We start from the raw sequence: 72089 nt of genomic DNA, 5'->3' as shown, positions 1-72089 counted from the left end.
TACGGGAGAACTCGCAATGTATGGGTAAACATGCTTTATGGAAGCCCAAATTTGGAAGCTTCCAAAGAAGCTTCTAGGCTTCTGGCAGAGCTTACATGGAGAGAGAATATTGAAGAGTGAGGTGATGGGGATGACAATTAGGATGATGGTGATGATGATGGTAAGGGTGGAGGTGGCGAGGCGCAGCATGGCGGCAGCAATGGGTAGTGCTATTAGATCAGGGCTACATCCATCCTAGTAGCTCACCATGGGGAGCTCCAGTGCTGTTCCAGAAGAAGAAAGATGGAACGCTTCGACTGTGTATTGATTACAGAGGGTTGAATCAATCAACAGTTAAGAACAAGTACCCTATTCCTAGAATAGATGAGCTTCTTGACCATCTTCAGGGTGCGAAGATGTTGTCCAAGATTGATCTCAGGTTTGGTTACTATCAGATAAGGATCAAGGAAGAAGATATCCCAAAGATGGCCTTCAACACAAGATATGGACACTTTGAGTTCTTAGTCATGTCATTCCGGTTGACAAATGCACCGGCCACCTTCAACAGGTTAATGGAGGATATCTTTAGGCCATATCTTGATGACTTCATACTCATCTTCTTCGATGATGCCCTAGTCTATTCTAAATAGGAAGAAGACCACGAACCCCAGCTTCGGATTGTCAGCACCACAAGCTTTATGCTAAGATGAAGAAGTGTGCATTCTTGAAGTGTCAGATTGAATATCTGGGACTCATTGTGTCAGCGGAAGGAATCTCAATGGATCCGAACAAAGTCAAAGATATTCTAGAATGGCCAATACCAACAACTATCAAAGAAATATGCAGTTTTCTTGGATTGACAGGGTGGTATAGGGTCTTTATTAAAGACTATGATTTGATTGCAATACCTCTGATGGATCTACTGAAGAAGCAAACATCCATTGCATGGTCAACTACTGAACAATCTAGCTTTGATAGATTAAAGAAAAGTTTGGTATCAACACCTATCCTGAAACTTCCAGACCTCAGTAATAAGGAGTTTGAAGTAGTAACTGATGCTAACACGCTTGCCTTAGGATGTGTGCTTATGCAAGAAGGTCATCTGTAGCATACTCTTCAAGAAAATTGAAGAGCCATGAGAAGAATTATGCTACCCATGATCTAGAACTATTAGTTGTCATCCATGCTCTAAAGCTTTGGAGACACTACCTGTTGGGTAACAAGTTTTCCCTAGTGACGGATCATAAAAGTCTCAATTGGATCTTTACCCAGAACGAGCTCAACATGAGGCAACGTCGGTGGATTGAATTGCTGGAGAAGTATGATTTTGAAATCAAATACTGGCCTAGAAAGGAGAATGTAGGTGCCGATGGACTCATTCGCAAGGCATTCCTTCATTCTCTAATCTTGCAAAATCCATCAACAGCTATATCTCTAGCCACAAAGGTATCCATGCCAAACAACCCAATACTTGAACTAGCTAGAGAAGAAGCATGCCATGATCTAACCTATCAGAAGATGCTAAGGAAGATCCCTATCAAGGATCAAGACTCGAAGCTACAGGCTAATTATCATGAATTCTCTATCAATAGTGGACTTGTCTACTATAGAACAAGATTATGTATACCGGCAAGTGAGTCAGTCAAGCAGAAGATACTTTTGGAAGCTCATGATTCCCCTTTCTTAGGACATCCTGGCTATGCCTAGACCCTCAATGCAGTCAAGAGGAGCTAGTATTAGGAGAGGCTTAAAGGTGACGTTCTCAAATATGTCATTGAGTGTTTGTCTTGTCAACATATTAAGGCCGAACATGTTAAAATGCCAAGAAAGTTGTAACCACTTGATATTTCCCAAATGAAATGGGAATTCATGAGCATTGACTTTGGTGTTGGCCTATCCCAAGTTTAGGGAGGATACAACTCCATTATGGTTGTGGTTGATATGCTTACTAAGGTTGCACACCTTATTCGTGTTAAGACAAACTATAAACCCTCAGACATTGCAAGGTTGTTTATCAAGGAGATATTCAAGCTACATGGGTTGCCCAGAAGAATCATTAGTGATCATGATTCTCTCTTCACATCACACTTTTGGAGAGCTATCTTTGAAGCCTATTGGGACTCAACTTTGTTTTAGTACAGCCTACCATCCCCAAACTGATGGTCAAATAGAGCGAGTAAACCAAGTCATCGAGGATATGCTAAGGGCACACTACTGCCATGAACCAAAAAGGTGGATTCAATACTTGCACTCGTTGAGTTTGCCTACAATGCTTCTTACCAACAAAGTATTCAGATGACCCATTTTCAAGCATTGTATGGGCATGGTTGTTGAAGTCCTTTAAACTTCTCAGATCCAATCTTGAGGGTTGAAGCTTCAAGGTAGATGCTAGAAGAGATGGATGATCAAATGAAGTCAATAAGACATGACATCCAAGCCGCCAAGGATAGACAAAAGGCATATGCAGATTTGAAACGTCAAGATAGAACCTTCGATGAAGGAGATATGGTCTTCATTCGCATACGCCCAAAGAGTAGTTCCCTATCCTTAGGAGATTGAAAGAAGCTAAGTCCAAGGTATTGTGGGCCATACAAGATCCTCAAGTGCCTAGGACCCAATGCTTATAGACTGCAACTCCCTGAGAACCTAAAGGTTCATAATGTATTCCATATTAGCCTATTGAAAAAGTATGTACCTAACCCTAGCCATGTACTTGATGACCAACAAGTTGTAATGCCTAGCCAAGGAGTCCTTGAGCTACAGCTTGATAGGATCTTAGATGTTAGGGAGAGACAAATGAGATCCAGAACCTTGAGAGAATGCCTCGTCCAATGGAAAGATTATCCCGAGGAGGATGCCACTTGGATGGAAGAAAGCACTCTCAACCGACAATACCCCCAGTTCTTCTCGAGATGTGGACATCTTGATTCCTCCAAGGGGGCGAGAATGTAATATTCCCGCTCAAAAATATTACCCAACTTGACTTCCCGCATGCTACGTAAACCCTGTGCAAGGTTATCTTCGGTATGGAAATTGTAGACAGTCTTGCATTTAGTAATTCCCTTCGTTATGATTCGCATGAGGAAATTGTTAACTTTCATTTCATGGCATAAAAATGAACTCCGGTCTTGTAAGTTGCATGGAAAAAGGATGTTTGGAAATGGATTAAATCAATACTAGCCTTAGTGTTGCATGAACTTCATTTTCGAGGTGGTTGTATCTAGGGGTCGCAGGTTACATATTCACAAACTTCATTTCATCAAGTTGCATTTGGAAAAGATTGCATGGCTTATTAAAGCATGAAACTCAAACACTTAGAAAAAGAGTTGTAGACATGATTCTTGAATGTAAATCCTAGTAGTTTCAATGAAAGTTATGCTACAAATTATCATGCATTTTGATTTTAACAAGAAAGGTTAGGGTTATAGCAAATCTAGTGGTACAATGAATCACGTGAATACGTGTATTGTGACACATTGCAACTAGTTTCCTCCTTTAGATCAAGTTTATCATCTCTAGGAATGACTCTTCCTTGTCGAAAGACAAATAGATTGAATTATCTAAATCGCCTAAATCGCAAGGGATTTGTATAGGCATAGTTCAGTCGATATGATAAATACCCCAAGTGCTAACTAGGGTTTAGCACGTTAAGGATTTGGCCTAGTTTCACACTCATTGCCAAGTTGCAACTCTCATAGGTAGGGTCAATTGGACGATCATGCAATTAACAATTTAGGGTTTCTACCTTAAGGATCAGCTATTCAAATGCTAAAACTCAGATTGAGTTGGAATCCCTAGGACCGATCGTTGTTGGCCTAGTGCATTTAGGATTGAGTTGGAATCCCTAGGACCGATCGTGCCTAGTGCATTTAGGATTGGGTTGGGTAAGGCCTAGTGCATTTAGGATTGGGTTGGGTAAGAAGACACCCTAAATCCCACTCTTGTCTAAACATAATTCCTTGACCAGAAAAACGACGTTCAATGGGTGAAATGATCCCATGGAGTAGATGCGACACTTGTGCAACAAGCTGCAATGTCGCATGGCCTTTTGGTTTGATCACAAGAGAGTTTTGCTACTCCTTGGAACGAGGTTGGCAGGTTCTTGTGCTAGTTTAATGTGCAAGAGGATGAGTAGTCATCCTGTTATATCACCTTTCTTGGGGAAAATTGCCAAGTTAAGGGAAGTTAGGTATTTTCTTGGAAGTAAAGGATCAATCAATTTAAAGCGACATGGTTGCCAGGATTTACCGTTAATAAAAGCTAATGTATTGGTTAAGTTGGGTTAACAGGGTATGGCCCTAACCCAAGGATAAAAGGGTTAACCAACAAACCCTTGGGGATCTTGCCAAGTCGCAATTGATCCCGGATCGAATGCTGGATGCATTTGGAGAGAAGGATTCACTCCTTAGCAGTTGGCCAAATAAATGACCACTGGAATTGATTGTGTTTGTAACAGTTTAGGAGCATTGTTTGCATTGTTTGCTCAAGGAACTAAAGGATGAAAAGATATTTAAATGCTTCAAGTTGAAGGCCTGAAGGGAGAGGCAGTTTCAGTTACCCCTGAGTTTGTCCGCCTAACTTTAGCCAAGGGGGTTGTCAGCCGCGCCGGGAACGTGGACCGAACCCACCGTGTGAGGTCTCTCCGTTGAGCGCTACTTGGGGCAGGAGGACGTTTGGGTGCCATGGGTGCTCTAGCCGTAAATCCCTTGCCTTCCGGGCCCTGCACAAGAGGCCAACGTGACTCGGGATTGGATCTTGAGGCCTGCATACAAGTCTATGGGCGGAATCTTGGATTAGTAATCCCTGGGGATTGCTGGATAGCCTTTGGGCGGATCATGGATTAGCCTGCGGGCTGGATTTTTTGGATGTATTCCAAAGATAAATACGATAATCTATTGAAAAGGAACTTGTTTGACAATGTTTTTCTATGTCAAGTGCTAAGATTACGTGAAGGAACCAGTGTTTAACTGGCTAATTAATGAAGCTGCTTGATGCATGTCCAACTAAATGTGGTAGGTAAATATACAACTAAAGCAACCTTGAGGAAAGTGCGGTGAATGTGGCCATGGGCCCGTCCTACGGATGGGTGGTCCCGGTTGGGCGAGAACTTTTCTCAATTGAAATGGATAGCAAGGAGATTTTCTCAAAGAAAATGAACAGCAAGGGTGCTGACCTAGGGTTTAGGTTACTAGAATCCCGATTTATGTTGTTTTAGGGGAACGGAATGGGACTATGCCTTATGGGCAGAGAGGTTGAGCCTTAAATCCCTCTTGTTTCCCATTCTCCTTGAACCAAGTGCAGCATGAATTTGCTTTGTCCTTGGCATTTCTACGTAAAGTAGTTCGCTTGGGGTTCGACGCTAGCTACTATTTAGGAAAGTGACCATTAGGAAAAACCCTGATTCAGGTCGGTCCTAAGTGGGAACGGCTGGAATACTTTTGCTACGTGGCAGAAAAGGGAAGTCCTAGATCGCAAATCCCGTAACATTACATGGAAGTGCCGGGTGGAGCTTTCTTGACTCTCTTCCCAATGGACTGCTAAGACATGTCCTGAAAGGGAATGGGTGGACACGTTACATCTTCTTTGGGTGCATGCGAGTGAAGACCATGTCACCTTCAACGAGGGTTCTGTCTTGACGTTTCAGATCTGTGTAAGCCTTCTGTCTGTCCTTGGCAGCTTGGATGTCCTGTCTTATTGACTTGATTTGGTCATCCATATCTTCCAACATCTGCTTTGAGGCTTCAACCCTCAAAGGTTGGATTTGAGAATTTTAAAGGACTTCGACTTCGACAATTGTGCCCATACAATGCTTGAAAAGAGGTCATCTAAATGCTTTGTTGGTAGGAAGCACTATAAGCAAAATCAACCAGTGGCAAATATTGAATTCACTTTTTGGGCTCACGGCAGCAATGTGCCCTTAGCATATCCTTAATGACTTGGTTGACTTACTCCCTTTGACCATCAGTTTGGGGACGGTAAGCTGTACTGAAACAGAGTTGAGTCCTGATGGCCTCGAAGATAGCCCTCCAGAAGTGTGATGTGAAGAGAGAGTCACGATTACTAATGATTCTTCTGGGTAACCCATGTAGTTTGAATATCTCCTTGATAAACAACCTTGCGATGTCCGAGGCTTTATAGTTTGTCTTAACAGGAATAAGATGTGCAACCTTGGTGAGCATATCCACCATGACCATAATGGAGTTGTATCCTCCCTGAACTTGGGGCAGGCCAACAACAAAATACATACTAATGCATTCCCATTTCATTTGGGGAATGTCAAGTGGTTGCAACTTCCCTGGCATTTTGACATGTTCAGCCTTAATGCGTTGACAAGACAAACATTCACTGACATAATTGAGAACGTCACCTTTGAGCCTTTCCCAATAATAGCTCTTTTTGACTACATTGAGGGTCTTGGCATAGTTAGGATGTCCTGAAAAAGGGGAGTCATGAGCTTTCCAAAGTATCTTCTGTTTAAGTGACTGGCTTGCCAATATACATAATCTCGTTCTATAGTAGACAAGTCCACTATTGATAGAGAATTCTTAATACTTTGCCTGTAGCTTTGGGTCTTGATCCCTTGATGGGGATCTCCCTTAGCAATTTCTGATTACTTGGATCATGACATGCCTCTTCTCTAGCTAGCTCAAGAATTGGGTTGTTTAGCATGGATACCTTTGTGGCTAGAGATCTAGCTGTTGATGGATTTCCAAGATTAGAGAATTTAGAAATGCCTTGCAACTGAGTGCAATGACAACTACATTCTCCTTTCCAGGCCGGTATTTGATTTCAAAATCATATTCTTCCAGCACTTCAATCCATCGACGTTGCCTCATGTTGAGCTCATTTTGGGTAAAGATCCACCTAAGACTTTTATGATCCATCACTAGGGTAAACTTGTTACCCAGCAAGTAGTGTCTCCAAAGCTTGAGAGCATGGATTACAGTTAACAGCTCCAAATCGTGGGTAGCAAAATTCCTTTCATGGCTCTTCAGTTTCCTCAAGGAGTATACTACAGGATGACCTTCTTGCATAAGCACACATCCTAAGGCAAGTGTGCTAGCATCAGTTATCACTTCAAACTCCTTACTAAGGTCCAAAAGTTTTAGGATAGGTGCTGATACCAAGCTTTGCTTTAGTTTATCAAAGCTTCAGCAGTTGACCATACAATTGATGTTTGCTTCTTCAGTAGATTGGTCAGCGGTGCTACAATCAAAGCATAGTTTTTGATAAAGACCTTGTAGCATCCTGTCAATCCAAGAAAACTGTGTATTTCTTTGATAGTTGTTGGCATTGGCCACTCTAGAACAGTCGGATCCATTGAGATTCCTTTTGCTGATACGATGAATCCCAGATATTCAATCTATCATTTGAAAAACACACACTTCTTCTTCTTGGCATAAAGCTTGTGTGCCCTCATTGTCTCAAGGACAATGCGAAGCTGGGGTTCATGATCTTCTTTCTATTTGGAGTAGACTAAGGTATCATTCAAGAAGACGAGTACGAAGTCATCAAGATATGGTCTAAAGGTATCCTGCAATAGCCTATTGAAGGTAGTAGGAGCATTTGTCAGCCCGAATGACATGACTAGGAACTCAAAATGTCCATATCTTGTGCTGAATGCCATCTTTGGGATATCTTCTTCCTTGATCCTTATCTGATAATATCCAGACTTGAGATCAATCTTGGAGAAGATCTTCGCATCTTCAAGACAATCAAGAAGTTCATCTATTCTTGGAATAGGATATTTGTTCTTAATGGTTGATTGATATGACCCTCTGTAGTCAATGCATAACCGAAGCATTCCATCCTTCTTCTTCTAGAATAGCATTGGAGGTCCCCATGGAGAACTGCTAGGACGGATGTAAGCTTGTTCTAACAGTTTGCTTGAGTTGCTCCTTCAACTCAATCACTTTCGGGATGGACATTCTATATGGTCTCTTTGCGATTGGTGCAGCTCTTGGTGCTAGCTTGATTTCATGATCAACTTCCCTTTGAGGCGGAAGTCCTGTCCTGTCAGCTCTTTAGGAAATATGTCTGTGTACTCCTTTAGCCATGAAGGTTCTTCCCTAGACTCCTGATTCTGATCTAGCTTATTTAGCTTAATCAAATAGATAGGTAGCCCCTTTCTAAATCCCTTTATTATCCGAGATGCTTTGGCCAATTGAATTTTTGGCTTCCCAGCCTGTAACGTGTCCACTAGAATCCTCTAGGACACGTCTTAGCAGCCCATCGGAAAGGTTGTCTAGAAAACTCCACCCGACGCTCCCATGGAATGTTGCGGGTTTTGCAATCTAGGACTTTCCGCGTCTGCCACGTAACGGAAGTGTCCTGGGCGTTTCCCACTTAGGATCGATCGGAATTGTTTGGTCATTTACTAACAGCGACTAGCGTCAGACCTGATCGAGCTACATTACGCAGAACGCCTGGTCTGAAGCGGATTCATGCTGCACTTGGTTCAAGGAGAATGGGAAACGAGAGGGATGCAAGGCTCGACCTCTCTACCAAAAGGCATAGTCCCATTCCGTTCCCCTAAAACAACTTGAATCGGGTAATCGGTAATTCCAAGTCATCGTTCTCATTACTTGTTCGGTGATGTTGATCATCCTTCTGTTCGTCGAATGCTTTGAGAAAAGTTCCCAGCTAACCGGGACCACCCATCCGTAGGATGGACCCATGGTCCATCCTCCGCACTTTCCTCGGTTTGTTTTAGTTATGTAATTACCTACCACATTAGTTTGAGATATAGCAAACAGCTTCCTTGATTAACCCTGTTAAGCACTGGTTCCTTCACGTAATCTTATCACAGGACATAAAGAAAACAATGCCAAACAACTTCTTTATTATCATTTTATCCTTTTATCTTGCAATACAAGGAGTTCCCGCCCGTAGGCGTATTCATAATCCGCCCGAAGGCTATCCAGTAATCCATCAGGGATTACTAATCCAAGTTTCCGCCCGTAGACTAGTATGCGGGCCTCGAGATCCAATCCCGAGTCACGTTAGTCTCTTGTGCAGGACCCGGAAGGCGAGGGATTTACAGCCAGAGCCCCCCCTGGCACCCAAGCGTCCTCCTGCTCCAAGCAGAACTCAACGGAGAGACCTCTCACGGCGGGTTCGGTCCACGTTTCCGGCGCGGTTAACCACCCCCTTGGTTAGGGTCAGGCAGGCAGTTGGGGGTAACTGAAGCTGCCTCTCCCTTCAGGCCTTCAACCTGAAGTATTTAGATATATTTTCATCCTTTAGTTCATTGAGCAGACAATGCAAACAGTGCTTTCTAAACTATTACAAGCACAATCAATTTCTAGTGGTCGTTTAGCTGGCAAACAGTTAAGGAGTGACTCCTTTTCTCCGAATGCAACCCGCATTCGATCCGGAATCGATTGCAACTTGGCAAGATTCCTATCATTCTTGGGTTAGGGTTATACTCTACCAATACTTTAGGTTTTGTTGTGGTAGGTTCCAGCGACCATGTCGCTTTAGATTATTGTCTGGTCATTTGCAAATACCTAACTTTCCTTTTCATTGGCAATTATTCCCCAAGAAAAGTGAGTAACAGGATGATTACTCATCCTCTTGTAAGTTAAATTCCCTCAATAACTTGCCAACCTCATTTCGAGAGATGACAAAACTCTCTTGTGGACAAATCTCAAGTCTATACAATGTTGCAGCTTTTTGCACATGTATTGCATCTAATTCCACGGGATCATTCCACCCATTGCTTAGCGTTTTCCGGTCACGGAATTTACCTCCAGCCGAGTAGCAGGGTTTTATTGGGTATCCTCCAACCATTTCCTAATTATGTTGGCTCATGATCCTAGAAATAGGCAACTCCGTCGGAGTTTCACCATTTGAACGAATGATTCTTAGGATAAAACCTTAGATCATTTTATGCATGAACAACCAATTGCTTCGACATTTCGTGAACGTGTGTAAGATCTTTAGATTTGCGGTTTTTGTCTTGGCAACCAGTGTAAAACTAGGTCGAATTATTATTGCACTAACCCTAGTTAACACTTAGGATTCCTATCATATCGACTCAATCATGTCCATACGAATCCTTTTAGATTACTTAGTCAATTCAATTATGCTTGTCTTGCGACAAGGATGATCCTTCTAAGGTAATAAACTAAATCTAACGGAGAACAATAGTTATAACTCCACCAACACGCGTAACATGGGATTTATTGCTCTTACGCATCACATGGTCCATGATAACTTTATCTTTCTTTGGTGCACGATAATCTGGATACTAACTTTTCCTAGGACCTACTAGGTCTTACATCAATAATCATACCTACAACCTTGTTGTCTACTTTCGAATCTTATGCTTTAGCGAACCATGCAACCTTTCCTAAATGCGGTTTCTGATGAATGACGTTTTCGCATAATGACTATGCAATACCCAACATTTCCCTATCTACAATGTAGCTAACGAAGTTTATACCAAACTAAAGCTGGTGTTAACTCATTTCATTTTACATGCTATTCGCAAGTTCATAGGATCATTTTTCGTATTCTATTATTCCTTTTCGGATAATACCTTATGGTGTTAACCTTGCCTCATGAAATCATTACGAGAAGGATGTTGCCTCACATGCGGCACACGCTTATCCCTACCATGTCTAGGACGAAAAAGAATGCACTTATAAATTCCATTTCTTTGCCTAAGTTAGATTCGTTACTTTGATAAGGTACCAAAACTACATGCAACTAGCCTTCTAAGGTGGATAACTCGTTCAAATTCATGATATTTTTCAATCTTGCCTAATGTTCAAGAGATGCTTTATCAAATGTGTTTTTTTTTTCCAATTTCCATATGCATTGAAATTAAGCGTAAAAATGCAATTTCCTTAATGAGCTAAGCGCGCCTAATCATGCGAGAATAACTCGAAAGAACCTGGACTTGAGGAGTCGGGGAGATGTCCACTTGTACATTCGGAGATGAGCCTCCCGCGGTCGCACCTTGTGATCTTTTTGGGGCCATCGAAGACGTGGATTCGACTTATGATTTGCCTTTGCGGTCTACGAAGTGACTGGCCTCGGAATGCGGCCTTCCGACCTTTGCCTTTATCCTTGGATGCGGGAGATTCCTTTCCGGGATGGCGCTTGCGGCAAAGGCTTTAGGAGTCTTTTAGGAAAACTCGAATCGGCACGGAATTTATTCTTGGATGGCTTGCGGCTTTAAAATCTTTTTGCGAAAGCCTTGTCGATGGGTCTTGTGGGGTCTTTATGGCTTCACCGTCCCCTCTTCAAAGTCGCGGGGAGGGGTATGAATGGCCTTTGGGAAAGGTGGTGGGAAGGGGGCTTAAGGAGGCCCCCCCCTTAGAAGCTTCTAAAGAAGCTTCTAAGAAGCTTCAGCTTCTACAGGACCACGTGGGGGGGGGGGGGGGAAATCGTGATCAGCGTGGCGGCGGACTGGGCGGCAGAACGACTGGTGGCTGGGCGGTAGCGTTGGTGGACTGGCGGTGGCTGGCGGACAAGGCTGGGCGACTGCAGCGTGGCGTTGGCGATCTCCTCTCCACGGCAACCTCACGCTTTCCCTCCTTCAGCTCCTCTCCCACAGCTCTCCTCTCTCACAGCCTCTCTAGCACACCCCCTTGCTAGGGGGTGTTTATATAGGCATGGGGGTGGGGAAGAGGGCCTCCACACACGTGGAGGACTCCCCTCATGCAGTCCCCCACTTCACTCCTTCTTGGCCATCCCCCCTCCACACTCCCTCTCCTCGAGCCATGCATCGGCTGGGGGAAGGGATAATAATAAAAAAATTTGCCTTGTATTTATCCTATTGCCCTTCCCAAGCGGTCGTTTCCTCGCGGTTTTACGGTCTTCAACCCCGGCCTTTAATTCTTGATGTGGAGACCTCATTTTCGAGCGTGCATGGTGTGGATTAGGTTACCAATAATCACGAAGTAGGGGAATACTCTTGCGCAAGGTTTACACGGCGTGTGGAAGGTTAATATTTACGGTACGCGGTACGCGGAAATATTACATTCTCTCCCCCTTAGAAGAATCGAGATGTCCTCATCTCGAGATAAACTGGGGATATTGAAGATTGAGAGAGCTTTCATCCATCTAGGTAGCATCCTCTTCGGGGTAATCTTTCCACTGGACGAGGCATTCTCTCAAGGTTCTAGATCTCAACTGTCTCTCCCTAACATCTAAAATATTTTTCGGCCTTAGTTCAAGGATTCCTTGACTAGGCATTACAATTTGTTGGTCATCAAGTACATGATTTGGGTTGGGTACATACTTTTTTAAGAGACTAATATGGAATACATTGTGAACTTTTAGGTTATCAGGAAGTTGCAATTTATAAGCATTGGGTCCTAGGCATTTGAGGATTTTATATGGTCCACAATACCTTGGACTTAGCTTCTTGCATTTACCTAGAGATAAAGAGCTCCTCTTGGGGCGTACACGAATGAAGACCATGTCTCCTTCTCCGAAGATCCTCTCTTGGCGCTTCAAATCCGCATATGCCTTTTGTCTATCTTTGGCTGCTTGTATGTCTTGTCTTATTGACTTTATTTGGTCATCCATGTCCTCCAACATTTGTCTTGAAGCTTCCACTCTTAGGGTAGGATCTGAAAAATTTAGGGGACTTCGACAATCATGACCATACAATGCCTGAAAAGGAGTCATTTGTATGCTCTGCTGGTAAGAAGCATTGTAAGCAAATTCTACTAACGGAAAATATTGAATCCATCTCTTTGGCTCTCGACAGCAGTAAGCCCTAAGCATATCCTCAATGATTTGATTTACTCACTCTGTTTGTCCATCTGTTTGGGGATGGTAGGCAGTGCTAAAACAGAGTTGGGTTCCAATAGCTTCAAAGATAGCTCTCCAGAAGTGAGAAGTGAAGAGAGAGTCTCGATCGCTAATGATCCTTCTAGGTAACCCATGTAGCTTGAATATTTCTTTGATAAACACTCTAGCAATGTCAGAGGCTTTATAGTTTGTCTTTACTGGAATCAGGTGTGCAACCTTAGTAAGCATGTCAACTACAACCATAATGGAGTTGTATCCTCCTTGGACTTGAGGTAAGCCCACCACAAAATCCATACTGATGAATTCCCATTTCATTTGGGGAATGTCAAGGGGTTGTAATTTTCCTGGCATCATGACATGTTCAGCCTTGATACGTTGGCAAGATAAACATTCAGTGACATATTTGAGGACGTCACCTTTGAGCCTCTCCCAATGATAGCTCTTCCTGACTGCATTAAGAGTTTTTGCATAGCCAGGATGTCCTGCGAAAGGGGAGTCATGAGCTTCCCACAATATCTTCTGCTTAAGTGACTGGCTTGTTGGTATACATAACCTTGTTCTATAGTAAATAAGTCCATTGTCAATGGAAAATTCATGATACTTTGCCTGCAACTTCGGATTCTGATCCTTGGTAGATATTTCTTTTATCATTGCTTGGTAGGCTAAGTCATGGCTTGCTTCCTCTCTAGCTAGTTCGAGTATAGGGTTGCTTGGCATAGATACCTTTGTAGCCAGAGATCTGGCCGTTGATGGATTCTGCAAGATTAGGGAGTTTAGGAATGCCTTGCGACTGAGTGCATCGGCAACCACATTCTCCTTTCCTGGCCGATACTTGATTTCAAAATCATATTCCTCCAATACTTCAATCCATCGACGTTGCCTCATGTTGAGCTCGTTCTGGGTAAAAATCCATTTGAGACTCTTATGATCGGTTACTAGAGTGAACTTATTTCCCAACAGATAGTGTCTCCAAAGCTTTAGAGCATGGATGACAGCTAATAACTCCAGATCATGAGTGGCATAATTCTTCTCGTGACTCTTCAATTTCCTTGAAGAATATGCTACTGGATGTCCTTCCTGCATAAGAACACACCCCAAGGCAAGAATGCTGGCATCGGTTACTACCTCGAACTCCTTATTAAGGTCAGGAAGTTTCAGAATAGGTGCTGATACCAAACATTGCTTCAATTGGTCGAAGCTATTTTGCTCGGGAGTTGACCATGTAATAGAAGTCTGCTTCTTTAGTAAGTCGGTAAGAGGTGCTGCAATCAAAGCATAGTTTTTGATAAAGATCCTATACCATCCTGTCAAGCCAAGAAAACTACGTATCTCTTTGACAGATACTGGTATTGGCCATTCAAGCACATCTCTGACTTTGGCTGGGTCTACTGATATTCCTTCTGATGATCCTAGATATTCAATCTGACATTTGAAGAATGCACACTTCTTCATTTTTGCATACAACTTATGAGACCTCATTGTCTCCAACACAATCCGTAGTTGGGATTCATGATCTTCTTCCTGTCTAGAATAGACTAAAATGTCGTCGAAGAAGACAAGCACGAAATCATCAAGATATGGCCTAAAAATATCCTGCATTAACCTATTGAAAGTGGCAGGTGCATTTGTAAGCCCGAATGACATAACCAAGAATTCAAAGTGCCCATATCTTGTATTGAAGGCCGTCTTTGGAATATCCTTATCCTTGATCCTGATTTGATAGTACCCTGATCTGAGATCAATTTTGGAGAAGATCTTTGCACCTTGAAGGCGATCAAGAAGCTCATCTATTCTAGGAATAGGGTACTTGTTCTTGACTGTTGATTGATTCAACCCACGGTAATCAATACATAGTCGAAGTGTCCCATCTTTCTTTTTCTGGAATAGGACTGGAGCTCCCCATGGTGAATTGCTAGGCCGGATGTAGCCTTGGTCTAACAGTTGCTTGAGTTGTTCCTTCAACTCAATAGCTTCCGGAATGGACATTCTATAAGGTCTCTTTGCAATTGGCGCAGCTCCAGGTATTAGCCTTATTTCATGATCAACTTCTCTTGGAGGTGGAAGTTTAGTTAATTCCTCAGGGAATACGTCAGCATATTCCTTTAGCCAAGAGGGTCCCTCATGAGACTCTTGCTTTTGATCTAACTTGTTGAGTTTGATCAAGTAAATAGGTAATCCTTTCCTAACCCCTTTTATGATCCGTGATACCTTGGCTAATTGGATTCTCGGCACTCCTGCCTCACCTTGAGTCGTAACAAACTCTCTGTCAGAGTTTCGAAAGGAAACTTGACCCTTTCCACAGTGGATGTGGGCGTCATTGGGCTTAAGCCAATCCATCCCGAGTAGACACTCATGGATGCCTAAGTTCATGACCCTGAATTTGACCGAGGTTTTCTTTCCTCCCAGATAGAACTCCTCCTTAGCAGTTTGCCTAGCACAAGTTACCTCACGACCGTTTGCCAATTCCACAAGTAGGGTAGGTGCTTCTACTGTGGCTATTCCTAATCTCCTAGCACACGCTAGTGAGATAAAGGAATGTGTACTGCCACAATCAATCAAGGTTTTGAACCCTTTACCTTGATAGTCCGACGGCGTTTGAATTACCGAGAACTGGCGATTCGGGCCCTTCCTGTGTAGAGCGGCATGGACCGTCGCTCTTTCGAATTCCGCTTCCATAGTCGGGTCATCCTCTTCTTCTGCATTACATCTTTGCCTATTGGTAATGCAGGCAGCTCTTCCCCTTCCACGGGCGGCGGCTCCCTGCCCGCGGCCAGCACCTTGACGGTGTCCCTCGCTAAGCTTGGGACATTCCCTTCTAAAGTGACCAAGTTCGTTGCAGTGGAAACATCGGAGGTTTCGGCCATTACTGTGAGTAGGAACAAAGTTATTGACGTTATTTGTCCTTGCTTTCTTCCTTTGTCCCTGATTGTGGCCTTGAACTCTCTTAACCTGAGGTCTGAATGCTCCTCTGCTTGGGTTGCTATAAGTCCAGTTCTTAATACTCCTTGGTTTAGCTTGCACTTCCTGAATTATAGGTGCGGCTCGAATGTGTGCATCCTGAAGATCTGTTGGACGCATAGATTCGAGACGAGTATTTACAGGTGGGTTTAAGCCTGCGCAAAATTTGGACACCTGCTGTGTCGTGTCCATTTGTGGCACATACTTTAAGAGTGAGACAAACTTAGAGTAGTATGCGTCAAGCGTGAGTCCTAACTGTTTTAGCTCATAGAACTCATTCATTTTCTGAGTACGATATGCGGGTGGCAAATATCTCCCTTGCACGGCTTGCTTTAACTTCTCCCAGGTAACGGATCCCTCTGAAATCCCTTGATCCCTGCACCATTGCTTCCACCATAGTCTGGCTTCACCGGTGAGTTTTAATTTGGCGAGCATGGCCTGATTGGTAGGTGCAGTGCCAGCGGCTTCGAAGTAGTCCTCCATAGATTCAATCCAAATCTCAGCGTTTGACTGGACGAATCTGCCTCTCCCGTCAAACTCGGGTGGCTTAATCTGTTTGAGGAGGAATTTCTTCTCCTGGATCACAGTCGTACTTGCCGTAGGGGGTGAATTTGGAACCTGTACCTGGGGTTGCGCCTGAGTAAAAGTTTTCTTAACATTATTATATGATAATTGACATTAGTTATCTTTAGTTCAACTATTTCATAACTCATGAAGCTACTTATCTTTTTGCAACAACTTTGATGCACAATCGGATAGTGATAAAAGAAGTCCTTATTTATATTTATATGGCGTAGCCCCATACAACATCTCGAGTGATGATAATCCAATCATTACATTTAGTTTGGGGAGAACAACATAGTATTGGATTTGTCTACAGGAACTGTGTAATAGTAAGGTTTTGGGTCATGTATCTTTAGGAATCGATAATTCATTGGAAGTTCGGGATATCCTTTCCGCTGGAATCCATACTTCCCATGGCGGCCCAATACCTTAATCCTATCAGCTGGAATTACACGGGTTACTTCCTCATAAACATATGAGTTTAATTCAACCCTCCGACCTCGAATATACAAGGTCGAATTTACGTGAGCTTCCACAAAAATGAATAGCTTCACGACTTTCAAGTCTTCCAACCACTTGATCCTTTTCAGGTTGGTCTGTAGATAAGCGAACCGGTGGGCAGCTATGTAGTAGATTCCTGAAGACCCAGTCCATCTTCGCTCTATATATAGAGGTGATGGGTTATAAATCTGCTCCAAGATGTTCATCATTTATATTCTCTGCCTATAATGCGGAGAATGCATCGCAGTCATGAACATGATCCGCAACACCAAAAACTTGTTCCACGCCTCGTAATTCTGCAAGACAGTTTTGAAGATGAGAAAATATTTGGACAGGAACAAATTCTTTACTTCATTTTTCAATGAAATCTTTATGAAAACAATTCCATTGTAAGTCGGCTCTGATACCAACTGTAACGTGTCCACTAGAATCCTCTAGGACACGTCTTAGCAGCCCATCGGAAAGGTTGTCTAGAAAACTCCACCCGACGCTCCCATGGAATGTTGCGGGTTTTGCAATCTAGGACTTTCCGCATCTGCCACGTAACGGAAGTGTCGTGGGCGTTTCCCACTTAGGATCAATCAGAATTGTTTGGTCATTTACTAACAGCGACTAGCGTCAGACCTGATCGAGCTACTTTACGTAGAACGCCCGGTCTGAAGCGGATTCATGCTGCACTTGGTTCAAGGAGAATGGGAAACGAGAGGGATGCAAGGCTCGACCTCTCTACCAAAAGGCATAGTCCCATTCCGTTCCCCTAAAACAGCTTGAATCGGGTAATCGGTAATTCCAAGTCATCGTTCTCATTACTTGTTCGGTGATGTTGATCATCCTTTTGTTCGTCGAATGCTTTGAGAAAAGTTCCCGGCTAACCGGGACCACCCATCCGTAGGACGGACCCATGGTCCATCCTCCGCACTTTCCTCGGTTTGTTTTAGTTATGTAATTACCTACCACATTAGTTTGACATATAGCAAACAGCTTCTGTGATTAACCCTGTTAAGCACTGGTTCCTTCACGTAATCTTATCACAGGACATAAAGAAAACAATGCCAAACAACTTCTTTATTATCATTTTATCCTTTTATCTTGCAATACAAGGAGTTCCCGCCCGTAGGCGTATTCATAATCCGCCCGAAGGCTATCCAGTAATCCATCAGGGATTACTAATCCAAGTTTCCGCCCGTAGACTAGTATGCGGGCCTCGAGATCCAATCCCGAGTCACGTTAGTCTCTTGTGCAGGACCCGGAAGGCGAGGGATTTACAGCCAGAGCCCCCCCTGGCACCCAAGCGTCCTCCTGCTCCAAGCAGAACTCAACGGAGAGACCTCTCACGGCGGGTTCGGTCCACGTTCCTGGCGCGGTTAACCACCCCCTTGGTTAGGGTCAGGCAGGCAGTCGGGGGTAACTGAAGCTGCCTCTCCCTTCAGGCCTTCAACCTGAAGTATTTAGATATATTTTCATCCTTTAGTTCATTGAGCAGACAATGCAAACAGTGCTTTCTAAACTATTACAAGCACAATCAATTTCCAGTGGTCGTTTAGCTGGCAAATTGTTAAGGAGTGACTCCTTTTCTCCGAATGCAACCCGCATTCGATCCGGAATCGATTGCAACTTGGCAAGATTCCTATCATTCTTGGGTTAGGGTTATACTCTACCAATACTTTAGGTTTTGTTGTGGTAGGTTCCAGCGACCATGTCGCTTTAGTTTATTGTCTGGTCATTTGCAAATACCTAACTTTCCTTTTCATTGGCAATTATTCCCCAAGAAAAGTGAGTAACAGGATGATTACTCATCCTCTTGTAAGTTAAATTTCCTCAATAACTTGCCAACCTCATTTCGAGAGATGACAAAACTCTCTTGTGGACAAATCTCAAGTCTATACAATGTTGCAGCTTTTTGCACATGTATTGCATCTAATTCCACGGGATCATTCCACCCATTGCTTAGCGTTTTCCGGTCACGGAATTTACCTCCAGCCAAGTAGCAGGGTTTTATTGGGTATCCTCCAACCATTTCCTAATTATGTTGGCTCATGATCCTAGAAATAGGCAACTCCGTCGGAGTTTCACCATTTGAACGAATGATTCTTAGGATAAAACCTTAGATCATTTTATGCATGAACAACCAATTGCTTCGACATTTCGTGAACGTGTGTAAGATCTTTAGATTTGCGGTTTTTGTCTTGGCAACCAGTGTAAAACTAGGTCGAATTATTATTGCACTAACCCTAGTTAACACTTAGGATTCCTATCATATCGACTCAATCATGTCCATACGAATCCTTTTAGATTACTTAGTCAATTCAATTATGCTTGTCTTGCGACAAGGATGATCCTTCTAAGGTAATAAACTAAATCTAACGGAGAACAATAGTTATAACTCCACCAACACGCGTAACATGGGATTTATTGCTCTTACGCATCACATGGTCCACGATAACTTTATCTTTCTTTGGTGCACGATAATCTGGATACTAACTTTTCCTAGGACCTACTAGGTCTTACATCAATAATCATACCTACAACCTTGTTGTCTACTTTCGAATCTTATGCTTTAGCGAACCATGCAACCTTTCCTAAATGCAGTTTCTGATGAATGACGTTTTCGCATAATGACTATGCAATACCCAACATTTCCCTATCTACAATGTAGCTAACGAAGTTTATACCAAACTAAAGCTGATGTTAACTCATTTCATTTTACATGCTATTCGCAAGTTCATAGGATCATTTTTCGTATTCTATTATTCCTTTTCGGATAATACCTTATGGTGTTAACCTTGCCTCATGAAATCATTACGAGAAGGATGTTGCCTCACATGCGGCACACGCTTATCCCTACCATGTCTAGGACGAAAAAGAATGCACTTATAAATTCCATTTCTTTGCCTAAGTTAGATTCGTTACTTTGATAAGGTACCAAAACTACATGCAACTAGCCTTCTAAGGTGGATAACTCGTTCAAATTCATGATATTTTTCAATCTTGCCTAATGTTCAAGAGATGCTTTATCAAATGTGTTTTTTTTTTCCAATTTCCATATGCATTGAAATTAAGCGTAAAAATACAATTTCCTTAATGAGCTAAGCGCGCCTAATCATGCGAGAATAACTCGAAAGAACCTGGACTTGAGGAGTCGGGGAGATGTCCACTTGTACACTCGGAGATGAGCCTCCCGCGGTCGCACCTTGTGATCTTTTTGGGGCCATCGTAGACGTGGATTCGACTTATGATTTGCCTTTGCGGTCTACGAAGTGACTGGCCTCGGAATGCGGCCTTCCGACCTTTGCCTTTATCCTTGTATGCGGGAGATTCCTTTCCGGGATGGCGCTTGCGGCAAAGGCTTTAGGAGTCTTTCAGGAAAACTCGAATCGGCACGGAATTTATTCTTGGATGGCTTGCGGCTTTAAAATCTTTTTGCGAAAGCCTTGTCGATGGGTCTTGTGGGGTCTTTATGGCTTCACCGTCCCCTCTTCAAAGTCACGGGGAGGGGTATGAATGGCCTTTGGGAAAGGTGGTGGGAAGGGGGCTTAAGGAGGCCCCCCCCTTAGAAGCTTCTAAAGAAGCTTCTAAGAAGCTTCAGCTTCTACAGGACCACGTGGGGGGGGGGGGGGAAATCGTGATCAGCGTGGCGGCGGACTGGGCGGCAGAACGACTGGTGGCTGGGCGGTAGCGTTGGCGGACTGGCGGTGGCTGGCGGACAGGGCTGGGCGACTGCAGCGTGGCGTCGGCGATCTCCTCTCCACGGCGACCTCACGCTTTCCCTCCTTCAGCTCCTCTCCCACAGCTCTCCTCTCTCACAGCCTCTCTAGCACACCCCCTTGCTAGGGGGTGTTTATATAGGCATGGGGGTGGGGAAGAGGGCCTCCACACACGTGGAGGACTCCCCTCATGTAGTCCCCCACTTCACTCCTTCTTGGCCATACCCCCTCCACACTCCCTCTCCTCCAGCCATGCATTGGCTGGGGGAAGGGATAATAATAAAAAAATTTGCCTTGTATTTATCCTATTGCCCTTCCCAAGCGGTCGTTTCCTCGCGGTTTTACGGTCTTCAACCCCGACCTTTAATTCTCGACATGGAGACCTCATTTTCGAGCGTGCATGGTGTGGATTAGGTTACCAATAATCAAGAAGTAGGGGAATACTCTTGCGCAAGGTTTACACGGCGTGTGGAAGGTTAATATTTAAGGTACGCGGTACGCGGAAATATTACACAGCCTCTCCTTGAGTTGTGACCAATTCCCCTTCAGAATTTTGGAAGGAAACTTAGCCCTTTCCACAGTGAATGTGGGCATCATTAGGTTTAAGCCAATCCATTGTGAGCAAACACTCGTGGATACCTAGGTTTATAATCCTGAATCTGACCAAAGTCGCTTTTCCTCCCAGTAGGAATTCCACCTTAGCAGTCTGCCTGGTACAAGTGACATCACCACCATTTGTTATTTCCACAAGTAAGGTAGGTGCATCTTTTGTGGCTATTCCTAATCTTCTTGCACAAACTAGTGAAATGAAGGAATGTGTACTGCCACAATCAATCAAGGTTTTGAAGCTTTTACCTTGATAATTCGATGGAGTCTGAATCACGGATTTAGGCCTTTCTTGTGAGGAGCAGAATGGACTATTGCCCTCTCAAAGTCTGCTTCCATGGTCGGGTCTTCTTCATCGCACAACTCTTTTTAGCTTCTCCCAAGTAACTGGCCCTTTTGAGATCCCTTAGTCCCTACACCATTGCTTCCACCAAAGTCTTGCTTCATTGGTAAGCTTCAGCTTGGCGGGCATTGCTTGGTTAGCAGGTGCAGTACCTGTTGCTTCGAAATAATCCTCCATGGATTTGATCCAAATCTTGGCATTAGTTTGGACGGTCCTTCCCTTGCCATAGAATTCTTGTGGCTTGATTTTCTTGAGAAGAAACTTCTTCTCCTGAATCACAACCGTACTTGGTGTAGGGGTAGGACTAGGAATCTGCACTTGAGGTTGTGCTTGGGCATTAAAATTATTTGCGTTAAAAACTTGCTACACGTTTCTCATACTACATTACATGTCTAGTTCAGATTTTAGCCAAGTGACCGAATCACTTAACTTCTTTATCAATACTCGCACTCAATTCAATCATTGATAAAAAGTTTATTTCATTCATAAGGGCATAGCCCTTTCGAGTACAATTATTCTTGGGATAAATGGAACAAGCTGATACATTAATTTGGGGAGAATAAGATTGTGTTACATTCAGCTACGAGAACTGAGTAATAGTATGGGTTGGGGTAATGGATTTTCACGAATTGATAGGTCATTGGAAGATTAGGGTATCCTTTCCTTTGATACCTGTTCTTCTCATAATGACCCAACACCTTGATTTTGTCAGCAGGGATTACTTGACTCACTTCCTCATACACATACTTGTTCTGCCTAACATTTCGACCGCCGACATGTAGGGTTGTGTTTGCGTGAGCTTCAACGAAGATGAACAGCTTCACGATCTTTAGGTCCTCCAACCACTTGATTCTCTTTAAGTTGGTTCGAAGGTACGGAAATCGATAGGTAGCTATGTAATAAATTCCTAAATCACCCATCCATCTCCGTTCCACATACAGGGGTGAAGGATTGTAGATGTGGTCTAGGATATTCATCATATCGATCCTCCGTTGATAATCGAAGCACGCATCGCAGTCATAAACATAACCTGGAACACCAAGAATTTGTTCCATGCCTCGCGACTCTCCAAGTCAGCATCGATAAGTAAGTAAGGAAATATTCTTAACAGCAACATTTGCTCTACTTCACCTCATTAAGCTTTCTTGTAAACATTAGTTCCTCGTTGGTTCACTCTGATACCAACTGTAATGTGTCCACCTCTTCACTCGTAGGACACGTCTTAGTAGCACATCGTGAAGAGAGTCCAGAAAGTGCTGCCCAGCACTCCCACGGAATGTCACGGGGTTTGCGATCTAGGTCTTTCGAGTCCGCCACAAAGCGGAAGCATTTCGGCCATTCCCACTTAGGACCAACCTGAATCAGGGTTTTTCTAGTGGTCAAATTCCTAGAACAGTAACTAGGGCGAACTACTTTATGCAGAAACGTCAGGGTCAAAGTGGATCCATGCTGCACTTGGTTCAAGGATAATGGGAAAGGAGAGGGATGCAAAGCTCGACCTCTTTGCTTGTAAGGCATAGCCCCATTCCGTTCCCACAAAGCAATATAAATCAGGACTCTAGTATTCTAGAATTTAGGTCATCGTTCCTTGCTATCAAATTCCTTCGAGAAAAGTTCCCAGCCAATTGGGACCACCCTTCCATAGGATAGACCCATGGCCACATCCATCACACTTTCCCTAGGGTTGCTTTAGTTGTCTAATTACCTACCACGTTTAGTTTGACAAGCAAAAATAGCTTCAGCCAATTAATCACCGGTTCCTTCACGTAACTTAAGCATTGGCAAAGAAAAACAATGTCAAACAAGTTCATTTTCAACAATTGATCTTATTTATCAGCCTTTGGAATACATCATAATAATCCAGCCCGAAGGCTAATCCATAATCCGCCCGAAGGAAATCTAGCAATCCTCAGGGATTACTAATCCAAGTTTCTGCCCATAGGCTAGTATGCGGGCCTCGAGATCTAATCCCGAGTCACGTCGGCCTCTTTTTGCAGTACCCAGAGGCAAGGGATTTATGGCCCAAGCCCTGCTGGCACCCAAGCATCCTCCTACTAAAATTAGCACCCACGGAGAGACCTCTCATGGTGGGTTTGGTCCACGTACTTGGCGCGGCTAACAACCCCCTTGGATAGGGTCATGCAGATAGTCGAGGGTAACTAAAGGTGCCTCTCCCTCTAGGCCTTCAACCTAAAGCATTAATTATTTTTCCATCTTTTAGTTCCTTGAGCAAAGAATAAAACAGTGCTCCTAACTGTACAAACACAATCAATCCAGTGGTCGTTTATTTGGCCAACTGCTAAGGTGTGAATTCTTCTCTCCGAATGTGTCCAGCATTCGATTCGGGATCCATTACGACTTGACAAGATCCCCAAGGGTTTCATTGCTTGTTTATCCTTTTATCCTTGGGTTAGGGTTTATACCCTGTTAACCTAAATTAACAAACACCTTAGGTTCCTTAAACTAAGACAATAAATCCTGGACAACCTTGTCGCCCCAACTTGATTGGTCCATTGCTTGCTAGGCAATACATAACTTCCCTAACTTGGCAAATTGGAAAGGTGATGTAGCAAGATGTCTATTCATCCTCTTGCAAATTAGACTTGCACTAGAACTTGCCAACCTTGTTCCAAGGAGTGGCAAATCTATCTTGTGATTTAAACACAAAGCCATGCGACGTTGCAACTTGTTGCATGAACAAGTGTCACACCTAACTTGGGGAATCATTTCTCCTATCAAACAGCGTTCCTTGGTCAAGAAATATGTTTGGTCAAGATGTAGCGTTTGGGATTTTCTCTTGACCAAACCATACTAGGCCGACAATGTTTGGCCTAGGGTTTCTAAATGTTGAGATGACAAGCTCAACACATGTGGACATTGATGATGGACCGCCTGGTTAGATGGGTCCACACGTCTACACTTAGCACATCGGTGGTCATTATGACTCTCACATGGCCACTGACTCATTACTTATTATATTCAGGTTGTTACACCTATTACAGCTGGCATAGTTATAGCGCCAGTCGACTAGTGTAGTCGGTTATGCATTGTTTGACTTAGTAGGCCACTTTCCTTTTATCTTGTATCTTATCTATACTTTGTGTACATTGTGAAGTGAGTGAAAGAAGAAGAAGAAATCAGCAAGAAAAAGTTTTGGCCTCCATCTCTCTTCTTGTCTCTTGAGTGAGCTTCTCCTTGTCCATTCTGTGTGTGTTCGGCGCAGCATCTTGAGCAACCCCCTCCACCACGCGATTCTTGACATGGTATCAGAGCCGCACCACTAAGAGAGGCTAATTTCGAAGGTTGAAGCAAAGGGGAAGAAGCAAGGTTCGAGCAAGCAAGCCACGGGTAAGAAGCTCTCCCATCCTTCCACTCTCTCTCTTGGATAGTGCCTGTGGAGGCACCGGAAGCAGGGCAGAGCAAAAATCTTAGATTGCAGTGAGATTTGGTGTGCGCAAAGAGCACTGTATATTCTGTAGATAGGCCCTTTAGGGCTTTCCCGCAGTTATTTTGGGCATTTGAGGCCGTTTCAGGGCCCGTTTTAGAGCCGCAAGTTGCGGACAACAGTTTCAGGGTACGCTGTGACTTCAGCTGTATCGACCGACAGTGGATGTGCAGGTTACAGATTTTAGATCTGTAAGATTAAAGGTGTTTACCAGTGAGTAAACACGAGGTTTATCTGCAAACAGGTTGCAGATTGCATGTATTGTTGAGCAGACAGTGAAATAGGCTGTCTAGTGTATTGCTGTGCACTACAGGTCGAGGATTGCAGAAGTTTTGCTTGCTGTTTGGTATTATTCTTGTGATAATGGCAGAGAACAGCGGAAGCCCCATCATTGAGAAGCTTGACAAGAACAACTACCCTTCATGGAAGTTTCATGTCACGAACTTCCTTATTGGAAAAGGCCTCTACGAGTTCGTTTCAGGTGAAGAAAAGGAGCCGGAGATGAGTGATCCTCCAACTGCAGAAGAGACAAAGGCACGGAAAGAATGGAATGCAAAGGATAAAAAGGTCATGTATTGGTTGTCTGCAGTAATTGACAATAATATGCTGGGACACATTAGAAATGCAGAGAATTCATATGCAGCTTGGACCATACTTGAAAGTATGTTTTCTGTAAATACAAAGGCACGAAAGATTCAACTCAAGCAAGAGTTGAATACATTAAAGAAAGGGAAGATGTCTATCAATGAGTATGCACTGAAGGTAAGAAGCATTGCAGATGCATTGGCAGCGATTGATGCAATGCCCGATGATGATGATTTGGTGTCGTCTTTAACAATGAAAAGGCTTGGAAGTCTTTTGTAACTTCTGTATATGTTAGAAAGCCATTTCCAGATTTCGATGAGTTGGTCTCTCTAATGATCACTGAAGAAATCAACATGCAGAGTGAGACATCTGAAAGAAGTGGTGAACAGGTCCAGGCTTTCTACTCCAGTTCAGGAAGGGGACGTGGCAAGTTCTCTTCAAGAGGCCGTGGTACAGGACGTGGTAGTGACAACCAGCAAAACAGATTGAATCAGCAATTTGGTGATATGCAGGTTTCAGGAGGTCGTGGTAACTTTAGAGGCAGGGGGAGCTTTAAAGGAAGAGGTGGATGGCAGAACAGAGGTTTTAACAACTCTGGTATTGTGTGCCACTACTGTGGCAAAACATGTCATATTGCAGCCCAATGTTATGCTAAGAGAGATGATATCCGCAGTGGTAAGTTGCAGTAAGGAAACTATGCATCGTCTTCACGACAGAATGAAGACAAAAATGAACGTTTGTTCATTATGCAGCATATGCTGAATGCTGTTACAGGAAAGGGAACACATGAAGATGTTTGGTATGTTGATTCAGGTGCATCCAATCATATGACCAGCCATGCAGAATGGTTTGGAGAGATGCAGGATTTGCAGAATGCAGGTTATGTGCAGACGGGTGATGACTCATGCCACGCAATTTCACACATTGGAAAAGTTCCCTTGTCCTTGCATGATGGTAAGACAAAGAGTCTTTCAGATGTATTACATGTACCATCTATTACAAATAACTTGGTGTCAGTCGGTCAAATGGTAGAGCAAGGGCTGCAAGTCAGATTTAATGCAAAGGGATGCTTTGTAGAAGACTTCAATGACAAGTGCAGGTTGGTAGCAAAGGGAAGTAGAGTTGGACGTATGTTCACTCTAGATGCTGGAATTCCTACTATGAATGCTGCTATGTATGCCAAAGGAAAAGGTGTTGTTGCAGACATTGAAATTTGGCACAAACGCATTGGACATGCAAATGTACAAAGGCTGAAATTAATGCAGTCCAAAGGGTTGGTTACAGGTTTGCCTACATTTAAAGTTGCAGAATTTCGGAAGGTATATGAAGCATGTCAGTTTGGTAAGCAGGCAAGACAACCCTTTTCACATGACAAAGATGTAAGCAGAAATATCCTTGATGTTGTGCATACAGACATTTGGGGGCCTACACAAAATGTATCTCTTGGAGGCAGTTCATACTTTGTCACATTCATTGATGATTGTTCTAGAAAGCTGTGGGTATATTTTATGAAGGAAAAGAGTGAAGCGTTTGAGCACTTTAGAACTTTCAAGGCTGCAGTTGAAAGAGAAACAGGCTTGAAAGTAAAGTGCCTGAGGTCAGATGGAGGGGGAGAGTACCTCTCAAATGAGTTCAGTGATTTTCTGAAGTCTCATGGGATAAAGAGACATTTCACATGCAGGTATACCCCACAGCAAAATGGGTTTGCAGAAAGGAAAAACAGGCATATTACAGAAGTTGCACGCGCCTTGATGGCTGAAAAGAATATGCCTAAGCATTTTTGGTCTGAGGCTGTTCATATTGCTGTTTATATTATGAACAGAACTCCCACAGCTGCAGTTCATGGTATGACCCCCGAAGAATGTTTTACAGGTAAGAAGCCTGATGTTTCACACTTGAAAGTATTTGGCTGCATTGCGTATGTTCATGTGCCAGATGAGTTGCAGAAGAAACTGGATCCAAAGGCTGAAAAGTGTGTCTTTACTGGATACTCTTTAGAGCAGAAAGGGTATCGCTGTTACAACCCTGTCACATGTAAGTTCAGAGTGAGCAGGGATGTCATCTTTGATGAAATGAGCAGCTGGTATGCATCTAGTGGTGACGCATTGGATGTTGATGATGATCATGACACTCATGTGCAGGCTGAAAAGCAAGAATCACAGACTCTTAGTGGACTAGAGACATCATCTAGTAGTCCTTGGTCTAGGAGACTAAGGAGTACCTCTACATCTTCAGGTGCATCTAGTAGCACTACAGGTAAAGACAAAGGAAAGAATAAAGTGTCAGAAGGCATTGATGCAGTTCTTGATGGAGACTCCAGTGGCTCAGAGAGCTTAGATGATGAGCTTGGCATTCCTTAAGTGAGAACTCCAGGTGTGCAGAGAGCACGGGCTAATGCAAAGACTCCATTGAGTGATCCAGTGGTACGCAGGTCTAGCAGGGTGAGATACCCTGTTAAAAGATTTGGTTTTGAAGGTTATGCAGCTCACCATTATGCTTATATGGTGAAACTAGTTGAGGATGTTGAGCCTACATGTTTTGAGGAGGCTGTTGGTCATGCTCATTGGGATGCAGCAATGGATGAGGAGATGGCTGCATTAGAGGCTAATAAGACTTGGGATCTAGTATCATTGCCGAAGGGAAAGAAAGCTATTGGATGTAAGTGGGTTTATAAGATTAAGCACAATGCAGATGGTTCTATTAGCAGGTACAAAGCTAGGCTGGTTGCAAAAGGCTATGCCCAGACATATGGCATAGATTATGATGAAACCTTCAGTCCAGTTGCTAGGATGGCAATTGTCAGATGTGTGATTGCTTTGGCAGCAGCCAAAGGTTGGAGGTTGCAGCAAATGGATGTAAAGAATGCCTTCTTGCATGGTGATTTGTAGGAAGAAGTGTATATGGATCAGCCAGCAGGTTATGAAGATTTAGAGCATCCCACGTATGTGTGCAGATTGAAGAAGGCACTCTATGGGCTCAAGCAAGCACCTAGAGCATGGTCTGACAAGATTAGAGAGTATCTTGTCAATATTGGTTTTTATGTTTCTGATGCTGATCACTCACTTTATGTGAGAAAAGGAGATGCAGGTTTGGTCATCATAGTCATCTATGTGGATGACTTGATTATTACAGGTGATAGTGATAGTGGGATTGCTGAAGTCAAGGGTTGTTTGAAGATGAAGTTTGAGATGAAGGATCTAGGTGAGCTAAGGTACTTCCTTGGCATTGAGGTGATCAGATGTGATGATGGTATATGGCTGTCCCAAAGACAGTATGGCTTGGATATGTTGTCCAAGTATGGTATGACAGCATGCAAACCACTTTCAGTCCCGTTGGAGGAGAATGTAAAGCTGAGTGCTGATGTTGGGGATGAGATAGAAGACCCTACTATGTTCAGGAGGATAGTGGGGAGTTTGATTTACATGACTATTACAAGGCCAGACTTGAGCTACGATGTTGGTCTTGTGAGTCAATTTATGCAAGTACCTAGAAAACCACACTTGGATGCAGTGAGACGCATATTGAGATATGTCAAGTCCACATTACATTATGGACTTTTCTATGAGGCAGGTACAGACGTATATGTGTTTGGATACACAGATGCAGATTGGGCTGGTAGTATGTCGGATAGAAGATCTACCAGCGGATACATGTTCTCTCTTGGTAGTGCAGTAGTTGCTTGGAGCAGCAAAAAGCAATCTACAGTTGCTTTGTCGAGTACAGAGGCTGAGTATAGAGGTGTTGCTGTTGCAGCATGTGAGGTAGTATGGCTGCAAAAGTTATTGGCTGATTTGGATGTGCAGGTGGAAGGTCCAGTTGTCATTTATTGTGACAACATGAGCAGTATACAGTTGGCTAGGAACCCTGTGTTCCATGCCAGGACAAAACATATTGAGGTATACTACCACTTTGTGAGAGAGAAGGTACTAGCAGGTGAGATTGACTTGGTGTATGTCAGCACACAGGATCAGATAGCTGACATCTTCACGAAGGCATTGGGTATAGAGAAGCTTCAAAAGTTTCGAAGCTTACTTGGAGTTGCAGAGATGCAGTTGAGCTTGAGGGGGAGTGTTGAGATGACAAGCTCAACACATGTGGACATTGATGATGGACCACCTGGTTAGATGGGTCCACACATCTACACTTAGCACGTCGGTGGTCATTATGACTCTCACATGGCCACTGACTCATTACTTATTATATTCAGGTTGTTACACCTATTACAGCTGGCATAGTTATAGCGCCAGTCGACTAGTGTAGTCGGTTATGCATTGTTTGACTTAGTAGGCCACTTTCCTTTTATCTTGTATCTTATCTATACTTTGTGTACATTGTGAAGTGAGTGAAAGAAGAAGAAGAAATCAACAAGAAAACGTTTTGGCCTCCATCTCTCTTCTTGTCTCTTGAGTGAGCTTCTCCTTGTGCATTCTGTGTGTGTTCGGCGCAGCATCTTGAGCAACCCCCTCCACCACGCGATTCTTGACACTAAACTCAATCGAAAGTCTAGTATTAGGCCAATTTACCCTAGGGTAAAAACCCTAGATTGTTATTGTATGGGCGTCCAATTAACCCTAACATTCCGTGAATGTGGGTAAGATCTTTAGGAATGAAAATATTTAGTCAGTTTGCCGAGTGCGATACTAGGAAGAATTTTAACGCGGCTTAACTCTACCTAGCGCATTGAGGTGATCATCGCTCGAGTTACACCTTTGGAAGGGAATTATGTATTCGATCTAATGGTCTTGCGATTAGGGGTGATCTTTCCTTAGAAGAGATGTAAATACTTTTCCTAATAAATTCAAGATACAACATTCCATGCAAGTATGCCATTCATAAACTTTTCCTTTTATGCAACTAAAATATTTCAATGATCAATTCTTTTCCCTTGCGCTAAAGCTACAATGATGTAACAGAACCAGGCTTTAATTTTTGACAATTTAGGACTAACTCGTATAGAAACCTACGTTGGATTACATCAAGAAATATACTTATAAACCATTTTTCCAATGCATTGAATTCATGATTTAATATGGCATGCATCTTTTCCTAAATACAAACTTCAATAGAAGAAGTCTACGCATGACGAATGTCATAAAACTATTGCTGACTTAATCCGTTCTACGGTACTTAACCCGACTTAAAATGCAAGCATCCTCGCATGCAATAGTCAAGTTCATGGTTTCCTTATCATGCAATGCAATTATTGGGACAACATTCAATGGTGATGGGGATGACGATTATGATGATGGTGATGATGATGGTAAGGGCGGAGGTGGCGAGGCGCAGCATGGCGGCAGCAATGGGTAGTGGCAGTGGTTTTGGCGGCTCCTCAGAGGCAGGACAACAGCTTCCACGCTTCCTCTCTATGCCCCAAGCTTCAAGGGGAGGGGGGTTGATATAGTTGGGGGGGGAGATAGCCACACACGTGGCTAGTGGCATGCTCCCCTCCATGCTCCTCTCTCCTCCTCTTAACTCCACTCCCTCTCACATTCCTCTCCCCTACCATGCATCGGCTGAGGGGGAGGGGCTTATAATTAAAAAAAATTGCACTAAAGTTATTCATTAACCCCTTTTACGGTAAAGGGTGTTCTTGTGGGGCCTTGCGGTCTTCAAGCCGTGGCCTCGTATGCACGTCACGGAGCCGGAATTTATCATTGCACATGGAGGGGACACTTAGCCACCAACATTAATCGACGTGAGAGATTATTTTGCACTGCTTTTGCACGAGATGTGTCAGGTTTTTTAAGGTCGATTAATATTTCATACTACGAAAATATTACAAGTTCTCTTAGCATATAGACCAGGTATCAACCTAAAGAACAATCCTAGAATTGGCAGTGAGAGAAGACTACCTTTCATTTAGTCTATCTCCTTAGAGCAGCCATTAACTTGAATGATCCTTCATTAGATGGCAACCAAATAGCTTGCATTACTTTTTAATAGCCTACAACTCCTTGTCTCCAAAAACCGTTCTATCAAATTCCCCATCAATTAATCCTTCTCTCCCAACTCCAGCCCTCTAAATGGGAACCCCTCCATGGATTACCATGAATTACAACAGCTCCACAAAATCCTAGCATTCCACCAATCAATCAATCTAAGATTCCAATGTAATACATATGTCTTGTTCTTCTCTACAAATCGGACAAAACCAAAAAAATGCAAGCGCATCTTGGACTACCACACTTCCAAACACATTTTCCATATATTTTTGAGAAAATTTATCCTCAAGTCCACTATTATAACATTGTACGTAGCATTTGAAAGTATGCGAGTCACTATGAGGGACTGATAACCTAGTTCTAACCATTTAGACACTTCATAACCTTGTGAAATTCTAGAACTAGCCAAAAAGAAGTGTTGTAAGATGCATCAAAAGTTTGCAAGAGATTTTGATAGTCTTCCCTTGACACCAATAAGTCCTTGGAGGTGTTGATAACATTGTGATCGAGACATAAGAGGCAACAGATGACAATCCAACACTAGAAAAACAATGAGACAAAGGTAAGGACCTTGCAAAAGAGAAGGATGTGTTTTAGCTAGAGCTGAGGGAGTTAAGGGATAAAAGGTTTAAGAGAGCAAGAAAGGCTCCTTGGCCTAAATATCAAAGGCCCTTGGGGAAGGAATGGAATAGATTTTTGCAATCATGTGAAGCATGAAGGAGGCCAGGGTGGCTCCTAAAAGAGAGGCGAAGGAGTTCCACGAGCAACATAAAGATTGATAGCTTCAAATGCGATTGGACAAGGAGACAACACGGATGAAAATGTATATGAATATGTAGCTCCACCTTGCAAAGTTTCTTGCTTGACAAAAGGTAACACCCAAATATAACATCTTTTTGATAGTTTCCACCATGAGAGAGAGAGAGAGAGAGAGAGAGAGAGAGAGAGAAGGGCATGGAGTTAAATATACATTTGCTGTATTGCATGTAGGATGGATGAGGTTGGGAGGTTATCACTATTAAGTAGCATGTTGTATGCTTGGAATCAATGCGGTTCTAGTATAAGAGTAGTTGACACTGTAGTGAAGTCATCGTGGATGAATACATCATAATGATGATGTGTTTCATTTATCATTGGGCCTCCTTGTTTTTCTTGGTAGAAGAAAGGGTGATAAAATATTCCCCATGCATATGGTGGTACTTTCCAAGGTAGATCTCATTTTGGAATGGCATCCACTCCCACATATGGTCAAATGCAAGGTTAAAGAATCAACATCAGTATGTGGCATATTATTGTATATCATATGAAGCATTTCACGAGTTGAAATATAGGATTGAGATCCATGTTCCAATGAGAGAGCTCATGTTAGGAAATCCATGCATCTGAATCTGGCATTAGCATGTGTCCTGTGGCATCTAGGCACTGGCTCATCTACTAGGACTATGGCTAAGCTTTTTGGTATAGATGACACAATAATTAGGAAATATGTAGAGCTAATTGTGAATTTATTATGCAAACTATGTATGTTTGTTAGGAATTTAATGAGTGTTTTGATCGAAGAATGTCTACAAACCATCATGGTGAACTTTAAGCACTTACCCTATCTCCCCAATATGTGCAAAGCCATTGATGGCACACTTATAAGGTAACAAGAAAAACCAAAATATAGGCATTTTCGAACATAATATGTTTGTAGACATGGTTTCCACTCCTTGCTCTTATAGGGAGTGGTTTTCTCAAGTCATTCTAGAACATAGATTGTGTGGTTGTTGGTGGGATACATGACTCCATGAACTTCAAGGTTTTGAAAGTATTTTATCAAATGAAGTCTTATGAGGTGCTAAGGAAACCAATTATATAAGTGTGGGCACAAAAACTTGAAAATAGACAAGACGGGAGAGAGGTAAAGCACTCATGGGCACACATACAAAAGCAATGGAGACTTGAGAACACAGAGAGATGAGGTTAAATTCTTCTTATGCTTATTTCTTCTTCTTCCACATAAAATAACTAATTTTGTAACATGATAAAAAGGCTAATATGAAAGTACCACAACACATATATACATTGTCACCAAGTGTAAACATGTTTAAAAACTAAGAAGTGGCACAATGAATGTGTCATAACCAAGGATGGACTACATAGATGCAGTCGAATTGTAGAATCATTGGTGTATCATCATGTTGGTCACCCAACATGTAAGTGAATAATATCCTGCCACATCACCAAGGCATAAAGTGGATGTTAGCTCATGTAGAGTTCAATATCTCAACACTCACCCCCCTTGAGCTCAGCATGAGCTTGTGAACATCAAACATAGTTCTGAAGCTTTGAAGCTTTGAAGCTTTTGAGCTCCCAAGGCCTTGGTGAAAATATCAATAGCTTGATCCTATGTTGATATAAACCAAGTCAATATGATTTTTCAAAACCTCCTATTGAATGAAATGGTAATAGATCTCTATGTGTTTGGCTTGCACATGATACATAGGGTTGGACCTAGCTAATTGTATGGTAGTAAGGTTATCATCATAGTAGATGATAACCTTCTCGTCCACTTGCATCCCCAAATCACCAAGTAGCTTACATAGCCAAGGTACCTCACATGCTATAATTACAAAACCGATGTACTCTACCTCTGTACTAGACAAGGAAACTATCAGTTTAAACCTTGGGAGGTTCACTATATATATATTCTCTATATAACGTGCATTCATGAACTATTTATAAATATCCTAATCTATGAGATTTTCTTGAATAAAACAAAACCCTTTTATATTGAATCTATAAGTAACCTGTAACGTGTCCACCTGTTCCCTTCAGGATACATCTTAGCAGTCCATCAGAAAGAAGATCTAGAAAGCTCTGCCCGGTACTCCCATGGAATGTTACATGGTTTGCGATCTAGAACTTCCAGCGTCTGCCACATAGCGGAAGTATTCTAGCTGTTTCTACTTAGGACCGACCTGAATTAGGGTTTTCCCTAATGGTCATTTTCCTAAACGGCAACTAGTGTCAAACCCCGAGCAAACTACTTTACACAGAAACACCAGGGCCGAAGCAGCTTCACGCTGCACTTGGTTCAAGGAGAATGGGAAACGAGAGGGAAGAATGGGAAACGAGAGGGATGCAAGGTTCGACCTCTTTGCCATAAGGCATAGTCCCATTCCGTTCCCCTAAAATAGCATAAACCGGGATTATTATAACCTAGAGTCTAGGTTAGCATCTTTGCTATTCATTTCCTTTGAGATGATCTTCTTGCTATCCATTATGATTGAGAAAATTTCCCAGCCAACCGGGACCGCCCATCCGTAGGATGGACCCATGGCCACATCCACCACACTTTCCTCAAGTTGTTTTAGTTGTCTAATTACCTACCACATTTAGTTGGACATGCATCAAGCAGCTTCCTTAATTAGCGCGTTAGGCACTGGTTCCTTCACGTAATCATAGCACTTGACATAGAAAAGTAGTGTCAAACAAGTTCCTTTTCGACAGGTTATCACATTTATCTTTGAAATACATTTATAATGTCCAGCCCGTAGGCTTATCCATAATCCACCCGAAGGCTATCCAGCAATCCACAGGGATTACTAATCCAAGATTCCATCCTTAGACTAGTATGCGGGCCTCGAGATCCAATCCCAAGTCACCTTGGCCTCTTGTGCAGGGCCCAAAAGGCAAGGGATTTACGGCCAGAGCCCCCCCTGGCACCCAAGCGTCCTCCTGCTCCAAGTAGCACTCAACGGAGAGACCTCATGCGGCGGGTTCGGTCCACCTTCCCGGTGCAGCTAACAACCCCCTTGGTTAGGGTCAGGCAGATAGTCACGGATAACTGAGGCTGCCTCTCCCTTCAGGCCTTCAACCTGAAGAATTAGATATCTTTTCATCCTTTAATTCCTTGTGCAAACAAATCAAACTGTGCTCTCTAAACTATTACAAGCACAATCATTTCGAGTGGTCGTTATTTGGCCAACTGCTAAGGAGTGAATCCTTCTCTCCGAATGCATCCAGCATTCGATCTGGGATCAATTGCAACTTGGCAAGATCCCCAAGGGTTTGTTTGTCAACCCTTATGTGCTTGGGTTAGGGCTATACCCTATTAACCCAACTTAACCAATACCTTAAGTTCTATTAATAGAAAATATGTTGCTCCAAATTATTGACTGGTCTTTTACTTCCAAGCAAATATCTAATCTTCTTATCTTGGTCACTTTTCCCAAGAAAGATACTATATCAAGACGACTACTCATCCTCTTGCAAGATAAACTTGCGCAAGAATCTGCCAATCTTATTCCAAGGAATTGGCCATTCTCTTGTGGTCAAACCACAAGATCATGCGACTCTGCAACTTGTTACAAAAGTGCCACATCTAATCCATGGGACTATTTCACCCATCGAATGACGTCTTCTAATCACAGAATCATGATTAGATAGGAAATAGGGTTAGGGTGTCTTCATATCCAATCCATTTCTGATTGCACTAGGCCGATTCCATTGGTCCTAGGGTTCCAACTCAATCCGAGTTTCATCTTTTTAATCAAGCGTTCCTTAGGGTAGAAACCCTAGATCGTTTCTTGCAAGTATGTCCTATCATCCCTACATTCCATGAATGTGGGCAGGTTTTTAGGGATATGTGAGTTTCGTCTTGGCAATAAGTGTGTCTAGGTCATGTCCTCAGCGTGTAAACCCTAGTTAGCACTTGGGATATGTTGCATCGATTCAACCATTCCTAAGCAATTCCTTCGCGGTTTAGGTGTTTAGGGTAAACCAATTTACTTGTCTATTCTTGAAGATATTTACAATACCATTCTCGTAATCACATGATTCATTGCCTACATATGATTAGATTTACAAACCCTAACTTTTCTGGTTAAGATCAAAGCATATGCTAAGTTACGTCATAATTTCTATTGATCCTTCTAGAACGTGCATTCAAGATTCATGCTACTAAGCTTTAGGGTTTTATGTTTAAAACAAACCATGCAGCCTTTTCTAACTACTACGCGGTTGAACGAGATTTATGCCAATTACCTAGAGTTGAATCTACTTCATGCAACCCTAAAATCATTTCCATGCCTTGCAATTTCCTACCGTTGTTAGCAACCTTTTTTAATGAATCATTGCGAAGAAGAGATGTCTAATAATGCGACATGCGATTTAATCTTTCCATGCATAATTGAAGTGTACTACAATAATTTCGACTTTGAAATGATGGTCATTAGTTAATCTAAATTCGTTACTTTGCAATGCATAAAAACAATTTCCTAAGAATGCATAGACGTCTTATGTTCTTCTTTCGTTCATTTCGACTCCCTTCCTCACGACTACCTCTAGCTCCCCTCTACTCCAATAATGGCTTTATATAGGATAAGGGGGGGAAAGGGCTCCCTCCCACGTGGTGGCCCACATTGCTCTCCTCCCCTCCACCTCTCAAGTTCCCTATTTCAGTCCATCCCCTTCCCTCAGCGCCACGCTTTGGCTGGGGGAATGTAATAAATTTTTTTTGCAATAAATATTACATTATCCTCTTGACCTCCTCCCAAGGGGAGATTCACACAAAGATATGCGAGTATCTTAGTCCTTGATCTCGTTTGGCCAGTGGATATGTCGTGTAAGACCGCACCATCCGTAACTTCAATGTTGGAATTTTTGAAGATTGTGGGAGAGAAGGAAGGAGTCTCACTTGTAGCTTTCTTACTTGCACAATGGGGGAATACACACAAAGGTGGAGGCTGAAAACAGTTTTCCTCTTCTTAGTTTGTGTAAGCCAAAAAGAACTCTAGTACAGAGAAATAGAAGAACCCTATATATGGGTCTCAAACCAAACTCAACTAGCTAAGGTGGCATACTAACTGAGCCACGAACTAGAGTAGATAAGGATAGCTGTCATCTAGCTATTATTCATGGGCGGTGTACCAACCGCATCTAGAGCTAACAAGTCGGTGACATAAATGCACAACAGTCACCCTGGCATATCACGAGTGGAGCTGGATATCTCAACACTCCCCCTCGAGCTCAATCCCAATTCCTGCACACCAAGCAGGTCTCTAAACTTGCGCAGCTTCTCTGCGCCCAATGCCTTCGTAAATATGTCAGCTACCTGATCCTCTGTGCTGACATAAACTAGATCAATAAGATCTAGTAAAACCCTCTCCTACACATAGTGATAATGAACCTCAATGTGCTTTGTTCCAACATGATAGACTGGGTTATTTGCCAAGTGTATACTACTCATGTTGTCACAATAAATGACAACTGGCCCATCTGTAGGCTGATGCATATCATAAAGTAGCTTATGCAACCAAGCTACCTCACATGCAGCCATTGCTGCGCCCCTGTACTCAGCCTCTGTGCTCAACAAGGCAACTGTAGGCTGTTTCTTACTGCTCCAAGTGACTATAGCACTCCCAAAAGAGAACACATATCCACTGGTAGATCGTCTATCAGAAATACTACTAGCCCAATCAGCATCAGTGTATCCATGCAACTTTATCTGAACCCCAGTCTCATAAAGTAGTCCATACTGCAATGTGGACTTCACATACCTGAGTATGCGTCTAGCCGCATCCAAATGCGGTTTCTTGGATCCTACATAAACTGACTTACCAATCCAATAGCATAGCTCAAATCTGGCCTGGTAATAGTCATATAAATCAATCTTCCTACTATGTGTCTGTACATAGTAGAGTCTTCCAGAAGCTCACATGCATCTGCGCTCAGCTTCACATTCTGCTCCAAAGGAACTGAAATAGGCTTACAGCATGTCATCCCATATTTGGACAGCATGTCCAATCCATACTGCATTGTGTTTCACCTTATAAATCCACTTACAACCAATTGCATTCTTATCTTTAGGCAAAGGTACCAATTCCCATGTAGCAATTACTTCCAAGGAATCCATTTTTTCATCCATGGCTTTCTCCCATTTTTCTTTTTCCATGACTTGCTCAAAAGAAGTGGGTTCTGGTTCTTGTATCACTTTGACCATATATGCATAGTGAATGGCTGTAAATCCATCATATTTCAGCCTATCCACAGGATACCTAGCTCTGGTAGACCTGGGCAAAGTAGGTTCACTCCCAGGTGCTCTCAAAACATCCCTGGTCTTCCTTACTCCAGGTATAACAATATAAGGAATACCCAACTCATCATCAATGCTTTGTTTTGAGCCACTGGATTCACCATCCACATAAGAGTGACATGCATTCACATCAAACATGGACTGATCTACCTTCTCTTTTCCTTTTTGTGATACATGCATACCACTATTTGCATTGCTTTGAGAAGATTCTCTTGATCTCAATCTGCCTATCCATGGTGAGGAATGTGAACCACTGCTAGAGGACGCTCCAGGTCCACTAATATCTTGTGACTGCTGCTGTGAATTCTGTGCAGCATTACCATTCTGTGCATCTGCATTATCAATCACATTTACTGGTTTATACCAGCTACTCATTTCATAAAAAATAACATCTCTGCTCACTGTAAACTTACGAGTAGAAGGGTTATAGCATCTATACCCTTTTTGCTATAGAGAATAACCAATAAAGATGCACTTCTCAGCTTTTGGATCCAACTTGGATCTCAACTCATTTGGCACATGAACATGTCAAGATTGTGGGAGAGAAGGAAGGAGTCTCGCTCGAAGCTTTCTCGCTTGCACAATGGGGGAAGACACACAGAGATGGAGGCTGAAAACGTTTTTCTCTTCTTAGTTGTGTGTAAGCCAAAAGAACTCAAGTACAAAGAGAAATAGAAGAACCCTAGATATAGGTCTCAAACCAAACTGAACTAACTAAAGTGGCATACTAACTGAGCCACGAACTAGAGTAGATAAGGATAGCTATCATGTGGCTATTATTCATGGGCGGTGTACCAACCGCATCTGCAACTGACAAGTCGGTGACATAAATACACAATGGTCACCCTGGCGTATCACGAGTGGAGCTCAATATCTCAACACTCCCCCTCGAGCTCAATCCCAATTCCTACACACCAAGCAGGTCTCTGAACTTGCACAGCTTCTCTGCGCCCAATGCCTTCGTGAATATGTCAGCTACCTGATCCTCTGTGCTGACATAAACTAGATCAATAAGACCTAGTAAAACCCTCTCTCGCACATAGTGATAATGCACCTCAATGTGCTTTGTTCTAGCATGATAGACTGGGTTATTTGCCAAGTGTATACTACTCATGTTGTCACAATAAATGACAACTGGCCCATCTGTAGACTGATGCATATCATAAAGTTGCTTATGCAACCAAGCTACCTCACATGCAGCCATTGCTGCACCCCTGTACTCAGCCTCTGTGCTCAACAAGGCAACTCTAGGCTGTTTCTTGCTGCTCCAAGTGACTGTAGCACTCCCAAAAGAGAACACATATCCACTGGTAGATCGTCTATCAGAAATACTACCAGCCCAATCAGCATCAGTGTATCCATGCAACTGTATCTGAACCCCAGTCTCATAAAATAGTCCATACTGCAATGTGGACTTCACATACCTGAGTATGCGTCTAGCCGCATCCAAATGTGGTTTCCTTGGAGCCTGCATAAACTGACTTACCAGTCCAACAACATAGCTCAAATCTGGCCTGGTAATAGTCATATAAATCAAACTTCCTACTATGCGTCTGTACATAGTAGGCTCTTTCAAAAGCTCACCTGCATATGTGCTCAGCTTCACATTTTGCTCCAAAGGAACTGAAATAGGCTTACAGCCTGTCATCCCATATTTGGACAGCATGTCCAATCCATACTGCCTCTGCAAGAGCTGTATCCCACTTGGTGATCTAATCACCTCAATGCCCAAGAAATAACGCAGCTCTCCCAAATCCTTCATCTCAAACTTCTGCTTCAATAGCATTTTCACATGAAGAATATCTTCATCACTGTCACCTGTCATAATCAAATCATCAACATAAATGACAAGTAGCATAGTATCTTTCTCTGTTTTTCTCACATAAAGTGAGAAATCTGCCTTGGAAATCTGAAAGCCAATAGTGACAAGATACTGTCCTATCTTGTCAGACCATGCTCTAGGTGCTTGCTTCAAGCCATACAAGGCTTTCTTCAACCTGCAAACAAACTCAAGATAAACAGCATGCACATAACCTGGTGGCTGCTCCATATAGACCTCTTCTTGCAAATCACCATGCAAGAAGGCATTCTTTACATCCATCTGATGTAAAGACCATCCCTTTGATGCAGCCATAGCAATGACTGCTCTTACGGTTGCCATCCTTGCAACCGGACTGAATGTTTCTTCATAGTCAATGCCATATGTTTGTGTATACCCCTTGACTACTAGTCTTGCCTTGTATCTGTTCACAGAACCATCTGCATTGTGCTTCACCTTATAAACCCACTTACAGCCAATTGCATTCTTACCTTTAGGCAAAGGTACTAACTCCCATGTAGCATTTGCTTCCAAGGCATCCATTTCTTCATCCATGGCTTTCTCCCATTTTTCTTTTCCCATAGCTTGCTCAAAAGAAGTGGGTTCTGGTTCCTGTATCACCTTCACCATATATGCATAGTGAGTGGCTGTAAATCCATCATATTTCAGCCTATCCACAGGATACCTAGTTCTCGTAGACCTGCGCAAAGTAGGTTCACTCCCAGGTGCTCTCAAAACATCCCTGGTCTTCCTTACTCCAGGTGTAACAATAGAAGGAATACCCAACTCATCATCAATGCTCTGTTCTGAGCCACTGGATTCACCATCCACATAAGAGTGACCTGCATTCACATCAAACATGGGCTGATCAACCTTCTCTTTTCCTTTTCGTGATACCTGCATACCACTATCTGCATTACTTTGAGAAGATTCTCTTGATCTCAATCTGCCTGTCCATGGCAAAGAATGTGAACCAATACTAGAGGACGCTCCAGGTCCACTAATATTTTGTGACTGCTGCTGTGAATTTTGTGCAGCATTACCATTTTGTGCATCTACATCATCAATCACATTTACTGGTTTATACCAGCTACTCATCTCATTAAAAACAACATCTCTGCTCACTGTAAACTTACGAGTAGAAGGGTTATAGCATCTATACCCTTTTTGCTGTAGAGAGTAACCAATAAAGATGCACTTCTCAGCTTTTGGATCCAACTTGGATCTCAACTCATCTGGCACATGTACATAGGCAATGCAACCAAAAATTTTCAAATGAGAAATATCTGGTTTCCTACCAGTATACCTCTCCTCTGGAGTCATCCCATGTATTGCTGCACTAGGAGTCCTGTTCATTATATAGACTGCTGTAGCAACTGCTTCAGCCCAATAAAAATCTGGCAAGTCTTTTTCATTGAGCATGGCACGAGATACCTCTCCAATATGCCTGTTTTTCCTTTCTGCAATTCCATTTTGTTGTGGGGTATAACTGCATGAATATTGCTGCTTTATGCCATGCTCCTGCAAGAACTTTGCAAACTCATTTGAGAGGTACTCTCCCCCTCCATCTGACCTTAGGCATTTTATTTGCAGACCTATTTCTTTTTCAGCCATAGCTTTAAGGGTTTTGAAATGCCCAAAAACTTCACTTTTCTTTTTCATAAAATACACCCAAACTTTTCTGCTATAGTCATCAATAAACGTGACAAAATAATGACAGCCTCCAAGAGATGCAGCTTTAGTAGTCCACACATCAGAGTGGATTAATTCCAATGGCTTCTTACTCTCTTGAACATGTCTAGGAAATGGTTTCCTTGCCTGTTTTCCAAACTGACAGGCTTCACATACCTTATGCATTTCTGCAACCTTGAATTTTGGCAAACCTGCAACAATATTTTGGGCCTGCATTGATTTAAGTCGCTGTACATTAACATGACCAATGCGTTTATGCCAGATATCAATATCTGCAACTACACCGGTCCCATGTGCAAACATTGCTGCACTCAATTCAGACATGTCTGCATCCAGTGTAAACATTCTACCCTTCTTCTTTCCTTTTGCTATCAAGCGACCTTTATTTTTCATATCCTCAACAAAGCATCCATGAGGATTAAATCTGACCTGCAAGCCCTGCTCAACCATTTGACCGACAGAAACCAGATTCTTGGTGATATTCGGGACATGAAATACATCGGACAAGTATTTCTTTTTCCCATCCTGCATAGACAATGAAATTTTTCCAATCTGCACAATAGGATGTGCAGTATCATCACCAGTCTCCACAAATCCTGGTTTTTCCATTTTCCTTGCATCCTACATCAATTCTGCATGACCTGTCATGTGGTTTGATGCACCTGAGTCAACATACCATACATCATTTCTTTCTTCTGCACTTGTCACAGAATTGTTCATGTGCTGCACCATGAACAAATGCTCATTTCTGTCATCACCCTGTCTGCTAGAAGATGCATAATTCCCTTGTTGCAGTTTTCCATTCATGATGTCATTCTGCTTTTTATAGCAGCCTTTAGCCATATGACCCATTTTACCACAATAGTAGCATTCAACATTACTGTTTGCATTTTGGCCTCTTTGCCATCCACCACGACCTCTTTGGCTCCCCCTGCCTCTAGAGTTACCACGTCCTCCTCCATAGGACTGGTTTTCTTGAGTTTGCTGCATACTCTGATTTCTACCACGGCCTCCAAATCGGCCTCCTCTACCTCTGCCTCTACCTCTTCCAGCATTTGAGTAGAAGACAGCTTCTTTTGAAGTTCCTCCTGAAGAAGATGCACCACCATTTCTCTGCTCCTCAGAAATTAGAAGAGCAATCAACTCCTCAAAATTAGGAAATCTTTCACGAACTGAAATGGATGTCTAAAACTGTGCATAATCCTTTCCTAGACCATTCAAGGTCACGGAAACTAAATCATCATCTTCCACTGGCGACCCAATGGAAGCAAGTGCATCTACAATCTTCTTCACCTTCATGTGGTAGTCGTTGATGCTCATACTTTCTCTCTGCACATTATGCAACTCTTGCTTGAGCTGCATTTTCCTGGCTTGCGTATTTGTGCTATACATTTTTGACAAAGTATCCCATGCCTCCTTTGGTGTACTTGCATCCTGAATATGCACAATCATAGAGTCCGAAATACTGATAGACAGCCAGTACATAACTTTCCTGGCTCTCTCATGCCATGCTTTGAATGCCTGCATTTGCTGTTGATTGGGAACATCAGGAAGAACTGGTTCTTCTTCATTTCCTGCAACAAATTCCCAATATCCTTTTCCCATAAGGAAATTCGTCATTCTAAACTTCCATGCTTGGAAGTTGTTCTTGTCAAGTTTTTCAGTGACAATCTGGGAAAGAGAATCAGATGCCATTACAGAAGACTGCAAAAAATTATGTCACTGCAAAAACCACAGCTTCACCCTCACAAGGGAAAAACTGCAAAACTGGCGAAAGTGGTATTTGACCACACAGTCACTTCCTAGTGACGATTTTGCATAAACAGGAACCAAGGATGATTCTGTAACCCAATGTCTCTACACACAAGCATACGATGCGATTTCTGTGGTAACTTTTCACCAACCTGTAGAGCAGTGGTCGCACAGCATAAAACAGGGCTTTCTCCTGAGTGCGTGCAGAAAACTTCCGCCTCCAAAACATGCCCCGAAATGGCCTCAAATCAAAAAAACAGGGTCGCCGAGGGCTAAAGCCCTCGCCCGTAGTATATATTGCCCTCTTGCTTCACCGCGAAGGGCGTCTCAACCTGAGACAATGCACTCCTGCAATTTCCGGTTGTGCTGCCTGCAGAGATCTGCTCCCAAAACAGAAAATGAAAGCAACACTGCTCCTCTTACCAGAACACTGCGAGCTTGGCTTGCTTTCTTGAGCTCCTTACCACGAACAAGGCTCTGATACCATGTCAAGATTGTGGGAGAGAAGGAAGGAGTCTCGCTCGAAGCTTTCTCGCTTGCACAATGGGGGAAGACACACAGAGATGGAGGATGAAAACGTTTTTCTCTTCTTAGTTGTGTGTAAGCCAAAAGAACTCAGGTACAAAGAGAAATAGAAAAACCCTAGATATAGGTCTCAAACCAAACTCAACTAACTAAAGTGGCATACTAACTGAGCCACGAACTAGAGTAGATAAGGATAGCTATCATGTGGCTATTATTCATGGGCGGTGTACCAACCGCATCTGCAACTGACAAGTCGGTGACATAAATACACAATGGTCACCCTGGCGTATCACGAGTGGAGCTCGATATCTCAACAGAACATAGGCAATGTAACAAAAAAATTTCAAATGAGAAATATCTAGTTTCCTATCAATATACCTCTCCTCTAGAGTCATGCCATGTATTGCTGCAATGGGAGTCCTGTTCATTATGTAGACTACTGTAGCAACTGCCTCAGCCCCGTAAAAATCTGGCATGTCTTTTTCATTGAGCATGGCACGAGATACCTCTCCAATATGCTTGTTTTTCCTTTCTGCAATTCTATTTTGCTGTGGGGTATGACTGCATGAATATTGCTGCTTTATGCCATGCTCCTGTAAGAACCTTGCAAACTCATTTGAGAGGTACTCTCCCCCTCCATCTGACCTTAGGCATTTTATTTGTAGGCCTATTTCTTTTTCAACCATAGCTTTAAGAGTTTTGAAATGCCCAAAAACTTCACTTTTCGTTTTCATAAAATACACCCAAACTTTTTTGCTATAGTCATCAATAAAAGTAACAAAATAATGACAACCTCCAATAGATACAGCTTTAGTAGTTCACACATCAGAGTGGATTAATTCCAATGGCTTCTTACTCTCTTGAACATGTCTAGGAAATGGTTTGCTTGCCTGTTTTCCAAATTGACAGGCTTCACATACCTTATGCATTTCTGCAACCTTGAATTTAGGCAATCCTGCAACAATATTTTGGGCTTGCATTGATTTAAGTCGTTGTACATTAACATGACCAATGCATTTATGCCAGATATCAATATCTGCAACTACACCGGTCCCATTGCAAACATGGCTGCACTCAGTTCAGGCATGTCTGCATCCAACGTAAACATCCTGCCATTCTTCTTTCATTTTGCTATCAAGTGACCTTTATTTTTCATATCCTCAACAAAGCATCCATGAGAATTAAATCTAACCTGCAAGCCCTGCTCAACCATTTGACCAATAGAAACCAGGTTCTTGGTGATATTCGAGACATGAAATACATCCGACAGGTATTTCTTTTTCCCATCCCGCATAGACAAAAGAAATTTTCCAATCTACACAATAGGATGTGCAGTATCATCATTAGTCTCCAGAAATCCTAGTTTTTCCATTTTTCTTGCATCCTGCATCCATTCTGCATGACCTATCATGTGGTTTGATGCACCTGAGTCAACATACCACACATCATTGCTTTCTTCTACACTTGTCACAGAATTGGTCATGTGCTGCACCATAAACAAATGCTCATTTCTGTCATCACCATGTCTACTAGAAGATGCATAATTCCCTTGTTGCAATTTTTCATTCATGATGTCATTCTGCTTTTTATAGCAGTCTTTAGCCATATGATCCATTTTACCACAGTAGTAGCACTCAACATTGCTGTTTGCATTTTGGCCTCTTTGCTATCCACCACGACCTCTTTGGCTCCCCCTACCTCTAGAGTTACCACGTCCTCCTCCATAGGACTAGTTTTCTTGAGTTTCCTGCATATTTCAATTTCTACCACGGCCTCCAGATTGGCCTCCTTTATTGAGATATCAAGCTCCACTCGTGATATGCCAGGGTGACCGTGGTGCATTTATGTCACCGACTTGTTAGTTGTAGATGCGGTTGGTACACCGCCCATGAATAATAGCTAGGTGACAGCTATCCTTATCTACTCTAGTTCGTGGCTCAGTTAGTATGTCACCTTAGTTAGTTGTCTTTGGTTTGAGATCCATATATAGGGTTCTTATATTTCTTTGTAAGAGAGTTCTTTTTGGCTTACACAACTAAGAAGAGGAAAACTGTTTTCACTCTCCACCTTTGTGTGTATTCCCCCATTGTGCAAGCAAGAAAGCTACAAGTGAGACTCCTTCCTTCTCTCCCACAATCTTGACATGGTATCAGAGCCTTGTTCATGGTAAGGAGCTCAAGAAAGCAAGCCAAGCTCACGGTGTTCTGGTAAGAGGAGCAGTGTTGCTTTCATTTTCTGTTTTGGGAGCAGATCTCTGCGGGTAACACAGCCGGAAATTGCAAGAGTGCATTGTCTCAGGTTGAGACGCCCTTCACGGTGAAGCAAGAGGGCAGTGTTGCTTTCATTTTTCTGTTTTGGAAGAAAGTCTCTGAGGTAGCATAGCCGGAAAGTGCAAGAGTGCATTGTCTCAGATTGAGATGTCCTTCGCGATCTAGCAAGAGGGCAGTATATGCTGCGGGATAAGGCTTTGGCCCTTGGTTGCCCTATTTTTTTGATTTGAGGCCATTTCGGGGCCTGTTTTGGAGGCGGAACTTTTCTGCATGCACTCAGGAAAAGGCCCAGTTTTATGCTGTGCGACCACTGTTCTATAGGTCGGTGAAAAGTTACTGCAGAAATTGCATCGTATGCCTATGCGTAGAGACATTGGGAGTTACAAAATCATCCTTGTTGCCTGTTGATGCAAAATCGTCACTAAGAAGTGACTGTGTGGTCAAATACCACTTTTGCCAGTTTTGCAGATTTGCCCTTGTGAGGGTGAAGCTGTGTTTTTTGCAGTGACAGAATTTTTTGCAGTGTTCTGTAATGGCGTCTCATTCTCTTTCACAGATTGTCACTAAAAAGCTTGACAAGAACAACTTCCAAGCATGGAAGTTTAGAATGACGAATTTTATTATGGGAAAAGGATATTGGGAATTTGTTGCAGGAAATGAAGAAGAACGAGTTCTTCCTGATGTTCCCAATCAACAGCAAATGGAGGCATTTAAAGCATGGTATGAGAGAGCCATGAAAGTTATGTATTAGCTGTCTATCAGCATTTCAGACTCTATGATTGTGCATATTCAGGATGCAAGTACGCCAAAGGAGGCATGGGATACTTTGTCAAAAATGTATAGCACAAATACACAAGCCTGGAAAATGCAGCTCACGCAAGAGTTGCATAATGTGCAAAGAGAAAATATGAGCATCAATGACTACCACATGAAGGTGAAGAAGATTGCAGATGCACTTGCTTCCATTGGGTCGCCAGTGGAAGATGATGATTTAGTTTCTGTGACCTTGAATGGTCTAGGAAAGGATTATGCATAGTTCCGAATATCCATTTCCGTCCGTGAAAGATTTCCTGATTTTGAGGAGTTGATTGCTCTTCTAATTTCTGAGGAGCTGAGAAATGGTGGTGCATCCTCTTCAGGAGGAACTTCAAAAGAAACTGTCTTCTACTCAAATGTTAGAAGAGGTAGAGGCAGAGGTAGAGGAGGCCGATTTGGAGGCCGTGGTAGAAATCAAAATATGCAGCAAACTCAAGAAAACCAGTCCTATGGAGGAGGACATGGTAACTCTAGAGGCAAGGGGAGCCAAAGAGGTCGTGGTGGATGGCAAAGAGGCCAAAATGCAAACATCAATGTTGAATGCTACTACTGTGGTAAAATGGATCATATGGCTAAAGACTGCTATAAAAAGCAGAATGACATCATGAATGGGAAATTGCAACAAGGGAATTATGCATCTTCTAGTAGACAGGGTGATGACAGAAATGAGCATTTGTTTATGGTGCAGCACATGAACAATTATGTGACAAATGCAGAAGAAAGAAACGATGTGTGGTATGTTGACTCAGGTGCATCAAACCACATGACAGGTCATGTAGAATGGATGGAGGATGCAAGGAAAATGGAAAAACCAGGATTTGTGGAGACTGGTGATGATAATGCACATCCTATTGTGCAGATTGGAAAAATTCCTTTGTCTATGCAGGATGGGAAAAAGAAATACCTGTCTGATGTATTTCATGTCCCAAATATCACCAAGAATCTAGTTTCTGTTGGTCAAATGGTTGAGCAGGGCTTGCAGGTCAGATTTAATCCTCATGGATGCTTTGTTGAGGATATGAAAAATAAAGGTCGCTTGATAGAAAAAGGAAATAAGAAGGGCAGAATGTTTACGTTGGATGCAGACATGTCTGAATTGAGTGCAGCAATGTTTGCACATGGGACCGGTGTAGTTGCAGATATTGATATCTGGCATAAACACATTGGTCATGTTAATGTATAGTGACTTAAATTAATGTAGGCCCAAAATATTGTTGCAGGGTTGCCCAAATTCAAGGTTGCAGAAATGCATAAGGTATGTGAAGCCTGCCAATTTGGAAAACAAGCAAGGAAACCATTTCCTAGACATGTTCAAGAGAGTGAGAAGCCATTGGAATTAATTCACTCTGATGTGTGGACTACTAAAGCTGCATCTCTTGGAGGCTGTCATTATTTTGTCACTTTTACTGATGACTATAGCAGAAAAGTTTGGGTGTATTTTATGAAAAAGAAAAGTGAAGTTTTTGGGCATTTCAAAACTCTTAAAGCTATGGTTGAAAAAGAAACAGGCCTACAAATAAAATGCCTAAGGTCAGATGGAGGGGGAGAGTACCTCTCAAATGATTTTGCAAGGTTATTGCAGGAGCATGGCATAAAGCAACAATATTCATGCAGTCATACCCCACAACAAAATGGAATTGCAGAAAGGAAAAACAGGCATATTGGAGAGGTATCTCGTGCCATGCTCAACGAAAAAGACTTGCCAAATTTTTACTGGGCTGAAGCAATTGTTGAGATCTCGAGCTCCACTCGTGATATGCCAGGGTGACCGTTGAGTACTTATGTCACCGACTTGTCAGTTGCAGACGCGGTTGGTACACCGCCGATGAATAATAGCTACATGATAGCTATCCTTATCTACTCTAGTTTGTGGCTCAGTTAGTATGCCACCTTAGTTAGTTTAGTTTGGTTTTGAGACCCATATAGGGTTCTTCTATTTCTTTGTAAGAGAGTTCTTTTGGCTTATACAACTAAGAAGAGGAAAACTGTTTTCAGCCTCCACCCTTGTGTGTCTTCCCCCATTGTGCAAGCAAGAAAGCTTCAAGCGAGACTCCTTCCTTCTCTCCCACAATCTTGACATGGTATGAGAGCCTTGTTCGTGGTAAGGAGCTCAAGAAAGCAAGCCAAGCTTGCAGTGTTCTGGTAAGAGGAGCAGTGTTGCTTTCATTTTCTGTTTTGGGAGCAGATCTCTGCAGGTAGCACAGCCGGAAAGTGCAGGAGTGCATTGTCTCAGGTTGAGACGCCCTTCGCGGTGAAGCAAGAGGGCAGTATATGCTGCGGGCAAGGGCTTTAGCCCTTGGCGACCTTGTTTTTTTTATTTGAGGCCATTTCGGAGCCTGTTTTGAAGGCGGAAGTTTTCTGCACGCACTCAGGAAAAGGCTCAGTTTTATGCTGTGCGGCCACTGTTCTACAGGTTGGTGAAAAGTTACAGTAGAAATTGCATCGTATGCTTGTGCGCAGAGACATTGGGAGTTACAGAATCATCCTTGTTACCTGTTTATGCAAAATCGTCACTAGGAAATGACTGTGTGGTCAAATACCACTTTCGCCAGTTTTGCAGATTTGCCCTTGTGAGGGTGAAGCTGAGTTTTTTGTAGTGACAGAAATTTTTGGAGTGTTTTGTAATGGCGTCTGATTCTCTCTCACAGATTGTCACTGAAAAGCTTGACAAGAACAACTTCCAGGCATGGAAGTTTAGAATGACGAATTTCCTTATGGGAAAAGGATATTGGGAATTTGTTGCAGGAAATGAAGAAGAACCAGTTCTTCCTGATGTTCCCAATCAACAGCAAATGCAGGCATTTAAAGCATGGCATGAGAGAGCCAGGAAAGTTATGTACTGGCTGTCTATCAGCATTTCAGACTCTATGATTGTGCATATTCAGGATGCAAGTACGCCAAAGGAGGCATGGGATACTCTGTCAAAGATGTATAGCACAAATACGCAAGCCAGGAAAATGCAGCTCAAGCAAGAGTTGCACAATGTGCAAATAGAAAATATGAGCATCAACGACTACCATATGAAGGTGAAGAAGATTGCAGATGCACTTGCTTCCATTGGGTCACCAGTGGAAGATGATGATTTAGTTTCTGTGACCTTGAATGGTCTAGGAAAGGATTATGCACAGTTTCGGACATCCATTTCAGTTCGTGAAAGATTTCCTGATTTTGAGGAGTTGATTGCTCTTCTAATTTTTGAGGAACAGAGAAATGGTGGTGCATCTTCTTCAGGAGGAACTTCAAAAGAAGCTGTCTTCTACTCAAATGCTGGAAGAGGTAGAGGCAGAGGTAGAGGAGGCCGATTTGGAGGCCGTGGTAGAAATCAGAATATGCAGCAAACTCAAGAAAACCAGTCCTATGGAGGAGGACGTGGTAACTCTAGAGGCAGGGGGAGCCAAAGAGGTCGTGGTGGATGGCAAAGAGGCCAAAATGCAAACAGTAATGTTGAATGCTACTACTGTGGTAAAATGGGTCATATGGCTAAAGACTGCTATAAAAAGCAGAATGACATCATGAATGGAAAACTGCAACAAGGGAATTATGCATCTTCTAGCAGACAGGGTGATGACAAAAATGAGCATTTGTTCATGGTGCAGCACATGAACAATTCTGTGACAAGTGCAGAAGAAAACAATGATGTATGGTATGTTGACTCAGGTGCATCAAACCACATGACAGGTCATGCAGAATGGATGGAGGATGCAAGGAAAATGGAAAAACCAGGATTTGTGGAGACTGGTGATGATACTGCACATCCTATTGTGCAGATTGGAAAAATTCCCTTGTCTATGCAGGATGGGAAAAAGAAATACCTGTCCGATGTATTTCATGTCCCGAATATCACCAAGAATCTGGTTTCTGTCGGTCAAATGGTTGAGCAGGGTTTGCAGGTTAGATTTAATCCTCATGGATGCTTTGTTGAGGATATGAAAAATAAAGGTCGCTTGATAGCAAAAGGAAAGAAGAAGGGCAGAATGTTTACGTTGGATGCAGACATGTCTGAATTGAGTGCAGCAATGTTTGCACATGGGACCGGTGTAGTTGTAGATATTGATATCTGGCATAAACACATTGGTCATGTTAATGTACAGCGACTTAAATCAATGCAAGCCCAAAATATTGTTGCAGGATTGCCAAAATTCAAGGTTGCAGAAATGCATAAGGTATGTGAAGCCTGTCAGTTTGGAAAACAGGCAAGGAAACCATTTCCTAGACATGTTCAAGAGAGTGAGAAGCCATTGGAATTAATCCACTCTGATGTGTGGACTACTAAAGCTGCATCTCTTGGAGGCTGTCATTATTTTGTCACTTTTATTGATGACTATAGCAGAAAAGTTTGGGTGTATTTTATGAAAAAGAAAAGTGAAGTTTTTGGGCATTTCAAAACCCTTAAAGCTATGGCTGAAAAAAAAACAGGTCTGCAAATAAAATGCCTAAGGTCAGATGGAGGGGGAGAGTACCTCTCAAATGAGTTTGCAAGGTTCCTGCAGGAGCATGGCATAAAGCAGCAATATTCATGCAGTCATACCCCACAACAAAATGGAATTGCAGAAAGAAAAAAACAGGCATATTGGAGAGGTATCTCGTACCATGCTCAATGAAAAAGACTTGCCAGATTTTTATTGGGCTGAAGTAGTTGCTACAGTAGTCTACATAATGAGCAGGACTCCCACTGCAGCAATACATGGAATGACTCCAGAGGAGAGGTATACTGGTAGGAAACCAGATATTTCTCATTTGAAAATTTTTGGTTGCATTGCCTATGTACATGTGCCAGATGAGTTGAGATCCAAGTTGGATCCAAAAGCTGAGAAGTGCATCTTTATTGGTTACTCTCTGCAGCAAAAAGGATATAGATGCTATAACCCTTTTACTCGTAAGTTTACAGTGAGCAGAGATGTTGTTTTTGATGAGATGAGTAGCTGGTATAAACTAGTAAATGTGATTGATGATGTAGATGCACAAAATGGTAATGCTTCACAGAATTCACAGCAACAGTCACAAAATATTAGTGGACATGGAGCATCCTCTAGCAGTGGTTCACATTCTTCACCATGGACAGGCAGATTGAGATGAGGAGAATCTTCTCAAAGCAATGCAGATAGTGGTATGCAGGTATCACGAAAAGGAAAAGAGAAGGTTGATCAGCCCATGTTTGATGTGAATGCAGGTCACTCTTATGTGGATGGTGAATCCAGTGGCTCAGAACAGAGCATTGATTATGAGTTGGGCATTCCTTCTATTGTTACACCTGGAGTAAGGAAAACCAGGGATGTTTTGAGAGCACCTGGGAGTGAACCTACTTTGCGCAGGTCTACGAGAGCTAGGTATCCTGTGGATAGGCTAAAATATGATGGATTTACAGCCATTCACTATGCATATATGGTCAAAGTGATACATGAACCAGAACCCACTTCTTTTGAGCAAGCCATGGGAAAAGAAAAATGTGAGAAAGCCATGGATGAAGAAATGGATGCCTTGGAAGCAAATGCTACATGGGAATTGGTACCTTTGCCTAAAGGTAAGAATGCAATTGGCTGTAAGTGGGTTTATAAAGTGAAGCACAATGCAGATGGTTCAGTGAACAGATACAAGGCAAGATTAGTAGTCAAGGGGTATGCACAAACATATGGCATTGACTATGAAGAAACATTCAGTCCGGTTGCAAGGATGGCAACCGTAAGAGCAGTCATTGCTATGGCTGCATCAAAGGAATGGTCTTTACATCAAATGGAGAATGCCTTCTTGCATGGTGACTTGCAAGAAGAGGTCTATATGGAGCAACCACCAGGTTATGTGCATGATGTTCATCCTGAGTTTGTTTGCAGGTTGAAGAAAGCCTTGTATGGCTTGAAGCAAGCACCTAGAGCATGGTCTGACAAGATAGGACAGTATCTTGTCACTATTGGCTTTCAGATTTCTAAGGCAGATTTCTCACTTTATGTGAGAAAAACAGAGAAAGGTATTATGCTACTTGTCATTTATGTTGATGATTTGATTATGACAGGTGACAGTGATGAATATATCCTTCATGTAAAAATGCTATTGAAGCAGAAGTTTGAGATGAAGGATTTGGGAGATCTGCGTTATTTCTTGGGCATTCAGGTGATTAGATCACCAAGTGGGATACAGCTCTTGCAGAGGCAGTATGGATTGGACATGCTGTCCAAATATGGGATCACAGGCTGTAAGCCTATTTCAGTTCCTTTGGAGCAGAATGTGAAGCTGAGCACAGATGCAGGTGAGCTTCTAGAAGACCCTACTATGTACAGACGCATACTATGAAGTTTGATTTATATGACTATTACCAGGCCAGATTTGAGATGTGTTGTTGGATTGGTAAGTCAGTTTATGCAGGCTCCAAGGAAACCACATTTGGATGCGGCTAGACGCATACTCAGGTATGTGAAGTCCACATTGGAGTATGGACTATTTTATGAGACTGGGGTTCAGATACAGTTGCATGGATACACTGATGCTGATTGGGCTGGTAGCATTTCTGATAGACGATCTACCAGTGGATATGTGTTCTCTTTCGGGAGTGCTGCAGTCACTTGGAGCAGCAAGAAACAGCCTACAGTTGCCTTGTCGAGCACAGAGGCCGGGTACAGGGGTGCAGCAATGGCTGCATGTGAGGTAGCTTGGTTGCATAAGCTACTTTATGATATGCATCAGTCTACAGATGGGCCAGTTGTCATTTATTGTGACAACATGAGTAGTATACACTTGGCAAATAACCCAATCTATCATGCTAGAACAAAGCACATTGAGGTGCATTATCACTATGTGCGAGAGAGGGTTTTACTAGGTCTTATTGATCTAGTTTATGTCAGCACAGAGGATCAGGTAGCTGACATATTCACGAAGGCATTGGGCGCAGAGAAGCTGCGCAAGTTCAGAGACCTGCTTGGTGTGCACGAATTGGAATTGAGCTCGAGGGGGAGTGTTGAGATATCGAGCTCCACTCGTGATACGCCAGGGTGACCGTTGAGTACTTATGTCACCGACTTGTCAGTTGCAGACGCGGTTGGTACACCGCCGATGAATAATAGCTACATGATAGCTATCCTTATCTACTCTAGTTCGTGGCTCAGTTAGTATGCCACCTTAGTTAGTTGAGTTTGGTTTTGAGACCCATATAGGGTTCTTCTATTTCTTTGTAAGAGAGTTCTTTTGGCTTATACAACTAAGAAGAGGAAAACTGTTTTCAGCCTCCACCCTTGTGTGTCTTCCCCCATTGTGCAAGCAAGAAAGCTTCAAGCGAGACTCCTTCCTTCTCTCCCACAATCTTGACAGCAATTGCTACAACAGTCTATATAATGAATAGGAATCCCACTGCAGCAATACATGGGATGACTCCAGAGGAGAGGTATACTGGTAGGAAACTAGATATCTCTCATTTGAAAATTTTTGGTTGCATTGCCTATGTACATGTGCCAGATGAGTTGAGATCCAAGTTGGATCCAAAAGCTGAGAAGTGCATCTTTATTGGTTACTCTCTGCAGCAAAAAAGATATAGATGCTATAACCCTTCTACTCGTAAGTTTACAGTGAGCAGAGATGTTGTTTTTGATGAGATGAGTAGCTGGTATAAACCAGTAAATGTGATTGATGATGTAGATGCACAAAATGGTAATGCTGCACAGAATTCACAGCAGCAGTCACAAAATATTAGTGGATGTGGAGCATCCTCTAGCAGTGGTTCACATTCTTCGCCATGGACTGGCAGATTGAGATGAGGAGAATATTCTCAAAGCAATGCAGATAGTGGTATGCAGGTATCACGAAAAGAAAAAGAGAAGGTAGATCAGCCCATGTTTGATGTGAATGCAGGTCACTCTTATGTGGATGGTGAATCCAGTGGCTCAGAACAGAGCATTGATGATGAGTTGGGTATTCCTTCTATTGTTACACCTGGAGTAAGGAAGACCAGGGATGTTTTGAGAGCACCTGGGAGTGAATCTACTTTGCGTAGGTCTACCAGAGCTAGGTATCCTCTGGATAGGCTGAAATATGATGGATTTACAGCCATTCACTATGCATATATGGTCAAGGTGATACATGAACCAGAACCCACTTCTTTTGAGCAAGCCATGGGAAAAGAAAAATGGGAGAAAGTCATGGATGAAGAAATGGATGCCTTGGAAGCAAATGCTACATGGGAATTGGTACCTTTGCCTAAAGGTAAGAATGCAATTGGCTGTAAGTGGGTCTATAAGGTGAAGCACAATGCAGATGGTTCTGTGAACAAATACAAGGCAGGATTAGTAGTCAAGGGGTATGCACAAACATATGGCATTGACTATGAAGAAACATTCAGTGCAGTTGCAAGGATGGCAATCGTAAGAGTAGTCATTGCTATGGCTGCATCAAAGGAATGGTCTTTACATCAGATGGATATAAAGAATGCATTCTTGCATGGTGACTTGCAAGAAGAGGTCTATATGGAGCAGCCACCAGGTTATGTGCATGCTGTTCATCGTGAGTTTGTTTGTAGGTTGAAGAAAGCCTTGTATGGCTTGAAGCAAGAACCTAGAGCATGGTCTGACAAGATAGGACAATATCTTGTCACTATTGGCTTTCAGATTTCCAAGGCAGATTTCTCACTTTATGTGAAAAAAACAGAGAAATATATTATGCTACTTGTCATTTATGTTGATGATTTGATTATAATAGGTGACAGTGATGAACATATCCTTCATGTGAAAATGCTATTGAAGCAGAAGTTTGAGATGAAGGATTTGGGAGAGCTGTGTTATTTTGTTGGGCATTGAGGTGATTAGATCACCAAGTGGGATACAGCTCTTGCAGAGGCAGTATGGATTGGACATACTGTCCAAATATGGGATGACAGGTTGTAAGCCTATTTCAGTTCCTTTGGAGCAGAATGTGAAGCTGAGTGCAGATGCAGGTGAGCTTTTGGAAGACCCTACTATGTACAGATGCATAGTAGGAATTTTGATTTATATGACTATTACCAGGCCAGATTTGAGATGTGTTGTTGGATTGGTAAGTCAGTTTATGCAGGCTCCAAGGAAACAGCATTTGGATGCGGCTAGACGCATACTCAGGTATGTGAAGTCCACATTGCAGTATGGACTATTTTATGAGACTGGGGTTCAGATACAGTTGCATGGATACATTGATGCTGATTGGGCTGGTAGTATTTCTGATAGACGATCTACTAGTGGATATGTGTTTTCTTTTGGGAGTGCTGCAGTTACTTGGAGCAGCAAGAAACAACCTACAGTTGCCTTGTCGAGCACAGAGGCTGAGTACAGGGGTGTAGCAATGGCTGCATGTGAGGTAGCTTGGTTGCATAAGCTACTTTATGATATGCATCAGCCTACAGATGGGCCAGTTGTCATTTATTGTGACAACATGAGTAGTATACACTTGGCAAATAACCCAGTCTATCATGCTAGAACAAAACACATTGAGGTGCATTATCACTTTGTCTGGGAGAGGGTTTTACTAGTTCTTATTGATCTAGTTTATGTCAGCACAGAGGATTAGGTAGCTGATATATTTACGAAGGCATTGGGCGCAGAGAAGCTGCGCAAGTTCAGAGACCTGCTTGGTGTGTAGGAATTGGGATTGAGCTCGAGCGGGAGTGTTGAGATATCGAGCTCCACTCGTGATATGCCAGGGTGACCGTTGTGCATTTATGTCACCGACTTGTCAGTTGTAGATGCGGTTGGTACACCGCCCATGAATAATAGCTAGATGACAGCTATCCTTATCTACTCTAGTTCGTGGCTCAATTAGTATGCCACCTTAGTTAGTTGTCTTTGGTTTGAGACCCATATATAGGGTTCTTATATTTCTTTGTAAGAGAGTTCTTTTTGGCTTACACAACTAAGAAGAGGAAAACTGTTTTTAGCCTCCACCTTTGTGTGTATTCCCCCATTGTGCAAGCAAGAAAGCTACAAGTGAGACTCCTTCCTTCTCTCCCACAATCTTGACATCCTCTAACTCTGCCTCTACCTCTTTCAGCATTTGAGTAGAAGACTGTTTCTTTTGAAGTTCCTCCTGAAGAAGATGCACCACTGTTTCTCTGCTCCTCAGAAATTAGAAGAGCAATCAACTCCTCAAAATCAAGAAATCTTTCACAGAAGGAAATCAATGCTCGGAACTATGCATAATCCTTTCCTAGACCATTTAAGGTCATAGAAACTAAATCATCATCTTCCACTGGCGACCCAATAGAAGCAAATGCATCTGCAATCTTCTTCACCTTCATGTGGTAGTCATTGATGCTCATACTTTCTCTTTGCACATTGTGCAACTCTTGCTTGAGCTGCATTTTCCTGGCTTGCGTATTTGTGCTATATATTTTTGACAAAGTATCCCATGCCTCCTTTGACGTACTTGCATCCTGAATATGAACAATCATAGAGTCTAAAATACTGATAGACAACCAGTACATAACTTTTCTAGCTCTCTCATGCCATCCTTTAAATGCCTACATTTGCTGTTGATTGGGAACATCAGGAAGAACTGGTTCTTCTTTATTTCCTGCAACGAATTCCCAATATCCTTTTCCCATAAGGAAATTCACCATTCTAAACTTCCATGCTTAGAAGTTATTCTTGTCAAGCTTTTTAGTGACAATCTGTGAAAGAGAATCAGACGCCATTACAGAACACTGCAAAAAATTCTGTCACTACAAAAAACACAGCTTTAGTCTCACAAGGGAAAATCTGCAAAAATTACGAAAGTGGTATTTGACCACACAGTCACTTCCTAGTGACGATTTTGCATCAACAGGCAACAAGGATGATTTTGTAACTCCCAATGTCTCTGCGCATAGGCATACAATGCAATTTCTATGGTAACTTTTCACCGATCTGTAGAACAGTGGTCGCACAGCAAAAAACTAGGCCTTTTCCTGAGTGCGTGCGGAAAACTTCCGCCTCCAAAACAGGCCCCGAAATGGCCTCGAATCAAAAAAACAGGGCAACCAAAGGCTAAAGCCTTATCCCACAGCATATACTGCCCTCTTGCTAGACCGCGAAGGATGTCTCAATCTGAGCAATGCACTCTTGCACTTTTCGGCTGTGCTACCTGCAGAGACTTTCTCCCAAAACAGAAAAATGAAAGCAACACTGGTCCTCTTACCAGAAAACCGTGAACTTGGTTTGCTTTCTTGAGCTCCTTACCACGAACAAGGCTCTGATACCATGTCAAGATTGTGGGAGAGAAGGAAGGAGTCTCACTTATAGCTTTCTTGCTTGCACAATGGGGGAATACACACAAAGGTGGAGGCTGAAAACAGTTTTCCTCTTGTTAGTTTGTGTAAGCCAAAAAGAACTCTAGTGCAGAGAAATAGAAGAACCCTATGTATGGGTCTCAAACCAAATTCAACTAACTAAGGTGGCATACTAACTGAGCCACAAACTAGAGTAGATAAGGATAGCTATCATCTAGCTATTATTCATGGGCAGTGTACCAACCGCATCTAGAGCTAACAAGTCGGTGACATAAATGCACAACGGTCACCCTAGCATATCACGAGTGGAGCTCGATATCTCAACAGAATTGTCATTGCATGAGACTCACGTGGCTTGTAATATTTTTCAGTAGAAATATTACTAACCCCTTTATATGATACCCTTCTATATGTAAAAAATGTATATAAATGTTTTTTTAAAAACCCCTTATTTTGAACTCACATTAGATATACATATATTCATGAGGGACCCCCCCGAGGTTTAAACTGCTCCAAGTAATACCACCACTACCAAAGGAAAATATAAAACCACTGGTAGATCTCTTGTTTAAAATACTACGAGTCCAATCTACATATATGTAGCCATGCCAGTCCAATGGCACACCTATACCATAGAATAAGACATAGTCAAGTGTGTCTAAATGTTGCTCTCATGGAAGCTGCATAAATTGACTCTTTAAACCAACTATGTAGTTTAGGTCTAGCCTGGTGATTATCAAATATGTAAGGTTGCCTACAAGCTTCTAATACATAGTGACACCCTCAATCGAGTCACCCTAATGTGCACTAAGCTTAACATTAACATCCAAAGGTATAAAAATAGGCTTGAAATCAACCATACCATACTTCTTCAACATATCCAATAGATACTATCTTTGTGGCACCCATATACCCTCTGGAGTCCTAATTATCTCAATGTTAAGAAAATAGCATAGCTCTCCAAAATCCTTCATCTCAAATTTCATCTTGAGAAGACTCTCCACATTATTGATCTCTATCTTAGTATTATCCATAATGATCAAATGATCCACAAACATAGAAATGGCCACAATTCATGTATCAATCTCACACACATAGAGTGCTAGTAATAAACATATGCTTTGCGAAATCCAATGCCAACAACCTATTTTGCAATCTTGTCATGCCATATCCTAGGTGCTTGCTTTAGCCCATACAAGGCCTTACAAATCCTACATACATAATCTCAATGACTCTCATATACATAAATAAGTAGCCGCTTCATACAAAATATCTCTCGCAACTCCCTATGCAAGAATGTATTTTTTACATACATTTGATGCATGATCTAACCCTTTGATATAGACTCTACTATGAGAGTCCTTATGATGGCTATTTTAGCCACTAGAAAAAAATTCTCCTCACAATCAATACCATGATTCTATGTACACCCTTTGGCAATGACTTGTGCCTTATGGTGCTCAATAGATCCATCTACATTATTCTTAATCTTGTAAATCCATTTGTAGTTAATACCTTTCTCGCCCTCAAGTAAGGGCATTGACTCCCATGTGTCATTATCCATAAGTGTTTCTATTTTTTCATCCATAGCATGATCCCACTACTCATTACCCACCACAACATTCTCAAAAGAAGTGGGTTTCACATCATGCACAACCTTAGCCATATATACACAATGATTAGCTACATAGCTATCATATGTCAATTGTTGCATTGGCTTTCTCACTCTAGTTAGCTTGCATGGACTTGGATCACTATGATGTGCTTTAGCACCCTCTTGTGTGCATTTTGCATGCCAAGTGTTTTAAAAGATGGAATTCCAAAGTCCTCATCCAAGCTCTACTCAATCAGAGCCATCTAAGTTAGCATCAACATGAGGAAAACCTAATGATACATCTATCATAATAGGTGAGTCCCCAACCTTCCCTTTACATTTTCTTGACATTTGTGATATACTTGGTGGAGTAACATGTGATGCCAATATGCCACTCCAAGGTTTTTCAATGGAACCATGACTAAATGACCCTTTCAGTCCACTAAATGTCTTTGATTGCTGACCTCCTCTGTATAGAATCACACTCTCATGCTCATCAATCCCAATTGCATTCTACATGCTACTATATTAGCTACTTATTTCATAAAAAACAATCTCTCTACTAACTCTCATTAGTCTTGCTCTTGCAGTGACTTGCTAATACACAAATACTTGCTTGAAATGAAGAGAGTGAATAATAGTTTTAAAAACTAAAAGAGATCCTAGCATCTCTTCCCATTATCCTACCACCATGTTGGGATCAAGATTTTTATGTGAATCCTAGTGTGGAATCAAAGTCTCTAGAAGTAGTATTACTACAAAAGGATCCAAGGACCTCACTCATGAGGCTTGAGTACTTCGCTAGTAGAGTGATGAGACTAACAGAGAAGAACTACAATCCTATTGAGTAGATGGTTTTAGCTCTTATATTTGGTGTAAATAAGTTTTGCTCTTATCTTTTTCCAAGGCACTTTGTTGTTATTATTGTAGAGGATACCTTTCCCTATGTCTCACAAACATGGATATTTTATTTAGGATTTGTAAGTGAGTGATCTAGTTGTAAGAACTTGACTTTACAATAATGGTAGAAGACTCAACCCAAGCATGCCTTTCCAATGTGCTAACTCAAAGATACCATAAGAAAAAGGTAAAAACCAAAAACAAGCTCATGCTACAATCCTAAATGGAGCCATTCAAGGTATTAGATGAAGCCTTTGCACTCTACTTTGATGAAGCATATAAGAGGAAGGAAGGAAAAGCAACAACTGGTATAGTGGTTTTTAACCATATGAGAGAAGATAATGGGAAGATGAGTTTCTATCCAAGGGGTGAGATCAAATAATGGGACAGAGTGTGTAGCTCTTTCTAAGGGACTAGAATAGTATCTAGATAATTAGATTCATAGATTGAATGTTTTTGTGATTCCATGTTATTGATCAAATAGATTCAAGGAACTTGGACTTGTAAGAGTGGAAATTTGGCTACTAGATTAAGAGAGGTGATAAGTCTTATGAAGAAGTTGGAAGATATACATGTACACTTTGTTCCAAGATATAAGAATCAGATTGCAAATACATTAGCTAGTGAAAAAATAGGAGATTCAATGGTGGGAGTTGTAGAGCTACAAGATCCTAAGTTTCAAGGTAGTGAATATCTACACGATATTATTTGTTTTCTAGAGTCAGGAGAGCATTCTGATCACTTCACTAAGAAGCAACAAAGATGGCGAACTCAAAAGGCAACTAGATATTGAATCATGAACAATGAGCTCTATTGTCAAGGAAAATTTCAAGCTCTTCGTGGAAGGTCCCATCTTGCAATGAAATTAGTGACATTTTGGAAGCTTTCCATGAGGAAGTATGTGGTGGCCATTTTACCCATGATATCATTAGTAGGAAAATACTCTAAGAAGGGTATGTTTGACCAAGCCTACAGTGGGATGTGCAATTCTAATGCAAGGCTTTCTATGTGTGCCAAAGAACATGGCCAAGGAAGCTCACTTGTGAACCTTAAAACCATATTAAATCATATGGGCCATTTGAAAAGTGGGGGATTGATGCGATTGCCCCTCTTCCATGTACTAATACTCGAAAGCAATACATCATAGCGAGAGTGGACTATATGATTAGATGGCAAAATGTAATATTTCTGTGATAATGTTTCTAACCCGCATGATACTCATGCAAGGGAATTCCAGCATCAAAAATATTGACGGTGCGATTTTCAAATTATACACAACGTATCCCGATCTCCACTTGCATAAACGAGACAAGAGGGAAAAAAAAACCATTTAGTTACCTTGGAACTTCCTCTTAGTAGGAGGCCAAAAAAATAATATTGGAATTATGGTAAATTTTTTAAAAATTATTCCCTCCTTCCCCCTAGACGGTCATGCTGGAGGAGAGGGAGAGAGAGGCGCTTATGACTAAGCACCGTGCTGGATGCCATGGGGGGATGAATGCCATGCAAATGGCCGTGTGGGGGGAGGGAGGTCCTCCTCCCTTCACCCTATAAAAACCCCCTGTGGGGGGGTGAGTAAGGAGAAATCGGACGCCACCAGGCTGAAGGGAGAGAGGGGATTCTGAGAAGGGTAGACTACGCCAGTTGCCACCATTGAACAAGATAGGGAGAAGGAAAGGAATCCGCTAAGCCACCGCCGTGAGGTAGTCGTAACAAGGAGGAAGATGCCGCCTGTGCCGAGGGACTGGTCAAGAAGCAGCCGAGGCAGAAGGAAGACATCGCTGGTTCAGTCGCCGTCTTCTTGTCCACGTGCTTCCCCCAGAGAAGCTTCAAGAAGCTACTTGAAGCTTCTAACGGCTCTTCCAACGCCCCCCTTCTCGTGGGTTCCGCCCCCCCCCCCCCCCCCCCCCCCCCGCCCCACAAAATTCTTTAAAGACATTTAAGCCCCCTTCCTATGAGGCTTTCATAAGGCCTTTCCCTTGTGTTTTTTTTAATACATAACCCCCCCGAGAATTAAGCCCCTTTCCCCCCTTTTTAATTCCATTAGCCGGGTCTTAAACCCCCTTTTCGTGGACCCTTTTTCCTTTACCTCTACAAAGCGGTTTTTACAAACTAGGGACTTAAGCATCCTTTCACCTTGCATCCTTGGAAATTGAGTACTTTCCTTTAGCATTTCCACAAAGTCATTTCTGTGGATTTTTCCCCCCATACAAGTCTTTTAAGGTCTCCCATTGCATTCCTACACAAGCCTTTTAAAACCATTTCCCTACTTCAAGGAGGAAACTTATAAAGCCTTCTAAAGCCCGATTTCAAAAGACGGTGCAATTGGTCAAGGAAATCGAATCACAAAGGGAGTTTCGCGTGCGAAGGAGACGAGCCAAGATCATAAGTCTACGGGGGCCAAGGTGAGAAAGTTGAATATGTGATGGCTCCTAAAAAGGCACAAGGTGCAACTGTAGGAGGATCATCTCCTAACATCCATGTGGATATTTCACCACAAGTGCAGGTTTTTCTTCCTAATTTTGATTTATGTCGTAATAATTCAATTATGCATGATTCATTTACGAAAATAAGGATGCACTTTTTCGATTGAAATACTTTGAATAAATTAAAAGGAAATAGCTTACGATCAAGGAATTGCTCATTTGAATTTTTCCAATGAAACGAATGAAAGGACATAAGACATCTATGCATTCTTAGCAATTTGTTTATATGCATTACAAGTAATGAATTTAGATCAATTAAATATCATCTTTATAAAGTCAAAATTATTATTATACACTTCAATTATGCATGGAAAGAATAAATCACATGTCGCATTATTAGGCATTTTTCCTTCGAAATGATTCATTAAAAGAAATTTGCTAATAATCCATAGAAATTTGCAAGGCATTTCCGAGCTGCATGAAGTAGATTAAACCCTAGTCAATTGGCTTAAATCTCAATCAACTACGTAAATAGTTACAAGAGGTTGTGTAATGCTCATTCAGCGTACAAATATCTCATTTAGAAAAGAAGTTAGAAAAAGTTGCATGGTTCACATAAAACCCTAAAGCTTAGTAGCATGAATCTTGATTGCATGTTACAGAAGGATCAATAGGAATTATGCCATAACGTAACTTATGCTTTGATCTTAACCAAAAAAGTTAGGGATTGTGAATCTACTCATATGTAGGCAATAAATCAGGTGGTTACAAAAATGGTATCGTAAATATATTCAAGAATAGACAAGTAAATTGGTTTAAACCTAAACACCTAAAACTGCAAAGGAATCGCTTAGGAAGGATTAAATCAACGCAACATATCCCAAAGAGCTAACTAGGGTTTAGCATGTTGAGGACGTGACCTAATCGTTCTCATTTCCAAAACTGAAACTCTTATACCCTAAAGACTTGGCCTCATTCACAGAGTGTAGGGACAATAGGACATACTTGCAAGAAACGATCTAGGGTTTTTACCCTAAGGATGGCTCACTAAAAGGATGAAACTCAATTTGAATTTGGAACCCTAGGACCGATAATGTCGGCCTAGTGCAATCAAGAACGGATTGTTATAAAGACAACCTAACCCTGTCTCTTATCTAATCATGATTCCGTGATTAGAAGATGTCGTTCGATGGGTAAAATAGTCCCATGGATTAGGTGCGACACTTGGCAACAAGTTCCAGAGTCGCATGACCTTGTGATTTGATCACAAAGGAATGGCCAATTCCTCTGAATGAGATTGGAAGATTCTTGCGTAAGTTTATCTTGCAAGAGGATGAGTAGTCATCCTGACATAGCACCTTTCTTGGGAAAAGTAACCAAGATAAGGGAATTAGATAATTGCTTGGAAGCAAAAGACTAATCAGTAAATTGGAATAACATATCTACTGCTAATAGAACTTAAGGTCTTGGTTAAGTTGGGTTAATAGGGTACGGCCCTAACCCAAGGATATAGGGTTAACAAACAAACCCTTGGGAATCTTTCCAAGTTGTAATTGATCCCGGATCAAGTGTTGGATGCATTCAGAAAGAAGAATTCACTCCTTAGCAGTTGGCCAAAAATAATGACCAATGGAAATGATTGTGCTTGTAACAGTTTTAAGAGCACTGTTTTGCTTTGTTTGCTCAAAGAATTAAAGGATGAAAAGATATCTAATGCTTTAGGTTGAAGGCCTAAAGGGAGAGGCAGCCTCAGTTACCCCTGAGTGCCTGCCTGACCCTAACCAAGGGGGTTGTTAACCACACCAGGAAGGTGGACCGAAACCGCTGTGAGAGGTCTCTCTGTTGAGCACTACTTTTTGTATAGAGCGCGGATGAACCCATCTTACTAGACGCAAGAGATCTGCGGACTACAATGTATCGACATGGCCCTGACCCTGTAAACAACGTTAGGGAGCTAACTTCTAAGATAACCCCAAACTGTTATACTTAAATCAATTACATATCATATAGTAATGAGAGTGAACTTACCACAATCTTGTAATTCAAGACTGCTTGGTCGATTATCTCAACTCGAAACTCTCCATAGCGTTGCACATGCTCTATGGACAAACGACGTTTCCGACGAATGGCCAATTTGCATTGCGTACATGGACAGGGGACACGTTGATTGAGCCAAACCTCACGATCCCCACAATGTTGGTTGTGAGTGCTAGACATCTTGACTGCGATGTAATGGAATGATAATTTAATAATGATTCTATATTGTATATTGGGACCACTCCACTATATATATTTCAGGTCTTTTTTTTTAAATTTTCGTACCTATCTCTTTGATTTCAGCTCTAAACTTATCTATCTTTGAGGTCGGCTCTAAACTATGCTCACACACACATACATTTTTATAATAGTTAATAGATCTTCCTTTATGCTCACACACATACATTTTTATAACAGTTAATAGATATTCCTTTATGCCTTGAAAGGCACAACTCCTTTTGAAGCTTTTATTGGTCAAACGCTAGTAGTGAGTTGTTTGAAAGTTTTTGGAAGCATTACTTATGCTCATAGAAAGAAATTAGACTCTAAATCTCTCAAACGTATTCTCATGAGTAATAGTAACATCACCAAAGCATTTTACTTTTATGATCCTAGAAAAAGAAGTATTTCTACATCTAGAAATATCATTGTGGATGAATATGTAGTTTAGAAAGATCTTGAAAAAGATACAATCCAAACAAAACAAGCATCTCATTTCTCTTTCTCTACATCTCTATCTCTCTCACTCTCTCTGTAAAATTATAATCAAGCAAAACAAGTATCCCCCTTCACACTCCTTTCCATTTCTCTTTCTTTCAGCACTTCCTACCCTATATACGTTGAAAACATTGAAGAGAACCAACACAAGAAAAAATATAAAAAGTCTCTCTTCCATTTCTCTCTTTCAACACTTCCTAACCTACATTGCAAATTAAAGCAACACAAAGATTGAAGAAAAACCAACACTTTCTAACCTACATTGCAAAGAATAAAAACCAACACAAGAAAAAATTTGAAAACACTCGTTTCCATTTCTCTCTCTTTCAACACTTCCTAACCTACATTGCAAAGCAACACAAAGCAACACAAAGATGGAAGAGAAACCAACACTTTCTAACCTACATTGCAAAGCAAAATAAAGATTGTAAAGAAACCAAAACAGGGCATACCATCGTGCTCTCTTCTTCTTCCACGACCTCTTCATGCGGGTGACGCTCCTCTCCTCATGTGCGGCTCGCGGCTTGCTTCCTTGCTCACCTCCCTTGCTCACCTCCCTCTCTTACTCACCTCCCTTTCTCTTTCTCTCCGCCTTCGCCTTGCTTCTGCAGTTCGCGTGCGCGTTTGAAAGAAACATTCGGGTTTCCACGAAATGTTACCAGAGTAAGTCGTCAACACTTCCTAACCTACATTGCAAATTAAAGCAACACAAAGATTGAAGAAAAACCAACACTTTCTAACCTACATTGCAAAGAATAAAAACCAACACAAGAAAAAATTTGAAAATACTCGCTTCCATTTCTCTCTCTTTCAACACTTCCTAACCTACATAGCAAAGCAACACCAAGCAACACAAAGATCAAAGAGAAACAAGCACTTTTTAACCTACATTGCAAAGCAAAACAAAGATTGTAAAGAAACCAAAACAGGGCATACCGTCGTGCTCTCTTCTTCTTCCACGACCTCTTCATGCAGGCGACACTTCTCTCCTCACGTGCGGCTCGCGGCTTGCTTCCTTGCTCACCTCCCTTACTCACCTCCCTCTCTTGCTCACCTCCCTTTCTCTTTCTCTCCGCCTTCACCTTGCTTCTGTAGTTCGCGCGTGCGTTTGAAAGAAACATTCGGGTTTCCATGAAATGTTACCAGAGTAAATCGTCACTATTATCGTTAATACCGACACATTTTTTGACTTAAAATATTTCGAGGACTAGTGACGTAAATAGCGACGCTGGAAAAAAAACGTCGCTACTTAGCATCGCTATATGTGTGTATCCTTGTAGTGAAGGTTGTTTTGGAAAGAGGAAGACAGATAAAGAAAGGAGAGAAGAAAATAAATCGAGAGCATCTAGGAAAAATGATCATGATTTTGATATTCCATTGGGGGAAGGGGAAAGTGATTATGACCTAAAAAGAGATATGATGGAAAAGAAGACCGATATATCTCTTTCTCAGTTGATGGAGTTGTGCCCTAGGATGGGAGGATAGTGAAAATTTTAGTGATTCCGAAGTCCAAGGAAAGAAAGAGAGGAGCAATGAGAGTTTTGAGTGTAGAGGAGTTACCTGATGGATGCCTAGTATAAGAATCAAAACATAGGTGAGACATATACTGATGGAGAAGCACAAGTTAGTGTGATTGCTTAGGCTTGTTTATAGTAGTTTCGATTTCAAATTATAAAGGGATAAAAATTTTGATCATGCTTTCTAATCATGCTAACGTGAGGTGCCTAGGCATAATTTGAAATTTAGAGGTCAAGGTGTATAGTGTGTCTATGAAGATCGATTTTCATGTTATGACAGCAAGGTTATGGGATTTTCTACTTATCCTTGGTAGACCATGGCTTAGAAAGGCAGGTGCAATACAAGATTGCAAGAAATGAATCACAACAATTTATTATTGTAGAGGAATAGAAAAAAATCTTGATATGGCTTTGAGAAAAGAATTGGTGAATGAGGATGACCCTGAAGAAGAAGAGGAGGAGGAGAGTAATAGTTTTGAGGAAGATGATAGTGAGGAGGAAAGTTCTAAAGGTGATTCTGATTGAGAAGTGTCATCGATTATATTAGAGTTAGTAAATCTTGAGAGAGATAGGGAGAGACAAGAGAATCAAGAATTTCTTGATGGTAGATCTAAGTGTTTGGGAGGTGAAGAGAGAATTGAGGAGGATTTTTTGAGTTTCTTAAAAGACTATGAGGAGAAGAGCTTAGAAATTGAAAGATTTAATTATAAAGTTGAGGATTCAGATTTGTTGCCAAAAGAGATTGATGCAATTGAGTGTGGATGTGAGCTTCTAGATATAGGGGCTGATCGAGAGAGTATCGAGGTTATGGATTTTGATTCTTATTGTTATGATCTTGTTGTCTATGAATCTAGTAAGTCTTGTGAATTGGTTGGTGATGTTTTGAGTAGCCTTAGAGAGGCTTCTATTTGTGAATTTGCTGATGTTTCTTTGAGTAGACCTAACCTCATACTTCTTGATATTTTTGTGGATGATTATATGGTTGATTTGGGCAACAATGAGGAAGAGAAAACCTCATCTGATAGTTTTACAGTTTCTTTAAGTTCTTCTAGTGTTTTTAATAATGATTGTGATGATTGTAATTAGGGTTTTGAGAATAATGAAAGTGACAATGCTGAAAATATGAGAGGAACTTGAGTAAGGCTATGAAAAGAATTGAAATAATGAGGGAATAGTGATCTAAAATTAGGGAAAAGGAGATCAAAAGTAACTATGAGCTGCAAGTTGAAGAGGGCTTTAGAGTTGAGTATTTGGATGAGGTTAATGGCCCTAATTTTTTTGGTTAGTATTAAATCTTCTTGTGAAGATTCTAGTGAGATTGTTTGTGGAGATATTGTGACAAGGGTTGACAATTGTGTTTGTGGATTAGATGAGTTGCAGTCTTATTATGTTGAAGAGATGAGTGGTTTGAATGGTTGTCTTTGAGAGACACCATATCTTGATGAAATTGGTTCTTGTAGTATTGACAAATAGAAAAGGACTCAATTGGATGTAGGTGATAGTATGATTGGGTGTTTTGTAGTGATGGGAGACCTTTTTCTAGCATTTTCTAATGAGTTTTTTTAGTTGGTTGGATGTTCATGTAGATGGAACTGAGTTTGGAAACATAAAAAGAGTCGAAATCTTGTTCAATAACTTAGAATTGTCATGCTTTCTCTTAGGGCGGATGGGAGGGATATATTGCTTGTTGTGAATGATGCAAATAGTGTGGGTAATTTCAAGGATTTTGGATTGCAAAACTTTGCTAATTTTGAACAGAATTTTACGGATGGTTTGTTTTTTCACAATGTGGAGTTACTTGAGAGAGATGTGACATTCATTTTCTCGATTTTAGAGTTTAATGAGGAGCTAAGGGATAGATCATTGGACTCAACTTTTGATTGGATTGTAAATGTTTCATCATTTTATGAAATAAACTACTACACATAAATGCTTGCAGACTATGAGGAGGACTAACTATGTCAACCACTTTCGCATAAACTAAAAAACCCTAGAAAGATATTAGGTAGATATGATTTTTGTAGCTTAGTTGTTTGTGTAACTACTTGTTTTAGTTGTGGATTTTTTGTATTTATCTAAAGAAAGAATCTTTTGTGTTAATACTTTAGATTTATTGAGCTTGGAAACTTGATAGCCTTGGTTGAGATTGGTGTTTTTCTAGACAAATTGGAGCAGGAATTTGGTGGTAGCTACCAAATAACTTGAAACATGTATATGTTTTTATTGGTATCTTTGCACATCACAGGGATTATAGGTTCATGAGAACTTCAAGTTTCACTTATTGGATACATTGTACTTGGGTGCCATATCCATATTTTATCAAAATTTTCCATGCCATGGGTTGGGTTGATGCACTCATTGCACTATCGTTGACCACTAGAACTGTGTGATACCCAATGCAATTAGATGCATGTGTACTTGAGAGAACACCTTTCATTGTGCATGCCCCATTTTTTGAATGAATGATAGTTGGGATTTTCATCATTAAATAAGGAACTTCTAGAAAAGTGGGAAAGGTGGTTGGGTGACTTTAAAGGTCATGGAGGACACCTTTACTTGTTTCTTGAGATGGGTTGTTTATTTGGTGAACATCATGAGGACCATTTTTTTCATGAGTGTTTGTTCGTTTTGACTAGGTGAAGTGGAGTGCAACTTTTTTTTGTTTTTTGCTAAGTGTCCAAATGTAAGGTTAAGGACCACAATTTAATCAAAGAATTGTGTTTCCATCTTGCATGACTCACGAGCAGTTGTAGGTAGGATAGGCAGGAATCCTTCACTGCATTCATCTTTTCATGTATTAATCAATTTTGTGAATGCATGGCATACGTTTGATTATGCACTTCTTTTCAAAATCATGTGTGATTGAGCATAGGGTTCACCTTCAAAAGCATATCTTTACTAGGATACATTGCATGGTATCAAAGCACATACATTAGAAATATCATTTCATTTTGAAACACAGATGAGAAAACTTGGTTGGGGTTTGTGAATATAAGGTAGCTAGAGAAGTTTTATGAAGACCATGGTTATTTATGATGAGTATAGGAGGAGGATGCTCCTAGCCAAAGGCTTGCAAGGCCTTTAATATTGTACATAACCGAAAGTAATTTGAAGACCGTAAGATAACTTCACTAATAGATCTTCTTTAGAACAACACTACTACTAAAATTTGTGGGGGAGTTGACGAGTGATGTCAAACCTCTATATATTATTTGATTAGAAGGACCCAATTTTTGTGTCAAGGGTACTTTGTTGAATGGTAAAGTGAAATCTTTAGATTAGTTTCACTCTAAGGAAAGGTTAAGAGATCCATAGTTTTTTCTACAATAATAGTAGCCTAGGTTGTAGATCAATTGCTTATCATCTAAGCTTTGTTCAGATGATTGTGCCTTACAAGGATTCCAACAAACTCACTACTAGGTACATCAAGTACCTAGAAACATGTTTTACAAACTTTGATGGTTGCATAGGGATAATAGAAAATTGTGTGAGTTTGCATGAAGATATGGTAGAGGAAAATTAAGAGGGTCATCTTAAAGATAGAGAAGATGAGATCATGTCAATGTCATTAAAAGCACAAATAGTGTTGTGGAGTAATCTTAAGTGTTGTCTATTTAGGGCACCATGTAAAGAAGGTGGATTGTTGATAATATCTAGATTCTATCAAATAATTTTAATTAGGTCTTCTTTCTCCACCTTTGCTAAGTGTGAATTGGGTCTTCTTCTTTTAATGGACTGCATTACGGATTGTACCTATTTTTCAAGAAGAATTAATGGTTGTGATCATCCTTGCCTCACATGATCCTCAACATTTTGCAACACATCAAGGGAAGATTTCATATGTTCCAAGATCTATTGTTGTGAAGAAAGGATGTATATTCAGTAACAAACAGTCAACTTTTGTAGAGATGGTGTCTAAAGGGGGTGTGATTACTTGTTCTATAGGGAGAGCTTGTTGTAAGGTACGTCCTAATGGCTATCCAAGCACGTTTTTAGCAGTCTATCGAGAAATGAATCTAAGCGTCGCTACCCAGCACTCCCACGGAATGTTTTGGGATTTGTCGCCTAGGGTTCCCGCGTCCGCCTCGCAATAGAAGGTTCACTACCAAACCTACTAGGATCGACCTAAAATCTGGGTTCCTAGTGGCCAAGGTCTCTTAAGAGCAATCTAGCGTCAGATCCTAAACATCCTACTTTACGCAGAGATACCTAAGCTGAAGCAGACCCATGTCGCACTTGGTTCAAAGAGAATGGGAAATGAGAGAGATATGTCGTTTAACCTCTTTGCCCATAGGGCATAGTCCCATTCCTGTCCCCTAAAACGGCATGAATC

The sequence above is a fragment of the Lygodium microphyllum genome, chromosome 8 (genome assembly GCF_053477565.2).
Source record: "Lygodium microphyllum isolate KBCC chromosome 8, Lygodium_microphyllum_v1.1.10, whole genome shotgun sequence".
NCBI classification, from domain to species: Eukaryota; Viridiplantae; Streptophyta; class Polypodiopsida; order Schizaeales; family Lygodiaceae; genus Lygodium; species Lygodium microphyllum.
This window is presented reverse-complemented; position numbering follows the sequence as displayed.